The 60,948-nt window shown below is 39.3% G+C and overlaps 1 protein-coding gene across 1 annotated transcript; it reads left to right on the top strand.

The window, feature by feature from the left end:
* Window positions 1-2,079: 2,079 nt before the first annotated feature.
* LOC149309675 (collagen alpha-6(VI) chain-like) lies at window positions 2,080-60,426 on the top strand. Its single transcript, XM_089532472.1, has 37 exons — window positions 2,080-2,140; window positions 2,803-3,480; window positions 5,041-5,658; window positions 8,705-9,262; window positions 12,205-12,768; window positions 14,153-14,716; window positions 15,441-16,004; window positions 17,376-17,725; window positions 18,268-18,346; window positions 20,018-20,163; window positions 21,523-21,615; window positions 24,219-24,272; window positions 24,362-24,433; window positions 24,525-24,551; window positions 25,706-25,750; window positions 25,837-25,890; window positions 26,912-26,974; window positions 28,105-28,170; window positions 29,433-29,486; window positions 32,320-32,355; window positions 33,985-34,047; window positions 34,626-34,688; window positions 36,270-36,332; window positions 37,417-37,479; window positions 39,049-39,099; window positions 40,619-40,654; window positions 41,341-41,403; window positions 42,849-42,911; window positions 45,276-45,311; window positions 45,646-45,682; window positions 46,750-46,761; window positions 47,696-48,189; window positions 50,890-50,986; window positions 51,080-51,751; window positions 53,016-53,112; window positions 55,740-55,854; window positions 57,151-60,426. Exons 1-37 carry the CDS (start codon window positions 2,080-2,082, stop codon window positions 57,163-57,165), a joined length of 6,786 nt encoding a protein of 2,261 aa, XP_089388598.1. The 3' UTR covers window positions 57,166-60,426.
* Window positions 60,427-60,948: the final 522 nt, after the last annotated feature.

Below are 60,948 nucleotides of genomic sequence, written 5' to 3'. Positions count from 1 at the left end.
AGAAAGCTCTATACTGCCATGCCATCCTGAGTGGCACCATCATATCATCCAAATACACCCTTTCTCATCTGAGCCAAGGGTCAAGGAGTAAGGATTATTATGATAACTGCATAAAACTTTCTGTTAAAGTTTAATGCCTGGCAGTCTACCAGGGAACACCAGGGATGTCCAGGTAGGACTAGGACAGAATCCTATCCTGGAAACCTGGAAACCTGCTGTTAGAGTTGACAATACCAGGCTAGATGGGCCAGTGGTTTGATTCAGTACATACTACATATGCTGTATGTTCTTGTGATTCACACCTTATATTTTCCTTTTGATTTATGCCTTTCATTAATTAATTAGCAATTAGCAATGATAATGGTAGTTATTGCTCTCTACATAGGATCTTGGAGGGCCCCAACTCCAACAGCTTTGTTATTTTTATTTTTATTTAATGGCTGAAAATGTTCATACATGTCTTCCTGGTTAGGTAAAAAGGCCTCTCTTAAACCTAAAACAGCTGAGGTGGAAGATGTGGTGAAATTACTTCCCACATCCCCTGGGGTATGAGGCCATTTTTACCCAAAGATAATTTAAAATAAAATAAAATAAAATAAGGGTGTCACAAGGCTCTGAGGCCTCGAGAAGCAACCTCCTCAAGTTACACTCTTGAGGCTGGCTGAACACAAATTGTTCACCGGCACTAAACCTTGATAGAAAGTTTTATGTGATTGTCATAATAATCCTTAATTCTTCACCATTTTCATCTATTTATTGAAACAGTAGGTCCTGTTTATCTTTCACTTCTGGACATAAATCTAAGTACAGGGAGGAAATTGCAGATAGTGTGTAACTGGGCTTCATTTTTACCCTCCTTTGCGTTTACACAACTTATTACATTATTAAGATGGAAAAGAACAGCAGACATTGAAATATACCAGATACTATTCAGGTTCCAAAGAAATGCACAGTGAGTTCTGTCCACCCAACAGCTTGGGTTTCTCAGATCATGACACATGGCAGATTACTTTTGAAACTGAAGGGAGATTCCAAATCAACTTCTGATATGCTTGAAGATCTGAAGTTGAAAGGAAAAATAATTCCTGCTGGTCAAGCATACACCCTTGGGACGGTTTAAAGTGACTATTTGGATCCTAGTTATTATGTCTGTTCACCATTAATGGGAACTGGCTTGTATACTTGGATGAGTCTGTTTTCAGTTGCTGAATTCTCATCAGTTTCATGTGGTTTAATAGAAAAGGGTTTTCTGCCAAGAGCCATTTTAATTTTGTCCTCATTCAGGTACAAGAGTAACTTACTGTATGTCCTTTTCTGTGTTGAAATGTTCGTGAATGGAATCAATAACTATTCATTGTTACTTTAGAATAGTAAGATAGTGCCAACTGGTTTCCTAAACCATTCAGACACTGAATGCAGCAAAAACGACCATCTAGAGACTCTTCCAGGCAGGGGGGAGACCAAACTTGCCTATCTGTATCAGCCCCAAAAGGTGCAATGTCAGGGAACTTGTTTTGTGCCAGAGAGAACATCAGCTCGAATTACCTGCAGCCCTGTGAGTGCAGGAATAAGAAGAGAAGGGAACAGTATGGATATATGCATCCTTCAAAAGAACAAGATACATCAATAACTATTAAGGACACCAGCCAGGAAATATCAACCTGGGACAAACTAGATTTCAGTGCTTACTAACAGAGCATCAGCAACAGCTGATCTCCAGTCTCTTTCTTCCATTTCCCTTGCCATGTGTATTTTACCTCCTTAATTTGTAAACCTGATGGCACAACATCTTGCTTTCAAGATGTCTAATCTAATCTATAGATGTGATCCACTTGGGGAGACCAAAATTGTCTTAAAAGTGACTGTGTCAGTGTGTCCCAAGCCTGCAGTACCATTTTCAGTCACTAGGTTTTGGTGCTTCAAACCTAGGACTATTCCAGACCATGGCAAAACTGGCTACTTTTGTTTATAACAAGTAAAATACTTGTTTTTGTAAAATTCTGTTCAAATATTGTGATGAAATGGGATTTTTCTTTTATTCCCTAGATTTATTTCCTGTCTCATCTATATCCAGTGAAGATGTTTCTGACTTTACTCTTCATTATTGCTGGGACACAAACTTCTTTAACACAGAAACCTGGTACCTCAGTATCCTTTTCAGTATCTTTCCATCAATGAGACAGTAATTTCGACTGTAAATTCCTTTGCAGCAGAAATTTGGAGGGTTTTGGGGAAGAGAAGATGATAGCTTATTGCTTAGGCCAAAGACCATTGCAGACATTTGGAGAAGGGAGATGTGATGCTTTTTAAAATGCCACAAGCCTTGATGGCCTTGTTATCATTGGCTGTAACATTTTACATTATTGTAAGTGAGATCAAGGATTCAATCAGTGGTAGCTTCCATGTCAATGATGAATCTGCTCCAGGTTTCCAAACTTTAAAGCAGGGCAACTGTGAGGTGGCAGGAGCCAGTTTCAACCTTTCCTACTACAAGCACAATGAACCCAAAGCAAACAGAAGTGTCACCATTCACTTCCATTTTCATTTTTGGCTAATTTGGGATTGATTTGAGGTGGGGGATTAGATTTTGTGTATTTGGAAACATGCGGGTGTTGGAAGCTCATCCCCTTTGGCAGGACTGCCATAGAACATATTCATGGGTTTGGGTGGGATGCCATGACAAGAAGAAAGGGGGAGGATTGCTTAAGCCTCGTCAATGGTATCTCTCTGAATATGGATCCAACCCACCCTTTTTATTGGTTGGATATGACAAGTATTAACTTCTCTTTCCTGTCCTTGCAGCCTCTGAGTCCGCGGATGTTGTCCTTTTGATTGACAGCTCTGATGTTCTTGGCAGAAGGGCCTTCTCCTCAGTTAAACCTTTTGTTAACAGAATGATCAACAGTCTTCCAATCGGCCCAAACAAATATCGCATTGCCCTTGCACAGTATAGTGACGACCTCCACACTGAATTCCAGCTGGATGAATTTAAAGCCAAGAACCCCATGCTGAACCACATTAAAAAGAACTTTTTATTCAGGGGTGGTTCGTTGAGAACTGGAAATGCCATGCGAAAGGTCCGTGAGGCTTTTTTCAACCCACCAAGGAGAGACCGAAACCAGATTGTGGTGGTCACAGCTTCAGGGCCTTCAGAAGATGATGTGGAAGGGCCTGCAAAAATGTTACAGAATGATGGGATAAAAATTATAGCTTTAGGAATTCAAGATGCACTACAGCAAGAGCTGCAGTCCATGGCTGCAAAATTCTCCTATCATTTCCAAACACCAAGGGAGCTTTTGATGTTTTCTCAAAATATGTCTAATGTCATTCAATCAGCTATAGAAATGGATATTGGCACAGTCATCTTAACTACACCTTCACCAACAGTAACAACGTCTTCACTAGCTGTAACAACTCCTTCACCAACAGCAACTCCTTCACCAACACTAACACAAAGTGTTCACAATATATCTACTGAAGGTAAAGAAAACAATGTCATAAAATCTCAGAAGGATGGATTAGTAAGGTGGTAGTAACATCTCCTTGAGACAAATTGGTCAGTACATTAATACATCAAAAATGGATGGGAAATTTTGGTCTTCCAGATGTTTCCTCCTACAGCACCAACAGCCCCTTTCAGTGGGAGTTATAGTCCAAAATACCTGGATAACAAAAGGTTTCTTAATCCTGGCATAAATGCTTCTAACATGACTTATATGTATTTTAAAGATAACAGCCAGGGGATTGAATCAGCACAAGGAAAACAGTATGTGTGGAAGATGATAACCTTTTCTCCCTGCTCAATGATCACATCTGCTATTTCTCCAGGAGAAAAACTATTATTAGCTACACTTATTAGCTCTTACTATTAGCTATTATAGCTCCCATCACAGCTCAGTAGCAGCTTGTATGGTATGAAGATTTTCACCAAGGCTACTATAGTTTCCTCTGTACTGCTTATTATTTCTAAAATACAAAATGGGACATATTAAATGCTTTGTTACATTTGATCTGCTCATATATGCCCGATCAACATGTTATATGACAGTTATGATTCACTGTGGATGTGAAAATTGTTGAATCCACCCCACAGTAGTTTCCTCATCAATTTGGCCACATTATAGGCCTGGCTATCATGAACTTGTTGTGAAAAAGTGAGGATATCCTAACTTAGCACTTTTGTAGGAGACCAAAAGCAAGAGTGCTTTCAGTGACTCTGCTCTCCTTGAGAAATTTGGGAAGGTTCAGTCAGAGATGACAGAGATGCAGTCTGACATCACTTTAGTTGCTATATATCTTATGGAATCCTATGATTTGTAGTTTTGCAAGGTCTTTAGCTTTCTCTGACAAAGAATGCTGGTCCTTCACAGGGTTTTGTAAGGTGGAGCCATAGCAGTTAAAGTGGTGTCAAACATTATTTCTACAGTGTAGATACACCCTCAGAGATTGCAGCATATATTGAAAAAGGAGGCACAAGGGTTCAGGACTCCGTCTCACTTTAGCTTCTAGCTTCACTCTAAGTAGAAGACCATCAGAGGTCCATATAAGCCTACTGACAAATCTATAGGTTTTCTTATTGTGGTATTATTATTATTATTGAAATATTAAAAGGAAACAGGAAAGAGAAGAGAAAGTTTAACGAAGAGTAGAAAAAGACAAGGAAAAAATTGTTATTAATGGTTCAGTAGGTGGATTGTGTACAAGGAAGGAACACAATCCTTCATTCCTAAGTTCAACACAAAGCTTTCTTGAAAAGCACGCCACATATTTTGAATTGGCCTTCCAACCCTCTATTAATGTAAGCTATTTGTTCGTAAACTCTAAGCTCCAAGAGGCTTTTCATCCATTGATCCATATCAAGGGGCTTGATGGAGTTCCATCTTTGTAGTATGATACATTTGGCAATGCAATCTGTTCTGCAATGCCAGGCTCTCAGTTCTTTAGTCATGTCCCATCCTTAAGTTATGTGAACATCTTCATCAAAGACATGGCTTGAAAAATATACTAATATTGTGGTGTGTGTGTGTGTTTTGTCCTCAGTGGCAGACTGTGCTCGTGATTCAGTTGCAGATGTTGTATTTGTGGTGGATGAAAATGTTCCAAAGGCAAACACAGAATATATCAGAGGCTTCTTACAAAATACTATAAACTCTCTCGATGTGCAGGAAGAATGCATAAGGGTTGGTCTAGTGCAATACAGCACTAAGCCGCAGGTGATATCATTCCTGGGCAAGGAAACTGAAAAAAACGACCTTCTGCAGATCATTCAAAGCTTTTCTCCTAGAGAAGGAAAAGCCAATCTGGGTGCTGCCATTAATATTACCTGGAAGCAAGTTTTTGCTGAGCGTGCTGGAAGTAGGAAGAACCAAGGAGTGGAACAAATAGCCACTGTCATCACCCACAGACCCTCAGATGACTCTGTAGCAGAAGCAGCTAATCTACTTATAAAGGCTGGCGCAACAGTATTTGCCATAGGCATTGAGGGAGCTAATATCTCTCAGTTAACTCAGGTCGTATCACATCCATCCCAACGGAATATTATACAAGTCGGTTTTTCTGACCTTCCAAAGCAATCTGATACTTTTCAGAAGAAACTCTTCAATGAAATACAGGACAAGCTCTATGTCCAATCTGAAAAAACAGTACATCTCAAAACAGGTACGATGTCTGACGTAATCCATTTAGGGCAATCTCTGTTTATTTCTTCCTACTCTCTTTTCGATTTTGCAACCCAGGAGTTATGGGAACTGGGAGGACAGGGCAAGGGGGCGGAGGAGGGAGAGAAATAAAATGGACAGATCTTTATTGGTTAAGCCAGGGAAGGGACATTTTGGGAGGCTGGGGGACCTATTAGCCTCAAAGGAGACCTTGGAAAACCACACTGCCCAATCCTCACCCCCCCCCCCCCCACACACACACACTACCAAAAGCTAAAAAGAAATTGTTCCCAGATGTCCCTTACACCTTTTACTGGGTGTAGGAGGGGTATTTTCAAGATGTTTTTAGGCCCCATGGGCCATTTTAGATCCAAGAGAGGCATTTAAAAAGAAATCAGGATGTGACCAGAAGTCACTTCTAATTTGCTTCTGTAGTTTTGTTTCTTTCTTGGACCCCAAATGGGATCAAAATGACCTACATGCCTACATCACTTGGCATACTACAGATCCAGATACCAGGTGACCCACCTACTAGGCCATCTCCAGAGAGGTGGAAAGTTATGGATGCTCAACAGGGCATCGAGCTCTCCTGCCATTTTGGCATTGAACTCAGCGTGTCACTCAAACTGCGACTGTAAACCCCAAGCTGGTTTTGAGGGACACAGATCATTGCAAGAGTAGGTAAAGGTACTTCACATAACCTTCGTGAATGGATACAACCCATTGTCTACAAGAAATGGGTGTTTCTGTGTAAATTACATAGCTGCAGCATTTCCCTGCAGTCAGAGGCTGCATCTGCAGAAATAATCCAGTATGACATCAGTTTGAAATAATCCCAGTTTGACATGGAATTCTGGAATTTGTAGTTTTGTGAGATATTTAGCCTTCTCTGTCAGAGAACTCTAGTGCCACAATGAACTACAGTTCCCAGAATTCCACAGCATTGAACTATGGCAGTTAAAGTGGAGTTAGACTGGATTATTTCTGCTTTGTGGATGCAGCCAGAGAAGTGAATGCTATCAGGTTAGATCTAGTTGCCTAGATGAAGGGGAGTGAACCAGGGTTCCATTGTAACCACAAAGCAAGCACTTTTCACTTTCTCCGTATCACACATAACTTCATACACCATTATTCATGTCACCCCTTCCTTGCCTTCCCCCCCCCCCCAAAGTAACGAGCCTCAAATACTGTAATCTTTCCCCATGGAAGAAGGGCTCCAGCCCTTAGATCATTTTGGCTGGACATTTCTGAACCTTTTCCAGCTGAACTGTATTCTTTTGAGGTGCAATGACCAGAAGTGTATACAGTATTCCAAGTATGATTGCACAGAGATATAATGAATATTATCAAATTTCTTCACTCTTGATTATATTTTGTACAAATATTTGTATTTGTGAAATGCAATGTGTTTGTGCCAATGAAATACTGTTTTAAAAAAGGTTCCCAGATACAATCAATAGTGCATTAAAACTCTCGTGACTTTACCTAGTTGCAATATATTTAAAATTCTCCTGTGAATAATAATAATAATAATAATAATAATAATAATAATAATACATTTATATTTTCCACCTCTCCCTGAGGATCTTGGTGGAATTACATCCAATATTTGAATGAAATGAGTGAGGATTTACTTCCCTAGATGGCACCATACAGCTGTAGAAAGGCACTGTGAAATTTGCAGTTTTATTTTTCCAAGGAAGGTACAAATAAGGCTGTGTCTGGAATTCACTTCAGGCCCATGGAAACAACTGATGAAACAAAGGCATCAGTTATATGGTATTCATTGATTTAAACTGAGGTTTAAATCTCATGTAAATAGGTGAAACTTTCTGATCTGGCATTAATGTCTGAGGCAAGTGAGATGAAAGAGTCCTGGATAGGGTTACACTCCCCTTGAAAGAACACACTTGTATCCTGGGGATCCTTCTGAATCCATTGTTTCAAATGGCAGTCCAAGTAGATATGACAGTTAGGAGTGCTTACTATCAACTTCAGCTCTTATGCTAACTGCACCACTTTATAGAGCTGGATGACCTAAAGATGTTATTGCATGCATTAGTACCCTCAAGGCTGGACTTCCGCCATGTGCTGTATCTTGGGCTGCCTCTGTACCAAGTTTGTAAACCAGTTAGTGCAAAACATGGCAGCCACATTGGTTATTGGTGCATATATTTAACTATATTAAAACCATTCCACTGGCTGCCAGTTAGTTTCCAAACAAGGTACCAAGTGTTGGTTGTTACCTTAAGCCCTACATGTTTGGCTCCACGTTACCAATATGCCTTCTCCCATATAATCCATCTCATATACTCATATCTTCTGGTGGACATTTACATCAGTCAGAAAAACCTATCTAGATAGTTTTTAAATTACCAGTTTAAAATTATGTATTGTTTTTAATATGAATGCTTTTAAATCTGATGTCATGTTCTTTTAGCTGATTATGGATTTTTAATTGATGTTCATGTTTTTAACTGTGTTATGTGTCTGTATTTTAATCTGTTTTTCTCCATCTCCAGAGAATGGCAGGTAAGAAATTAGTAGTAGTAGTTGTAGTAGTTAGTAATAGTAATAGTAATAATGATAGTAAATCTCATGAGTGATCATTCTTCCTCAGTATTCCCCATGTTTACCTTTTGTTGGCTGTGGGATCATACCAATGTAGGATCCTGTGAACCAGTGGATTTTCAAAGCTTGACAGTATGAAGGATCTGTTTTGCATCTTAAGGGTCACAACATCATGATTCCTAGTGTTTGGTTTCCTGGTATTTAGTTATTAAATTGTAAATATTTCTAATCGCTATGAAGGATAAACCTAATGGTTCACTTAATTTCCTCCTTGTATGACACCTTTTCAGCAAAATGTTGTAATCAGAATTTTGGTGCTATCATTATTAACCTTCTACATATTAGGAATTTACTAATTCTGCCTGTATTTGGCTCCATACCTAAATTTTTGCCTGCCTTGATGCATATGGATTTTGAGCCCTGTCTTTGAGCCCTGCCTATGCCTATTGCCTTATAAAATCTCTCTGTTCTTGCAGGATGTGTGGACACAGAAAGGGCTGATATTTATTTTCTGATTGATGGTTCCACAAGCATTTCTAAAGATGATTTTGATAAAAAAATGAAGACTTTCCTGAAGGAAGTGATTAAAATGTTTACTATTGGTCCTGATCATGTTCGCTTTGGAGTTGTTCAGTATTCAAACAATCCCAAAACAGAATTTGAAATTGACGTACACACTACGATCAGCAATTTAGAAAAAGCAATTAATAATATCCACAAAATGAATGGAGACACGTACACTGGAGCAGCTCTAAATTTTATGAAGCCATTGTTTGAAAAGGCAAGAAAGCAACGGAAAAACAAAGTGCCCTGCTATCTCATTGTGCTGACAGATGGAGAAGCACATGACAAGGTGAAGGTACCTGCTGACACACTGAGGAAAGCAGCAATCGACATTTTTGCCATTGGCGTGGGAAAGGCAGTTATGGCTGAGCTGCATGAGATTGGCGAGTCAAGGGTTTACTATGTGCATCAGTATGACTCACTGAAAAAAATAAAAAACAGTATTGTTCAAGCCATATGCTCTGAAGAGGGTAAGAAAAACCCAAATCTAATTTTCATTGTCCAAGCACATCCCATTTCAGGGACCTGTCTCAGCACTATGAGAGAAACATGCTGCTCTAAGACTTGTGTTTCTATAATAAAGGTCATCCAATTGCAATGGGGATATTTACAGGGAAGAAATGGTGCATATGAGGTGTATAACCCTTTCACTATTTTCTCCACCTAAGCCCTGAAGCTAGAAAACAAATCGCCCAGGAGAGCATTGCAGAGATTGCACCCCTTCCAAAGTAGTCAGAAAATATCATTATTAAACAGATTAAAAAAGAGAGATGTACCATATATGCCATGTGTGCACAGTGGCATCATTAAGGTTGTAGTAACTCATGGTGTCACCACCATCCCCACTGACCTCCTCCCATACCATACAGAATCCTTAGTAATATTTTATATTAATGGTACTCATAAATCATAATCCCCATGTATCACCGAAGGTAATGGTAATAGCTGTGACATAAACAAGGAGTAAAATTAAAATTAGATCTTTAAATTACAATATCACACACACAGCCTAAATGTATTTACATATCTAGTTTTTTGTGGGTTTTTCGGGCTGTGTGGCCATGTTCCCACAAAAAAACTATGGATGCCAGCCATGAAAGCCTTCAACTTCATATTTACATATAAATCATTCCAGGTGGTTAAAGTGAAAATTTAGTAAAATGTGATGTTTTTAAAGAAAAATTTAAAAGAATATATATTTTTTTAAAAATTAAAAATACATTTTAAATTTTAAAAGCCTAGGGGTTCTTTCCCCCGCCCACTGAGCCTCACCCCACTCACCCCATCTCTTCAGCATTTTAAAGGGACATAGGTGAATGCCACAGCCTGTTTCTGCCAAAAGGGAGATGTTTGGGGAACAGTGGCTTTACCCCCCCCCCCCTTCTGGGTGTCATGTGGTATGGTCCGCACGACCGCACCCCTTAGTGATGTGTGCATGCATAAACATCTGTGATTGCATCAAGGGAAATAGTCCCTCCACTAATGCTGATCACAGCAATTATGTAAAAAAGGAATATAGGCAATTCATTGTGTAGTGGTTCCCCTTCATCTCTTAGCTAAGATGGTTCTCAAATGACTGATGTACAAATATGCCTTTGGATCCATATTTAAAACCTTAATAGCTTTGTAGAACCTGTCAGAACTTATGCAACAGTAGAATGTCATATATTTGCATCCTCAAAGTCCATCAGGGGAATTTTTAATATAACATTCTTTTTTCACCTTTATGCATTCCTGTATATCTTTGGTCCAATGCATGTTGCAGAAATAATCCAGTTTGACACTGTGTTAACAGCCCTGGCTCAATGGTAGAGAACCCTGGGAATTGTAGTTTATTGTGGCACCAGAGCTCTCTTACAGAGAAGGCTAAATATCTCACTACACTACAATTCCCAGAATTCCCTAGCATTGAGCCAGGGAAGTTAAAGCGGTATCAGAATGGATTATTTCTGCAGCATGTTTTGACACTCTGTCAGATGAACTGTTTTAGAAAAGTGACAGGGAGAGACAGCCATAAAACTCTTTAGCAAACAGTAATAAAGGTTTAACATCATCCTAAACATGTATAACCAGTGGACATTTACTTCAGTAAGTAAGGTCCTGCAGAAAGCTAAGAATGTAGAAAGGTGGTGATTACTGTATATACTCAACTAAAAGCCGACCTCATGTATAAATCAAGGGCAGCTTTTGGGGCCAAAATTATGGATTTTGATATGACACATGGGTAAATCAAGGATAAAACTTAGGGGCATGTAACAAAGGATGTAAAGGATGATGCCAAGGAAAATGATGCCAAAGAACTTAGACAATTCTGGCAGGTATAACTGTTGGTGGTCATCTTAAAGGCTGGATGGATGATAGAGTGGAGGGGATCCATGCTTCTTTTTGGTGCTCCTAGGATGGACTAAGCTCCCACCTTTTATCACCCTATTCAGAGAAAATGGATGGTTCCATATATATATATATATATATATATATATATATATATATGAGTTAAAGTACATATTTACATTGACCTGTGCATAAGCCGACCCAGGTTTTGGGGGTCATTTTTTTGACTAAAATTTATAGACTTATAAATGAGTATATACAGTACCTGTTCATAGCAACCATGTAGAGTCCATGGATGGCAAAAAGAGAAATGCAATCACAATCAATCTCAGTTTTAATTGACTTTATTGATCCACAGTTTTGTTGGATATAATTCATAGAATGATAGAATCTTAGAGTTGGAAAGGACTACAAGGAACAGCTAGTCCCACCACCCCCACCATGCAAGAATACACAACTAAAGTACTTCTGAAAGATACTAATCCAACCTCTACTTAAAGACCTCCAAAGGATGGAGACTCCACCACTGAGTCAATCTATTCCACTGTCAAACACCTCTTACAGTTAAAAAAAAAAGTCTTTCTCATTCAGGGCCTGTTGTAAACAGAGGAGTTGCAAACAATCTATGCTCTATGTACAGAAGAACAAATAAATAATTTTAATGCCAATACAACTGAAAAATGGTCAACTATGCTGACTATACTGAAATGCTTGGAAAACAAGCTTTAATGATTTTTCTGAGTAAAGTGAACCACTTCATAAATTGCAATAGCAATGGATACAATTCATGTATTGAAATCTGATTAAAACTAAAAGTGCAGATTACCTTTTAAATCAGTTTCCAATCAAATGTTAAGCCCATTAATCCATTTTAATTAAAATACATTTTAAATTAATATGCTTCATTAAATGGTAGAGTAGAAGAAACAATGTCTTTAATCTGAGTAAAACCTCAGAATGGATTGCTTAAATTTTCCCAAGATATTGTTGAAATGTGCCATTTCTTCCACATAAGCAAAGATTTTAGAATTGTTCGATTTTATTTGGTTAAAAATGAATAATTGTTTTCATTCTTTGACAGCTTGTAAACAAATGAAAGCTGATGTGATGTTTCTTGTGGACAGCTCTTGGAGCATAGGCAGTGAAAACTTTAAGAAAATGAAGACCTTCATGAAGGAGCTGGTGAATAGATCTGACATTGGCCTAGACCAAGTGCGGGTTGGTGTGGTCCAGTTCAGTGACATCAGTAAAGAAGAGTTTCAACTCAACAAGTACACAACAAAAAGTGACATCATTGAGGCCATTGAGAAAATGTCCCTCATAAATCAGAACACACTCACTGGAGACGCGCTGAGATTCGTGTCTGACTATTTCCAGCCTGCCAAAGGAGCACGGCCTTCTGTCAACAAAATTCTTGTCCTGATCACAGATGGGAAAGCACAAGATGAAGTAAAAACTCCAGCCACAGCGTTGAGAGACAAAGGCATCATCATCTATTCAGTTGGAGTCTTTAATGCCAATAAAACACAGCTAGAAGAGATAAGTGGGAAATCGAAGAATGTCTTTTATGTTGAAAATTTTGATATCTTAAAGGAGATAGAAGATGACATAATATTTGGCATATGTAGTCCCCTTAAACCTGAGGGTTAGTAATGCGTTTCTTGCTCTTGGGCACTTTTTCAGTTTGTGTGGGTTTATGTATTCATGTGGGTGGGTGGGTGGGTGTTTTGCTCAACAATGAAAAAAGGAGACTGATGTCTTCCTGAGGGGCCCATAAATGTCTCAAGAAAACTAAAATCACATAATCAGAAATACTAGACAATTAAGATGGTTGTTCTATTAACAAGGTGTTCCAGGCAGTTAAATGAGAACTACCAAATAGTAAATCATCTGTGAAAACAAAATGTCAGGTTTCACAAGTCAATGCTCACAGTGCCAGAATCATGATTCTTACAAATACAGTAGAGTCTCGATTATACGACATAAATGGGCAAAATGATAGTCAGATAGCTGAAAATGTTGGATAATCTGGAGGGTCCAAGAAAAACCTTGAAATCACTATGAATTGCAAACCTGGAGGTACTTGCCCTGCTCACTACTGTCGCTGCCACGCTTGAAGCTGTGTTTTGGGGTGAGGCTTCACTCGCCCTTCTCTCCTTGCCCGTCATGACCGCCATGTTTGGGGGCATGCCTGGGGCGTGGAAATGCCTACAGCCACACCTCCAAGCAGCCGCAACGTCGGATAATCCGGAATGTCGGATGACCGAAGGACGGATAATCAAGACTTTACTGTACTACAAATGTTCTAACTTCCGATAGAGAAAGTGTTGGGAATTTGTGGTCCTTCATGTGTTGTCGGAATCTAACTCCCATCAGCCCTAGCCTTTGTAAATGGTGAGGTATTAGGGGGATTGCAATCCAGCACCATTGGGAAGGCCACAAGTTGTCCACCTAGTGATAGAGAGATCAAATACTCTTAAAAAATAAAACTCATTTTTAGAGTCTGGGCTTCTCCATACAGGGCAAATGTGTCAGATGATTCAGTATTTGTTCCTGTAATTCTCAGTGGTTTTTGTTTTTTTTTTTAACTTTCAAAAAGTCATGTTTATGGTACTGGACTAGTTTCTGGCAATTCCCACTACAAGCTGAAACATTTTATTCCAACCCCAATGAGACATATTGGGGAAAACAGCTAGCCTTCACTCCTTTGTCATTTTTTAGTTTTTCTTTTCTTTAGAGTTATAATATACCAGTGCATCAGTGAAATGGCACTTTTGCAGTTTACCACCATAATTCTTTTCAAAAGCAAAACAGTCAGTGGAAACAGTCTCCTATGCACCCTAAAAAAAAAACCCAAACCAAAATCCTGATCTTAAAGGCCAGGAAATCTTCTGGAGCAGGTCCTTAGCACGATGGAGGTATGCAGGGTTTGGTGGAAGATATTTTGACTATAGTTTTGGAGCAATATTTGATTTAGTCTTGTAAAATGAACAATTTCATTAATGGTTCTTTTTTTGTTTGTTTTCCAGAATGCAAAAGGGCAAATATTTTAGATATTGTTTTTGTAATAGATAGTTCCGGCAGTATAGGAGAGCACAATTACAATATCATGAAGGACTTCTTGATTGATATCGTCAATAAATCTGATGTTGGCAAGGACCGTGTTCAGTTTGGAGCAGTGAAGTATTCTGATCATCCGCAAACTCTGTTCTACCTTAATACGCATGGTAACAAAAGCGCAATCATTGAAGCAATTGAAAAGGATACACTTTTAGGTCAGACAACATACACCGCCGAGGCTCTTCGCCACTCTGAAGATCTGTTCACTGTGACCCATGGCAGCCGCAAACACAAAGGTGTCCCCCAACTTCTCATAGTCATAGCTGATGGTGAATCCCATGATAGGGACAAACTTGATGCTGTCTCAACGAGAATCAGGAATGATGGAATTACTATTTATGCCATTGGGATAAAAGAAGCAAAACGCGATGAACTTGAAATCATGGCTGAAAATAAAGATAATGTATTTTTTGTGGATACATTTGATGGACTAAAAAATCTATCAGTAATAGATAACTATTGCCCAACTGCAGGTAAACTACACCTTTTTGCTATGTGTTTTTTTCTCAATAGTAAATATAGGTAGTAATCTAGTGACTCTTGAGATCCAAATCTCAAGGCTACCAAACTGAGCTACTCAACCATGTTGTATTCTACACCTTTAAAATATATGGACCTAAATTCAATTGCTAGTCCTACCTGGAGTAGGCTATTTAAAAAAATGCTGAATGGCAAAGTCAACATTTGTACAAATTGCAGTGATTTAATGGGTCTGTTCCAGCCGGGACTAATAATTGGCTTTGGGCTACTAATTTCCTTCATTATTGTTATTCTTTAAGTCCACTTGATCAGTATTTAGATGGGGAGTGGTGTTGCCTTGCTCCTTTTTGGAGCCAGAATGAAGTCTAACAAGGCTGATTGGTTTTATGACACTTGCTAGTCTCATGGAGTCTGCATCCAGGGCATTATAAGGCCAAGATGCTACTTTCAGCACCTCTTTTGGTCTCTATAGCAAAAAGAGAAGACATTTGTTTGGTTTTTTCCCTAGCATCACAAGAAAAATAGATGGTAATGCCGTACTGCAAGATGTGTTTCAGCCCAAAATATTGATACTACTTGTCCCCCCCTCCTTATATTAATGATATGGAAATGCAGGACCAAAAAAGATAGAAAGGGTTTTGGTTGATTGAAATGAGCACTCCTATACAGCCATCATTTGAAGAATATTAATACTAAAACTCTTATTTTCTCTTGCAGCGTGTGCCATCCATGCAGAAATTGTTTTCTTGATTGATGGTTCCAACAGTGTTGGCGAACTAGTTTTTGAGAATGTGAAAGTCTTCTTGACAAAACTGGTTGATTTGATTGGTTTTAATGACAATATACTCTTTGGCATGGCCCAGTTTAGTGACATATATAAAGATGTATTCTCTCTGGGTCATTATCAAAACAAATCAGAACTTAAGAATAACATTACTAATGTTACAATGCAGAGGGGGTTGCAAACCTTACTTGGAAAAGGTCTTAAAGAAGTGAAGGCCTTCTTCAACTCATCAAGAAGCAGAGTAGCTCGAAATGTCCAACAAAAGCTGCTGGTGATTACCGATGGAAAATCAAGTGACTCTTTTACTCAACCAGCAGAAGAACTGAGAAAAGAAGGTGTGGAGATACATGCAGTTGGAGTGGGACATATTAGTCATGTAAAACTTCAACAGATAACTAATTCCCCAGACAGGATATACACTACAGCTAATTCCAGTGAACTACAAAATATTGCAAAACGCATAACAGGGGAAATGTGCAAAGTTGATGATAAATCAAGTAAGTGCATTTCTATTGAAATCATTTCAGGTTTTCTTTGTACATTTATTAGGAAAATAGATTCCCATTGTTTCTAGTTCAAGGTCATATAATATAGATTCGGTGCATCATCCTGGCTGGTGATTTGGACATGGACCAGTCTCTGATCATTCAGTCCAGACTCAAAATGAATAGAGATTTGTCTTTCTGGACCAGTAATCCTTCCTTTATACCTGTTCAGATTTGGCAATTAATTTCACTAATTTTTGTCCTGTCCCTGTCCTCCGACAGCATCAGTCAGCTGTTAAAGTTTAACTGAGATACAGTATATGTTAATAATAATGATGGCAATCCACTTGAAAGGTGGGTGCTGTTTTGCTTTATTCTTCCAGCAAACCAACTGGTGACATTCCATGCTGCAGCATAAAGAAGTAGGAAGGTGAAAAAAGCATGCTTTACATTTTATTATCAGCAACACAAGTGGGGAAATCTTTGTGATGACCTTCTTGTTCCTTTTTAAAGCATTTGCTCATCTGGGCAGGCACTAGAATCATCCCTCTTATATTCCAACGCACCTCTTCTATCCTGTCTCTTCCAGAATTAATTCTTGTTTTGTCATATTTTATGTCCTATGGTGACTATATACTTCCCTCTACCACTTCATTTCTCTTATTGCAATCATGAGATCTGCAGTCTAATACATCAGTGAAAGGCTGGCATTCCAACTTCCACTGGTAACAAGATAAGAAAAGAAGATTTGGATTGACCATTAGGAAAAACTTTCTATATCTAAATGTAGTTTGGAAACAGAACAAGAAGGAGTCAGCATGGTACAGTGGTTTGAGCGTTGCATTGGGACACTGGGAGATTAGGGTTGGAATCCCTGCTTGGCCACAGAAACACATTGAGTGATATTGGGCAAGTCATAGTCTCTCAGCCTCAGAGGAAGGCAATGGCAACCCTCTGAACAAATTCTGTCTAGATCAGAGGCCAAGGGGCTAAAAGTGCAGTGTAAGCCCCTGGCTTCTCTTGCCCACCAGTGCAGCAAGTGAAGAAGACTAAGCCCACAGACTGACAGTTTAGGTATACAGGCTGAGACTTAAACTCCAACAGCATGCTTACTGAATTTCAATCTAGGTGTAATTTTATAAAATACACATCAGTTCATATACACTTTACAATAAGCAAGTACTGTATACTTTTGTTCATCCAGACATTTTCCAAGAAACCTAAAAATAGCTGGTGTTGGAATGTTAATATTACAACTTTGTCAAAATTTGTTTGCTTTTGTTGCCCAGTGCAGATCTTCATTGTTCTGCTTCTGTCTTTATTCAACATTTACCCCCACAAGTAATTTCTGATGTTTTTTCTGTTTGTATTTTCTTAAAACAGCATGTTTTGTGGATGTTCTTATGGGATTTGACATTTCATCTCAGAAGCCAGGGGATCATTTATTCAAAAACCAACAGCTTTTGAAAGCCTACCTTCCTGACATAATAAAGGACTTCACATCTCTAAGTTCTGTGAGCTGCAGTAAAGGAACAACCACACAATTCAGTGTGGCCATTCCAATAGAAAATACAGACCAACCTGTTTTGGCCACTCTCGAAGTTGACCATGAAAAAATCCTAGAGAAACTCAGAAATGTTGTCATCAACAGCCCAACTTATCTCAATGTCAAGTTTTTGGACAGCCTTTGGAATAAATTGAAAAACCTATCTGGTAATCCAAACCGGAGCAAGGTAATTTTGTCTCCTATCTAACAAACTGTGTTATGATACTGCACAATATACCACAACAAATCTACCAGATTAGTGAAATCCTAACTTGCAAGAATAGCTGAGGTTGAAGTTGTGTTGAATCCAAACACTCCTCAACTTAAGAAAACTGGAGATGACTTAGGGCTACCTTAGCACTGACCTAGTTAAAACTACTCTGATCTAGAAGATGTTTGGATCTGGTGTAAATTAGCTCTAATGGCAGAAAGGCAGTTGCACCAGCAAAGGCCAGTTTGTCAAGCAGTAGAAGCTTCTTCCTGTCTTGATCCTCACATAGCTAATGTGTTTTTGAGTTGGGACTGTTGGAAAAATCTGAATTGTCTTAATTTTCAGTGATCCCCTCCCTTGGTGTATTTCTCTCTCTAAATGTATGATGAGCCTTTCAGTCTATGAGAGATCCTTCAGACTATTTAATGAATGATGTATACTGTATATGCAATACATATATCTTGTTCCTCTTTTGCACATATAAAGCTGATGTCCAGTCTCACTTTCTAACGTTGTAGGTGTTGCTTCTTTTCTCTGACGGCTTGGATGATGATCTAGAGGCACTTGAAAAAAAATCTGAAGAACTGAGAAAGGAAGGTACACTGTAAAATCAAAATATGATCGCTTCAGCTCAAGTAAATTATTACTATACTAGCTGTTGTTATTACTAATCCTCTTACATACACCTCAACATTCTTCTTTAGTGGAGCACAAGTGAGACTATGTGGGGTTCCCACAAAGTCCACTATTCTTGGCACACTGAAACTGAATTAGTTATATAATTAGTTAAATAATTATATGAAAAAACATTTAAACATTTTGAGCTTTGTTATAAAATAGAAAGGCATTTTGCTTACCCTGTATTTTACACAGATGGCATTTGAGCCTCTGCAGACCTTTAAGGAGATGATCACATTCTTGCTGTGATCATGTTAATGAAAAGAAATGCATACATAGCAGTGTGGGAGAAGTCCTTATCACATGTCTTCAGTTGCAGGACTGCAGATGTAGCAGACATTGCCGGTCCAGGACTCTTTTCCCCAGACTGCTCCTTAACCCTGCCTGCCTGCCCTATTGTACGACACAACACGCCTTTCATTCTTTAAAATTTTATTTTTATTTCTCTCTCTCTCTCTTTTAATCAGTTAAAAGTTGGATGGAAGACAGACTAGTTACAGTTCAACTACAGTGTTGGAGATTATCATATTATCTTTGCTCCCAGCATTGATGTGGAATGTAACTTTGAGAACATGGATCTTTTCACATTCACATATTGCTCGGCACCAGGCAGCCCATTTTCAACCTGGGCTTCTGCTGCAGCTTTGCAAGAATGGGAAAATCCCATTCATGAAAGTTGCGAGGGAAGCCTGGCGAAGCCCAGGTTGCAAATGGGCTGCCTGCTGTCCGGCGATGGGGGAATGCAACAAAATATGTCTTCTTAAAGTTGCATCCCATGTTTATGCCTAGAGCAAAGGTAATGTGATAATCTCTGTTGTCTGATAGGGTTCAGCCATAGATATGACTATCCTGCTTTAATTATATTTTTCAGCCTCATGTGATAATCTCCTAAGAGCCTATGAGGATAAATTCTTCACCATTCATAGGGCAACAAATGAGCAAGAGACGCTTTGTGTTCACAACAATTTTTTAGAAAGGCATTACATCTTCTAGATAGTGTACTAAGTTACACTTGTCCAACATGATGAGTGATGAGGAGGTTGTAATTATGTCACAGTCCTTCTGGTACACTGTCAGAGTCACATTTGTAATGAAATCAGTTCCTTTGTTGTACAACTAGGACCTGAACAATTGGGAACGTTTGGCCCACATTTTAGAGCAATGAAGGCTGGTGGTTCCAATATAAGTGTGATGATGAATCTTGTTTGGGTTTCATTTTGAACTTTAAAGGATCTATGTAAGGTGCTAAACCTTATCCCAAAACCAGGTTTGGCATCATGGATGGTTCCTTTAAAGTTAAGATCAAATCCGAGGTGGGTTTACCACTCCAGTGACATCAGGCCCACCGGCCTCCGCTAGTTTGAAGGCCCTGTTGTTTGAACAAATCCAGAATGCTGGGTTGGCAACCTTTGTCCTACCAATTGGTCCCTGATCATTCCAGGTGGTAACAATCAAAACGTGTTTTTAAATAGGCTATTCTTTCTTTTCTGTTTGTAATTTACCATCTCATAATACCTGATCCTTGAAAGTTAGGGAGTGAAAAGTGATGTATTTTTATGTGGTATTGATTATTATCAATGTTTAAAATAGGACTGGATGGAATCATAACTGTTGTCCTGGAAGGAGCCACCAGTTTTCATGATCTTCTGTATATTGAATTTGGAAAGGGATTTGGATATAATGAACAATTAACTATTGGCACACAAAATGTCGCCAGCCAGCTGTTTGAGTATGTGGTAAGTTAATGAGAGAAGGATAAACTGATTAGATTTTGAAGCTTAACAGTTCCATTGCTTTGTAGCATAAACTAATAAGTAATCATTATGAGTTGAAGCATGAACCCTGGAACTGGTTTTTAAGGTGGGAAGGGCTCAGCATTGGTGGCCATGTTATTATTTTGCCTACTTGTTGGTTCTTGCATGGGGAAGACAAATCACTTGCGCCATTCATTATCATTCAAGAAATCTTAAATATGAAGACAATACACAACATGTGTTTAGAAGTGTTTTCTGCGTATTGTAGTGTACAATACCATACATTGTATTATAGTGTAGCTTACTCCCCCAAAAAACATAAATAGGATAGATTACAGGCAATCTTTGCCCTGGAAGGGCTCAGCAACAATAGTTCTCTTAATATTTCTTTGTGCTTGATCATTTAGTAAACTTTTGATTGTTCATTCTTAATGGAGGTCAACTAAATAAGAGTCTTGGTGGTCCAATTTTTCCTGATCACTGCAGCAGGGAGCTCATCTCCCTCAACCTGGTTTGGTGGGGCTTGAGCCCATCCACCTTTATCCTACTGTCCATGAGTTGAAATGACTACCGTATTTTCTGGTGTACAAGATGACTTTTTGACCCTCTAAAATTGGGTTAAAAGTCGGGGGCCATCTTGTACGCCAGGTGCGCGTGCTCGGCTGCCGGCTTCTCAGGCCTTCAGAGGCCTGGGGAGCTAGCAGCCCCATGCTGGCTTCTAAGGGGCCTCCGAGGCCTCTTAGAAGCCAGCGCGCACACTCTCTGGGCCGCCAGCTTCTCAGGTCTCCGTAGGCCTGGGGAGCCAGCAGCCCCACGCTGGCTTCTAAGGGGCCTCCGTAGGCCTCTTAGAAGCTGGCGGCAGCCCCACGCCGCCTTCTAAGGGTCCTCCGAGGCCTCTTAGAAGCTGGCGCATGTGCTGTCTGGACCACTGGCTTCTCAGGCCTCCAGAGGCCTGGGGAGCCGGCAGCTCCCCGCCGGCTTCTAAGGGGCCTCCGAGGCCTTTTAGAAGCCGGCGCTCGTGCTCTCTGGGCCACCGGCTTCTCAGGCCTCTGGAAGCCTGGGGAACCGGCAGCCCTGTGCCAGCTTCTAAGGGGCCTCCGGAGGCCTCTTAGAAGCTGGTGGCAGCCCCGTTCACAGCCAGTTACCGGCTTCCAAGGAATAGGGGTAGCATTATACGGTGAGTGTATCCTAAACTCTATTTTTTTATAATAAAAGTTGGGGGTCGTGTTATACGCCTCGTCGTCTTATACACTGGAAAATACGGTAACTGTTCAGTATGGTAGAGTTCCTACAATGTTCAAAGAGCAAGTCTTGTATCTTTGGTGTTTTCCTTTTTTCAAGGACAAAATTGCTGAGAGAAAATGCTGCTGTGTGTTTTGTAAATGTGCAGGAGAGAAAGGCCTCCCTGGACATACAGGGGCCGTTGGACTTAAGGTAAGAATATTTGTCCTTCATGTAATTCAGATCACTAATAATAACTTTATTACGGCCATTTGGCCAGCACAAATTCATATCACAGTGAAATGTAGGCCCGTTACAGACCGCCCAAAAGGGGCGGTCTTGGGCCGCTGCCGGTTGCAGTGCGGAGGAGCTGCTGCAGCCAGACCGCACGACTCCTCCCCGCTGCAAAAAGGAACGCGGAAATCGTGCTCCTTCCGGCAACCCGGAAGAGGCGTTGCAAGTGCCAAAGTGCATCCGCTTCGTCAAGGTGGCGGCGCCCGTCTGTATAGGGCGCCACCATCTTGACGTATTGATTACGCGCTAGGGGCAAGGCACATCCGGAAGCGCCGCCCCTCGCGCGTAACTGCTGCGTGACAACGGTGCCTCTTGGGACCATCTGTAACGCGCCGTAGATTGGCTGGAAAAATACACAATTTGTAGCTCCAGTGGAAACTTAAAATATCCACTTTTGCTTTTAATTTTATTATTTTTTAACATTTTTAATTTTTTTAAAACAAATTGTGCAGAATTGTAGACCATAACAACATCCTTACAATGTTATTTCTAGCTGTTTCAAAAACATTTAAAATGCCGCCTTACTATTTTTAACAAACAAGTCAAACGTAAGCCAAAAATTAACTACTGGCAAACTTTGTTTGGAGCAGAATTACTTTGCAGCTTTCCAAATTCCTCTTTTCCAAAATACTTTTCAGTGCCACACAGACTCAGTGTGTAGCTATTGATCAAAGAATGATTTGTGGAGCAATACTGTGCTGATGGGAGCCAGCTGTGAATAGCAGTAGTGTAAGTGCTCCTTCAGCTGTGAAAAGGGCATCCTACTGGCAGAACGAAACTAACTTCATAATCCTAACTTCCAGGAAGCTAAGATGTTAACTGATTTTTATCAGTATTTCTACATTTTTATCAAATATATAGGCACGTGTTAAGATTGCTGAACACTCAACTAGGGCAAGGGTATACAAACGTTTGAGGTGAAAGAACTGAATTGGGTGAGAAGGGTACTGCACACATATATCGTCATTATCATCATCGTCATTATCATTATTATCGTTATGAAATATATAATCACAAAACATCTAAAACAAAAAGTAAAAATGTCTTCAAAAATCCAAACAAGCTGCAATAGAAAACAGATGATTGAAAGACAACAATGTAGGTGTTAACCATGTCTCTGACAGAAGGGAATTCAACCCATAAGGTGTCACTGTCAAGAAAACCTTGCTACTTGTATGCATAATTGCTCATATTCTTATGAAGCCCAAAACTGATAAATTCCCGCATCGTAGTCTCAAAAAACTTAATAAACATGTCCCAATATTTTTTAAAAATCACCCAATACTGTTTGATTAACATTATCAATTTGTCCATTTTAGCAAGCTCACATATCTTTGTCAATCAATCTTCTTGTGTTGTAATAAAAGCTTCTTTCCATCTCTGGATGTACACAATTCTTTCTGTTGTAACCATGTGTTGTCAAATTCTCCCCTATTTTCTTTTAAGCTGTCCTTCAATTACTCCCAATAGACAAAGTTCAGCTCTCTTCTGGAATTTTATTTTAAAATTGTCCTCCAATAGTACATAAATTTGAATCCAAAAATCATGATCACTACATATGGTAAAATCCCAGTCTTTTGATCACACTTCCAACATTTGCTAGTAACATTTTTGTACATCATTCAGAGTTTCCGGTGTTAGATACCACCAATAAATAATTTTATTTTTTTCAAAAAAATATTTCAGCTAGAGATAATAGTTATGTACTTATAGTAGAGGTGTAATTTGGATATGGTGTTTTAAAAAGTTTAATATACGTCCAAAATACACTGCAGAAACAATCCATTTTGAGACCACTTTAACTACCCTGGGTCAGTGCTAGGGAATTTTGGGAACTGTAGTTTATTCTGGCACCAGAGCTCTCTGACAGAGAAGGCTAACTGTCCCACAGAGCTACAGTTCCCAGAATTCTCTAGCATTGAGCCAGGAGAGTTACACTGGTTTCAAACTGGATAATTTCTGCAGTGTGTTTTGGACCCTAGTTTGAGTTAAAGATTTTAAGTCAGGTGGGAGGGGTCATATATTTAGCAAATATTTTGTGTGTGTTTTGCATTTTATGTTGGTAGGGTAATGTTTTTTTTCTTTTTGTTTTATTAATGTTATTTTATTATAAATAATTGCATATATTTATGCAGAAATAAACATACTTATGGACATGCACACACACGCATATACTGTAGTTGGGAAGGCTTGAATCTGGGGTGGGCAAAGTGCAGCAACAGTCTGCCTATGGCCCCTCAAAACCATTTTTGCAGCCTCCCAAATCTCCCCCAAGGTCTCCAGATATATATAGTTTTAAACCAAAGTTGCCATTTCCCCAAAATCTGGATAATAAACTGCTGAACAGACTAAAGTCAATGAAGTGGTCACTATAATAGTCAATGTAATATATAATGATCAATAACATAGTTCAATATCATATTAAAGCCAATTGAAGTATACTTCAGTTTCATCTATATATAAATATAATTTCAATAATAAAGTATGAATGCAGGGATTTTATTTGTCAATGTTATTTTCAGGGAACTGTTGGTCCGGAGGGAAGACAGGGAGATATAGGAGAAGATGGTGAGCCAGTAAGTTATAAAACATTTTGTTAATTCAGTCTTAGAATAATTTCTTACCCACATACCCACACACTGACTTTTAGTCTCTCCTTTCTTAGGGTCCCAGGGGAATTCGTGGGCCAGAAGGTCAGAAAGGATGTAGGGGCGAGTATGGCAAGAAGGGTCAGAAGGTAAGAATGCATCTAAACAATGTTGTTTAATCAAGATCATTTTTTTAAAAAAAAATTGTTACTGAATAAATACTTCTTTCAAATATTGCAGGGCCTGCGAGGAAACTCAGGAGAAAAGGTACAGTAAGAAAATTATTACTATCTGCAAAATTATAGCTTTTGTACTGAAAGGCCTTTGAAACAATTCCTGGAATAATAAAAAGAGTAATCAGACTGGAGGCAAGCTGCACATGATGCCCAGGCAAATGTGGCAAAGCATCAAATGAAATGAGGAATACTCTAAGGAGTCAGAGGTACTGCATAGATTAGTGCTTAGCCCATCCGTTACCAACAGTTTCTCTGTTGAAATCCCTATATGTAGTTTCTACCACCTGACTATTCAAGTGTATGTTTTTCATTGTAAATATACATCTGAAAGCTCCCAGGATAGATGGATGGAGGTCCAAGTGAGAAAATGGGGAAAGGATTAAGCACTTCCCTCATCCTCACTATTTGTCTTTCCAGATTCAGAGTCTTCCCAAGTAACTACCTTTTTTTGAAATTTAACTTTGCATTCTTTCACAGTACAATTATAGTGCTATGATTCCACTTTAATTGCCTTGTCAGTATCCTATGTTATCTTGGGATTTGCAGTTTGGGGGAAAGTATTTGGAATTCCTAGCTAGTGAGCTCCAGTGCTTAACCAGATTACAAATTCCAAGATTCCTTTGGATGGAACCATAAAAGTTAAAGTGTAATTGTTGTACAATAATTGCGTTGGGCCCTTCGTCATGTGTATAATGCTGAGTTTGTTTTTCTACTTTCAGCATGATTTGTCCGTGAATTAGCTGAAGGAATGAATAATTGGAGCTGTTCTACCTATTAAACATGGAATACGTGCAAAATGCTCATTCTAAGATGATTTAATTATAGGCAAAGCTTCCAATTAAATGTATATTTTAACTTTTATAGTTATGGTCTAAGATTAAGAAAACATGGTGTCATTATGATAAGAATGAAAGGTCTGGGATAAAGGGAGAGAATAAAATTGGAGGCTGGACTTGAGGCAAGAGTTAGCATGAACATTCCAATGTAAAGAGGCTGTAAAGAGAGATGAAGTCAGTGTTGAGAGTTAGAGGACACACATTTTAAAAATTAAAAATGCTACGGTTCATAAACCTTATTTGGCTTTGATCAGCTGCTAAATCTGAGAGAGATTTTGTTGGATTGTTTACGTATGATGATTATATTGGATAACAACGCACTTTACATGTTCTGGTTTTGTTCTCTCAGGGAGAGGATGGGATCGATGGTGTGGATGGAATTGATGGAGAAGAGGTAAGCTGTGTTGTGTCTCTATTTATGTCCCAATGCTATCTTTTAAAAAGCAGAAAATAATGTCTGCATTTTTCATCTTCTTCAAGGGATCAGATGGATTTCCAGGACTCAAAGGAGAAAAGGGCAATGCAGGCCAGATGGTACTGTTTTAAATTCTATTACTGTTCCAGGTTTAATTTTGTGACAAGTTGGAAAGTCAATATATATGGTCAGGGAATGTTTTATATAAATACTCAGAGGAGTGGCTTAGGACATAATGTTCAGGATATGTACCTTTCCAAAAGCACAAAGCAATGGTGTATCTACTGGAAACATAATGGCATTTTTTTAAACATAAAAGAGTCTATGCCCAGATGCCTGTGATTTAAAATTCTAATTCAGAAATTTGATTGGTCAATAAGATACTGATAACAAAATATTTTTCCCCTGATTTTGGAAACCCAATCACCATAGCTTATGGCCACCATATTATACATATAGAGGAATAGTATTCCACTGTGTATTTCACAATAAGGTGGTGGCAGTGGTGGTGGTGGCGGTGGTGCTGGAGACTAAGCCACATTGGATTTTACTGTATATTTCACAATAAGAGAAAAAACTAGATACAGAATTCATCCACAAAAACCTGGAAAACAAAATCTGAACTGGGCCTTTAAATGTGTGATTTTTAAAAAATGGTTGCCATTGAGATATAGCTGAGTGTGGACCTCCAGATGTTGTTGGGTTGCATCTCCCATCATTCTTCCCCAGTTGATGGACACGGATAGACACTGCCTGCCCCTTTACTGTTTAATAATTTCCATGGCTGTAAAATGAAATGTATTAAGCTGTATGACGTTTCACAACTTTCCCCCCATTGTTCACACACTTTATATCTTAATATGCTGCTGTTTAAACAATAAATCACAGTTTTGTAAAAAATACAGTTTTGTAAAATTAAGGTATAAAAAACACTGAAACCCATGTCACTTTCAAGGGCAGCCTTATGTAAAATATTCAACAACAGTCTTGGGGCTTAGCAAAAGGTGGCTAATGGAACCGATGTCTCCACTTAGTCAATTTAATAATAATAAAAAAATTGAACAATCATTAATTTTGAAAACTTTAGAGCTAAGATGGATTGGTCTGGGAGATTTTCACAAAGGTAACTTATCTCTTCAGGGCAGCTCAGGACCAAGAGGACTTCCTGGAGACTATGGGCAGAAAGGCTTTCAAGGAGATCGTGTAAGTCTACCTCCATTCATTTGATCATATTTCCTATATTTTATATCATACCGTCCAAGTGCCCTGATTTGGCAAGGACACTTCTGATTAATCCTATGTTGTTCCACTTTTTCAACTGCTTTTAAAGTGTTCCAGTTTCTTTCTCCTCCTCCCACTTTTCCTGTTTGTTCAGTGTGCAAAAATAGTTTACACTCTTGCATTCAATATCAACTTGGCAGAGAGGAGGAGAGGGACCAAAATCTTTTCCATCCCAGTAGGGTCAGTTAAAAGGCACACTCTGCCAACTTGCATTCTTCCTAATTAATATCTTTTGCCATCTTGACCACAATTTGAGGTTACTTGGCCACATGCGTCCCAGTTTTCATCTGCAAAATCTTGGAAAGTATTTTATATATTGTAGTTACAACTTTTTATCTCATTTTTAAAAGAATGGAGGAGGCACATATAGTGATATGAGTATCAACCTCTGATCTAAGAACTCAAGAGCACTGAAACAGGGCAAAGATGCTTCAAAATCCCCTATGCCACATGATAAAAGAGAAGGCCAAAATGAAAGCCCAGAAGGATATCCCTAACCCAATGAGACTCCTAAGAATATTTTTCAGGTTACCATTTTGGTATTTGGAATCTTGGATGTGCCACAATTCCTTTCTGCTGACTTAGTGAAGAGATCAGTGCTAATATGAAAAGGGGTATCAGTAATACACATACATGGAGTGGCACAAATATACAAAAAGACACAAGAAACAATATAACAGGTATTTATTGTGTGATAAACATCCAATAAAGTGTGATGAATATACATTAAGGACCAGTTTTATGTAACTATGTAGCAGAACCAGCAAAAGGACTGATGCACAATGCGAGCAAGGTGCAACATGAGAGATGTGCATCACATTGGTCCCAAATGCACATCAGGCACAAGTGCACATTGGACACTTGCTGGTGTCCTGTTATGCATCTTTACAATTCACTATAAGGGTTTCATAATGTTTCTGCTATGTAGTAAAGTGTACACAGATTTAAACTGAGTCTTATAAAATTCTGGCATTTATAATTAAATAATGAGCAACTCTTTCTTTTGTTTGCATGGAAATAAAGTTTTTTCCTTTCTCTCTCTCTTTACTTAGGGTAATTTTGGAATGGATAATTCCATAAAAGGAGCAGTTGGTCTTGTAGGGGTACAAGGAAGACAGGTCAGTGTTACTTATTATGTTTTTTCCTCTTATGGCATATTTCTGATAAAACATCACACAGGTAACATTTAACATGATGTATGGATGAGACTATAAGCATAATATTGTGCCTGCAATGTGGAACTGAGTGAGATATGGGAGCATTTATCATCTGCAGCTCAGAGTTTGATGGCAAAGGCCATCAGACAACCCTACTGCCAACCAGTGCCATCATGTAGCCCACCAAATTGAAGTGGGGGAACCTATAGATCATACCTTGAACATGAATGTAAGGCAGGCACAGCAGCCCTGAGCTGTGCTGAGGCCTTGAAGTGACACTCAAAATCCCCCCAACACATACACACACACACACACTTTGTGTTGTAACTTGGGGGTGGAGGTATTCCTACTGATGCCAATAGAATCTCTTGTAATAAGGCTAACTGTAACATAGCAGGAGGATGGTTTTTGCCAGGAGTATGGCTTAGGAGATGGTAGATAAACCACTCCATGCATTATGATCCTAATGAAAATTGGGGCTCTACAGCATTGTTTCTTAAACTCTTTTGAAAATATCAGCACAGTTTCTTTCTGCACAATTACCATAAGGTATGATTGGATCTAAGGCAGAAGTAGGCAGTCGTCATCTCCCACGGGCCAAACCATTTTTTGTCCTCTAGGGGATGTGGGGAGTTGTGGGGAGTTGAGCATATTTTTGGGTTTGGGGAACTATTTTCAGGTCCAATGAGGTAGTTTCTTAAAATGGAAAGTTAACAGATAGTGATAGTCACTCCCTGTTATTAAAAAAGGGCCTCTTCTTGGCCTAAAATGACCCAAGGGGCCAATGATATGGCAAACATGCCCCTGGCAGATATAGAGGGTGTTTGGGGCATTTGAAGACTGGGGGGGGGGAGGTTTGTGCATGGTGCAGAAAGATACCTTCAAGGTATCCTGGGGAATTAATGCCCCAGCCTCCCACAATTGTCCCTCCCTCATCTATGACAGCCATATTATAGCAGTTGAGATCCTCATATGATCAACATACTCATTATAATAATGCTTTCTTTATTTTGGAGGGTTTTATTCATGTTATTTATTATACCCACACACTATATTTTATCCTAGATTGGCAAGTGTAATTATTTTTCTTGCATCTATTTTGGTATTATTGAGCAGGATGGACAATTGTAAGATTCAGTCCAATAATTGGTGCTGAACTGTATTTGTTGTTGTGTTCCTTCAAGTCGTTTCTGACTTACGGTGACCCTATTCTCTACTCACAGGGAGAGAGAGGACCAAATGGTTCACCAGGTGCGAAAGGATCCACAGGAAACAAGGTAAGAACAAATGATAAATGCCAACTAAACATGATAAATACGGAGTGAGCATTCTTTCTAAAGTAAAAGAATGAGATAATTTCTAACTAGAATAGGATTTTAGAATGAGGATTCTAAAGCGAAAGAATGAGGTAACTTGTAATTAGAATAGGATTTTACAATCAGAATTCTATTCTAGTTACAAATGATCTCATTCTTTCAGTTTATAAAGAAAGGTCTGTTTAGGCAGAATATATCACTTTAGTGTGACTTTGTAGTAGAGCTCATTGTTCTGCACACTGTCTGCAAAGTATTATCACTTAGTGATATATCCAACTGGAAGGAATGTTTCTTTTGCTGTGTTGGATGAACAAATTAGCAAAACCTGTTACTAGTAATAAAGAAAATCATCTGGATGTCAAGTTTAATTTTTTTTTTTACAAAACAAAGGAAATGAATGTATGAAGCTTGCTACATTAACACAACCTTTCAGCTCCTACATTAAGTTGTGGGTAGTGAAGGAGAAGAGGTGTTTTTATTTTGTATGAATTGATACTGATGTGTCTGGTAAGTACTATGTTGGAGGTGTGTGTGTGTGTGTGTGAATGTTGTTGTTAACTGCAACTTATAGTGACTCTGTGAATAAGAGACCTCCAAGTCACCCTGTCATCTTGTTCAGGTCTTGCATGCTCAAGGCTATGGCTTCCTTAATTGAGTCTAAATATATGTACTTTTAATATCAATAAAAGGGGAGGGTTCCTTCCTTCCCCCCTTCGCTTCAGCCTTTGTCTTTAGGAAAGCTCAGGCAAATATACAAAATTAATGGCCAAGGAAGACTATTGGTTGAAACCTGGTTTCTGTTTACATGAAGATCTGCCATGACCTTTGGACATCTACTTTCATTCAATTACTGATTTATACCTTATGCATTTTCACCCTTACTGCTGTTTATAACTCTGGAGTGTGTATTTATTAAAAGTTTTACAATTGGTTTCATAATAGATTTAGTAGATCATTTAAAATATGTTATACATTGATATGTTTTGTGTTTATATCCTAATGTTTTATGTGTTCATTTTTAACCATTTGGGGAGTGTTCATGCTGAATAAAAAATGCACTCATTCCTCCACATTCTCTGGGGTTAGGGGTACAGGACCCCTGTGAATGTGGGGAAAAAACCACATATAACAAAAGCAGTGTTTTTACCAGAGAGAACCCCTCCCAAGGAATCTCTAGGTCCTCCAGAGCAACTCTGTGGTCAACATCTGCCAGACATTGACCATAGAATTGCACTGGAAGAGCTACAAATGCCTAGTGGAGTGTTCTCTCTAGGAATCTCCAGGTCCTTCAATGCCACTTTTGGTTAAAGGTGACCATAGAGTTGCATTGGAGGAATTAGATATTCCTAGAGGGAACATGTTAATAATCAAAACTGCAAAAGTCAAAGCTGCAAATTTGGGGGGGCAATTGTACTGTTCAGTGAGTTGGCCATGCTTTGGCTTTAGGATTAAAATTCCACGGAGATCAGATTAAATAGTGATGACCCATCAACATTCAATTTTGGGGTAAAGCAATAATGAGAAACAGATTGCGCAGGATGGAACCTTTCCCAGGGCATTCCTTTCTTTTTTAAAAAAAAACAGTTCAGCCATGATAACTATCTAAACACATCTGTTGTGCTGCTGTAGACAGGGGAGGGCTAAAAAATTCACTTTTATTCTCTTTGGCACAATGCAGTAATGTTCTTGCTTACTGGAAGAGACAAGCAAATACAAAATATTCCAGAGTTTAACTTTATGGAATTCTAGAAGAGGAAATACTGCCTTTTCTGTTGTTCTGAATTATAAAATATTCAACCCAATCAAATTTTATTTCATTATTAGATGTTGGTGATAAAAAAGTATAGAACCTAGCATAAAAGGATATAAAATAACAGATCCAAATTATACAAAAGCTAATCATAAATAAAGCTTAGATGGCCAAATAAACATGCTAATTTTACATCCCTTATCCTGTTCAGGCCTTCCTCTTTTTCAAAAATGCCTTCTCTGATCTACAAAAAGGCCTGGAGAGGGGTCAAATACATACTTAGCTAATAAATTGTGCACACCCAGAATCTTTTAGAAGTTTACTATTTTATGGGGGGAACAAAATGGGAGATGATTTTTTCAGGTTAGAGGTTGGTGGAGGATGCAACCAGTGTTTTTCCGGTGCATCCCAAATTGTGTTAACACGCTTTGCTTCAAAATTAAGACTCAGTGCATGCAAATGAACATGACCCAGGGTCAGCGGGTTTCCTGGCAGACAATGGATGGCTAACTAAATAGACACATATATCCTCCCGCATATGCTGCCACTCTGAGGCCTTGCCATTCAACAAAAGACCAAAACTGAGATTAACATGTAAATCACTTCCTCCCAACCACGGGTCACACAGTATATATACCCCACACATTTCCACGGCACAACCCTCTGAAAATGCCAGATGCAGATGCAGGCAAAATGCCAGGGATAAATTCTTCTAGAATATGGCTGCATAGCCCAAAAACCCCACAAAGAACTCTGGTTGGGAATAACAATAAGATTGATGCCTATTTAAATACATTATATTGATTAGAACAAAAACTTACCCAAAAGGCGATTTAGTTTTTTTTAAATAAAGATAAATGAGTATAAATTTGGTATGTTCTTTACAACACTCCAGGTGACAATGTTGTATAATGTATTGCTCTGTATGGATTCTGCAATGAAATGTGACTTTGGGAGACTAGAATCTTCTGTCCTGATGCAAGAGGGTTAAACATGAAACTTAAAGTCAGGTCCTATATGTAACTAGTATTTCTTCTGTCACAGGGAGCAGAGGGAAGAAAAGGACCAACTGGAGAGCAGGTATGTTTATCTTAATTTGAGGCATTCCATATGGGAATGTATGACTGCCCCCCCCTCAAACTGGCAAGGATAGAATGGTGTGTGTGAGAGAGAGGGGGGGGGGGGAGAAAATATGTGGCATTCCGACACCACTATTACACCATCATAAAGTCAGTCTTTGAGACAGGTAGTGAAAATTCAGAGACAGCTGGGTAGACACTGAAATATACATGATGGAGGTGTAAGATTGCTGCATCGGATTGGCAAGAAGGAATTCAGGGGAAGCTCATTTTGAACAAGGAGGGTCATAATTTCTTTCCTATGGGATGGATCCAGGCCAAAGTATTTGTAACAGGAGTTATCCATCCATTCTCTAGCAGTCTAATGTCACCTGGTGTATGGAATGTAGAAGTTTCATCTCTCAATTTTTTTTCAGATTCTCCCTTCTCTCTTAGCCTTCCCTCTTTAAGACAATCTAGTCCATTCTCTGGATTCCATAATTATGGCAATGTCAGGGTGGTGGTGGACCAGGGAGTGGGGGAAGTAGGTTCTTCTTCCAGCCCCTCAATGAGCATCCACAAGTACCTTTTGGTGAAAGGGGGTTCTCTGGGTTTCCCCACTGGGTCACAGGACTCAGAGATAGGAAAGAGAAAAACCTTTGGGACAAGGCTAGATTAGTTTTCTCCTTTAGAGCTTTTGGTGTTAGCGGAGGGCCAACATGGTCTGGTTTCCTGGAAATAGGCCAGCAAAGAACAAGCTAGATGGATTAGCTTCCCTCTGAGGTTGGGGTGGCTCAGCTTTCACATGCTGGTGAGGAGGTAAAACCACAGCTGCTTCAGCATATACTGTCGGCCCTTCTTATACACAGATTTTTTTATACAGTACATGGATTCAAGCATCCACGGTTTGAAAATGTTTTTTAAAAAGTATAAGTTTCAAATATCAAACCATGATTTTCCATTTTTTATAAGGGACACCATTTTGCTATGTCATTATATTTAATGGGACTTGAGCATCCACCGATTTTGTTATCCACGGGGGATCTTGGAAACAAATCTCAGTGTATAATAAGGGTCCACTGTACTGTATGAAGCAGTCCTACCACAGATCAGAATTGAATCGTTAATAAAATAGCCCTCAGTTTATCCATGCACTTTGTGCATCTGTCTCTTTATTTTGACTAGGTGAGCAATTACTGTTTTGCCAGAAATAATCACTTTCCTGCTACTAAACACACAGCCCAATGGGATGTTTAGAGGAGTGTGAAGTTATGTGTGTGCTTCCCATACCTCAGTCCATCTCTCCATCTTCATGCCTTGAAAATTACTCATCCATCCTGAAACAGTTTGCAACAGGAATAGAAGGGAGAATAAATAGGGATACAGATAGAGAACCCAAACTATCAGCATGTGTGGCGGTATCTGTTCACACTTACTGCCTGTGTATATTCCAGTTTGTGCAAAGAGGGTGAAAACTGGGCTATGTTGAATGTGACTAAAATAAAAGGCGTGGATTGTGCCCAATATGACTGCAGCTAGATTTCAATACACAAAAAGGTAGCAATGTATATGATTTTTTGTTAAGTTCTAAAAGCTAAACAAAAATATGAAAGCCACATAAGAAAATAATTACCACTGTGTCTTCATACAGGGGCAGAAAGGAATCCCTGGTCCTGAAGGTTTGCAAGGAAAACAAGGATTTCAAGGTCCACAGGTAAATTTTATTACTACTGAGGATTAATAGTAGCTATAACATTAATACTATAGTATAGTGTATGTTAAGACAAGTAGTAAAATGCATACTTTGCATGCAGAAGCTTCCCAGTTCAGTCCTTGACATCTCCAGATGAATGGATCAGGTAGGAGATGTTGTGAAAGACCTCTGTCAAGTCTTAGAAACTGCTGACCTGTGAATCATCACTTTGCACATTACCAACTTACTTGTCATAAGAATTATGACCATGTGTGAAAAATTGTGCCTGAAACTGGCAAACCACTGTGATGATCTCTTACATCATCATTTGACTTATTAAAAATAATAATAACCAAATGAGAACGACAAAACTCACAGATCTCACAGATAATGGATTCTAAATGTTTGTCAAACACCTGTACTGTACAGTATTCCCCCATGACATTATGCTTCTCCCACATGCATGCACGCACACACACACACACACACACACGGGAATTTTTTTTCTGCTGTAAATTTATATATGTTTCTATCTAAAAACATGAAAAAATCACTTTTCAAGTATAGATTTGGGTGAATTTCCTGCATTTGTTTTTCAGGGAACAGAGGGAATTCCTGGTTTAACAGGAGAGAAAGGACAGTCAGGAAATAAAGGTCCTCAGGTAAAATGATCTCTTACAGCTTTCATTGGGAGCGCCAGTATTTCTTTTCTCATACTGTTTCAAAATGGGAAACTGAGTGAAATTTAGGGCACCACTTTTTGAAGTAATTCAGTCTTTCAATCTCTACCTTGTTTTTTTTCAGTGAAAAAAGGGGGAAGAATATCTCATTAATAATTAACACTGAAGAACTTTATATTGTCAAATGCATGCGTTCCACTTTGAAGCAGTAGGGTGTTCCGGGGGCCAAGTGCTCATCCAGGATTCAGTTTCCTGAGAAGCAAATCTCTGGAAAATTGTGCTGATTCAGTGATAAAATATTAATTTGCACTTAGGGTCTTCCAGACCATCCTAAAAAAATGTGCATTGTTGCAGTATAATTCCTTGGGATTTGCCAAGTTTTGGGGGGTTCATTGTTGCAAGTTATTGGATCTGTACTAGCCCTCTTCCAAAAAAATATTTTTTAAATCTGTGCATGGTTTGTTGAGGTGGTCCTATGGTCTGGAGAGTACATTTTCTTCTCTGGTTTTTATTTTAATTTTTTTCACAGTTATTGCACTGTTTAGTGTATAAGTTTCAATTTCACTAATGCATGATAACTCTTAAGAACTTTATAAAAAACACAGAAAGGAGAAGGATAATTTTTGTTCTGATATGCCTTGGAATTAAAAAGAAACCCACTTGAGAATGGAAATAAAAAAATGGCATCTTTTGCCAGCAATTGCCAGAAAATAGGAAGGAGGGCCTTTCTATTTGAATTAAAAGAAAAAGAATCAAAGAACTACATCAATAAATACCAAAACTTCAAGTTTGCCCCATTTGGGGGAGAGCATACATACAGTCTGAGTGTAAGACAAGGCTCCACAGCATTTTCCAGGGTTTAAAACCAAATTAATCTAGCCGCTGAGAAAGGGCACAGTTAAAACTTGTAGATTCCCATTGCTTTCATATTTAGAGCTAGTGAACTGAGAACTCTAGTTTTTCTAAACTAGATGACTTTAGAACAGCACCAGGAATCATGCATCATGAATTCAGAAATAAGCCAACTTTTGAAGTGATACAATTCCTCTCTGCTCCTGCCAAACACATATAGAAGAAAACAGAAGCTGTGATTGGGGGGGGGGGCATGTTAGACCCTTTTATCTCATCACACATTTATTGGAACTAGTTTAATAACATCTGAAGAGGGCTATAGTTAGAAGATATCTTGAATACTATTAATCAGATTTATTAGACTGCAAGGTATCCTGAGGGCCAGAGTTTAATCCTACCCATACAGAGGGAACATGTTGATCTCTTAAAGGGAAGCATATTAGTGATATTTAACTGTAACTGAAATGTTGTTGGGATGGTAAAAGGGGGAGGAAAGGGATTTTATTTTGTGATCCAGCCAGGAACAGGCTAGAATCTCCTTGTGGGTTACAACATGTGAAGTATTGTCTTAACAGCTAATTAAAATGGAGTGCTACAGAGGCTGAGAAGGTAAACAGCGTGGCAGCGAGCCTTCTTGAAAAGAAGGACTTTATATAATTTTTACTTTTGCCTGTACTAAAATGTTTGTTATAATGCTCATTTTGTTTTCAGGGAGGTTCTGGAGTGGAAGGTCCTAAAGGGAATCTAGGAAAACCTGGACCCAGAGGAAATAAAGTATGTGTGCAAATTTTTCATTATCAACCCTTTCCAAACAAAGTGTAAAGTTTGCCCACAAACTATAGATGGTGAGGAGAAAATTCTTGAATTCAGATTTTTGTTTCGTCCTCTGAAGAAACCACTCTGACATTTCAATAAAGGCTTCCAACGTTTTTTCCTATTCTTTTCTTTTGTTTAAAAAAAGTTCTTTGTAATGACAGCTGGTAGTTTCCATGTCAGTTGGTGATGAAATCATTCTAGGTTTTAGTTTGAATTTTGATGGAGCTGTCCAAGGTGCTGGATCTGTTTGTGAGCTAGAATTCAATCCCTTGGATAACTCATTCAAAATCTGGATCAAACCCAAGAAGAGATACACAGCTTCACCGACAAGAAATCCAATAGCAACCACCAGCTCTCTGATCTTAAGCAATGCATAACAGGCAGAAATCAACGAGTGGGCTTCCCCCCACCACTAATTTCCTGAAATGCTGTTCCAGAAGGCATTTAATGGGACAGCCCTGATTTATATTCATATCAAGCAGAACCTGGGAAAATTTCTTTGTGGGACTAAGATAGCAGAATCCAATCAAACCCATTCAATCTGGATAATCTGGGAGTTCTAGCCCCCCCCCCCCCCAAGAGCATCTTTTCCACATTCTAGTATTCAAATGCAATTGAATCACCACAGAGAAAAAATGAGACATATATAGCAGTGGCTGGGCTGCAACCAATCTCTGTTCATGTCAAAGTTCTTGGAAACAGGGAGTATGTCTTAGTGCAAACAGAGCTCTTTGTTAATGTTGATGATATTTGTTTGTTTGCTTGAACAGTAATGATGTAAAATAAAGGTAGTAAATTTGGGTGGTACATTAATAAGGCTGAAATTACTTTAACTACAGGCTAGGCTCTTCCCATAGCACAATAGCTTTACTTGAATATTTGAGGTACATGATTTATCTATATTTGGGGATGATTATTCAGAACGAACTACACCTCAACTCATGCTTTTCATATGGTTTCATCTGCTCTGATTCTGATTCAGAAATTTTGAGTGTTGATTTACTCTTTCTCACATCTGGTATCATATTATTTTGGTCAACAGGGAGAACCTGGAGATCCTGGAGAGAAAGGAAGAAGAGGCTCCCGTGGGCAACGAGGAATGAGGGTTCGTTGGTTCAGTAGTGTGACTAAAAATAGACACTGCTCTGCATGTGAAGGGTCATGTAAATGGCCTTTATAGGCTGCCATAATGTTAGTGATATATGCATGCATAAGTTGCACTACACAAGCAGGTTGAATTAATCACCATTGTGCAATGGAAGCATTCTGTTGTGCATTTTGGTTGAGCAAGATACAATATGCTCTGCACAACAACACCCAGTCATTGACATGTGTTGTGCAGTGTTGCTATTCTGCATGAGGGTTGTGTAATACTGGCACAGCATATGTCTGAATGCGGATATTTACACTATCCTGAAAGTGTAAAACACCCAAAATTTCTGCTGTAGTGTAGCCATATCAAGAGAATCTCAAGCACTGAAATTTCATGGCCAACACCATGATCTAGAGACAGATCCTGGAGATGTTTCAGTGGACAGGATCCTGTAATGTTACATAGAGAGCTTCTGGTGGTTTCATAAGGGAAGTCCTCATTATTGTCAATTAGCATGTTACATTAATAATCACAACTGCTTACAACATGTTATTCAAACACACACACAGGAGGCCTTGCAAATGAAAACACAATTTAGTTTTTCTGAGCTCTTTTGCCCAGCTGTATTTATTGCAGCTTCACAAGCATTACTTTTATTCAAGGGAGTTGTACTCCAGCAAAATAAAGTTCCCCAAGACCTGCTTTGAACAATAACAACAACAAAAAGCAAACAGCTCCTAGCTTGGTTTTCAACAGTTTTCAATTTTCTTAAAGACGTGTTGGTTTCTAGTTCAACCAAAGAAACCTTTTCCAGGCAAAACTAAAGATTTCCATGCTTTAGTTGAGTGACCACATGCACTATAATAAAGATGGTAGTTCTCTTTTTCAAAGGCTCCCTGAGGACAGAAGATGTCCTCTCTTGGAAGGTTGTCCAGTCTAAGTTTGAATCAAAGGTAAAGAATCCTAAAAATTAGAAATCAGGGATCTTGAAGTTAGTCATCCCCATTTATAACCTGGAAAGCAGATTTGACTGTCACACAGTCCATCTAGTTACAGCCTTTATCACTCACAGGTGATGTATTGTATCTCTTTTAAATTATTATAGAATGAGAGAGTTACAAGAGACCTCAAGGCCCATCGAGTCCAACCCCATACTTAATTTACATAAAGTTTTATGACAAATGATATACTCTTGTTCTACTCCTTGGTAACATATGTCATCTCTTTGAGTTATGTATAACTGCCTCCCTTCCATTGCAAACCTGGAACTGTATTAAAAGGAGGCAGAAGAATGACACAAAGGTCAGATACTCTGGGAGAAGTGGCAGTTTTCACATGAAGGCTTGAGTTTCCTATCCTGAGGAATACTGCAAGCTTTATTTATATGAAGAAATCATTCCTAAAGGAGGTCTACTATATAACTGCAAGCCAATGTAAGCCACATGGTAAAGAGTAGTAACTGAAATCAAGTGAATTCAGGAATATCTAAAATTGAAGCATTTGAATCCCATTGTAGGATTCAATATAAATCCTTGAAATAAATAAATAAATAATAAATAACTAAATACTTGTCTGTTCTAGGGTGAAGATGGAGCTGATGGATATGGCAAACAAGGGATTAAAGGACCAAAGGTAATTGTATACAACTGCAAATGAAGATTTTCTCTTGCCATTTAGACTCATACAATAAAAATACTGATTTGCATTTCTGGTATCTTGTTTAGAATAATTTTTATGCAACATAAAAATTATTCTAAACAAGTCACCAGAAATGCAAATCAGTATTTTATTGTATGAGTCTAAATGGCATTAAAATCAATATGATATGCCGGGGGCATGCCTACAGAAAGGAGTGCTGCCTTGGTTTATTCCAAGAATCATGCTAATTTTTGAACTAAAGAGTGGCTAATTTCTTCAGGGGTGGCCCCTGCTGCAGAATAAACATGGGAAAGCACACCCCTCTATTTATTTTCCTTATTTGCACCTTGGATTTGCTAGGTTTATTATACTTATAGATACTGTTCTTTCTCTGTTATTGCATTCTTTAGAGACATTTTCACTGCTCATGTGAGATGCAGTAGGTTTTCTGTCCCTAAAGGCACCCAGTTTAATCTGATCTTGGAAGTTATGCAGAATCAAGCCTGGATAGTACTTGGATGGAGGACCACCAACAAATACCACTTGTTGTAGGCTGTATTTCAGATGAAGGAACTAACAAATCACCTCTGAGTTTTTGTTTTGTGTTGTGTTGTTTTCGTTTTGCCTATGAAAATCCTATGAACTCATGAGGTTGCCTTAAGTTGACAGGCGACCTGAATGCACATATGCACATATATATAAGCATTCAGTACAAATATGATGGTGGTGTATTGTTGACTCTTGTTTTTATCATCACCTGCTGACAGTAGTTTTTTTTTTACAGATTTGTTTATTTAATTGAAATAAATGGGAAAACCCTGCTTCTATATTAGTTTCCCATACAAAGCTCTACATATGTATTGAATATTATGTTGATCTAAGCCAAAGATGGGCAAAGTGCAGACTGTGGGTCACACACAGCCCCTAGGGCCACTTTTGTGGTCCATCAGGACCAGGAGTTTTTAAAAATTGCAAAAAAACTGCCATTAAATGCCCCACAAAGTCTCAGAGCATATTGGCACACATGCACCATATTTTTGTCCCACCAAACCATTTCAGGCTTAAGAGAAAAATATCTATAATCTATGCTTCATTTTGGGGACTTGTGAAAATGTTTTTTGTACAGTCAAGCATTTAAGAATTGCCTAGGAGAAAGTTTTCTTGAAACATTATTTTCCTATGAGACCCAAAGGCAATGTGTATTATTTCAAAACCATTTTTATTTTGTGTATAGTAGTTTGTGAGCATCCTTGCTGAGAAACAGACTGAAAGCCATGTATCATGAAGTTATACTTGCTTAGAAAAGACTAATATAATCTGGTTATTATAGCAGCTGTATCAAACAGTCTTAGGTTTTTAACATTTTAGTTAATGAGAGTAATATGTTAGCCTTTTGTACTTAGTTGTTGTTTTAGTTTAGGTCTGTTCTGTTTGCCTAAATCAAAATTTTCTTGTCTTTAAATAGTAATATGTATTTCTGAAGGCAACTATAACATATATAATTAAATTTTAGGGAGATGAAGGTTTTCCAGGAGACATTGGACTACAGGTATCTCCATGCATGTTTTCTTAGGGTCATATCCTATTACTGGAAGCAATCTCAGGGCTGTCCTTTTGGTATTTCTGATAATAAATTGAACTGAATTTAATACTGAATTCTTGAATTTCAAATGCAACACATTCATGACTTTTGCCATAGAGATGTGGGAACATGGATTCTCCTTTACCCATGGACAATATCCGATAGGGGATTTCAAATTTATAATGGATTTAGTCTGCCTGTTGTTCTAGATTTACCTTATTTCTTTACATCCTCCATCACCTTTAAACGGTTCTGTTATAATGTTCCAAGAGGGAACCGAATCTGATTTATATCATAAATGAATCCGTTATATATCTGTTAAACATTTTATTTAATTATTTATTGTCCTGCTTTAGTTGAGAAATACCTTGGGGCTAATTTTTTAACTGGAGAGAGCACATTTGAATCATTTATGGTTATTCTACTCATGTGTTTGTAAGCATATCACAGTGATTAGTGCTATTATCTGCTACTGCTGCTAGTGAGCAATGAATGCACATGGGTTTTCTTTGCAGCAGTCAAATGGCATCTTCCTTGCTATATGATGGCCCATTTCAGTGGGGCCATTTCAGGAAATATCTTGCCTTTTGCATTCTTCATATTTGTTTCCTTGTTACATTTTAACCATCCTCACTTTGTATTAAATTCAACAGGGTGAACCTGGAGACGTGGGCATTCCTGGGGAACCTGGTCAAAAAGGAGCTCGTGGAAGAATGGTATTGTGAAAAGGAATTTATGCAAGTCTGTTGTAATATTATTGTATTGGTTGAGTTGTTACCCATTTTCACACTACAACACTTGTGTCTATTATTTATCTTTAACCTTCTGGCTTAAATCCAGACTTAGAGTACACCCCCTAAAATCAAACAGATTTAATCTTTGTTGAAACAGGGCTGAAACATATGGCCCAAATGCGGCATGGCAGCGGCAATACTAGGGTAAGGAGATCGCGTACCAACTGCACGGTCCTTAAAACTAGCATGGCATGGCAGCATCCTGATGGCGGCCTTCCATCCACACGGGCAACGCCATCTTTACGTAAACAACATGCAGCGTCCACACATCACTGTGCATCACTTACGTCATTAATGCGCCATTGGTGCATTCACGATGGCTGGCAGCAGTACAAAAAGAACCCTTTTTCCAGGTTCTTTTTACTCTGGATTGATGCCAGGTGGTCTGGTGGCTGCGGTGTGCCTCCAGAGAGAAATAGGCCGCTGGCAGGCTGCCCTTTTATGATGGTTTGTCACACGCCATTGCGTGTCTTCATGTCATTTCTAATTATGGCAATCCTAAAATGAACCCATCATGGCTTTTCTTGGCAAAATTTATTCAGTGGGGGGTTACCATTGCCTTCCTCTGAGATTGAAAGAAGGTGATTTACCCAAGGTCTCCCAATGGGTCATCCAATGGGATTCCATGGCTGAGCATAATTTAAATTAATCATGACTAATTTAAATCCCATTGAGTTCTGTATGGGGGATTTTGAATTCAATACACTCAGATCAATTTTATTCTTAAGTTAGGTACTCCATTCTTAATGGGGCCTCAAGACTGCAGAGAAATCTGATCACTCGATTTCCTGTTCCAGTTGAAGATCTTTCTATGGGGTCAAGAGATATTAAGGTTCATAGGAAGATCAAAAATCATTCTGGGCAGCCAAAGAAAATATAGGGATGGTCCCTAAAATCTAGATGTCTAACTGAAAAATAGGTTTTCCAGTTTGTGTTGCAGTCATTGCAACAGCAAACTGCACACTGATGTCCAAACAGGAATGCATTCTATGGAAAGTACTTCTCAGTATCAGTAACATCAGGCTAAGCATTAGTTTCATCCATCAGAACCACATGCAACCAAATTTCCACCACAGTGCTGCTTGAGCAAAGGTCTGACTATGGCTAAAGAAAGTATCCAAGTTTGACAATAAGCAGGGAGCTGGAAAAAAAAACTTTGTGTGTATATTGGGTGTGGGGTAGGGCTATGTGAGAGAAAATATGTATTTACCTCCTTTCTTACATGTGTATTACCCTTATTGTGCCATTATAATTAGCTCTTATTTTTGGTACTAGAAGCCTGCTTTTCTGCCATTGTTTTTAGGAAATATGTAAGTGTACAGATTTATGTGGTTACTGGATACAAATAAACCTTTTAATACCTCCAGAATATCTCCGGACTGAAAGGTGCAGCGGGTGATCCAGGAGCATGGGGTTATCCAGGACATCCGGTAGGTGTTTCTTTAACAGAATGTGTGCTAGTTTATCTCCATCAGTGACACATCTCTTTTCATTCTCCAGGTGATTGGAATGCAAATAAATCTAGATTAATGCAGTCAGTATTCCTTCTTAGACAAAAAGCCTCTGAAGTCAGCTGTTAGTAAAATTATATAATGCCATCGCTACCCAAGATAGGTTTTCTTAACAAGAGAATTACTGGTATTTGGGATTAAACACAAAGAAGAGCAAGGCTCCAGTAGCTTTAATTTAACTCACTGGTGCTGACTCTATCCTAGGATTTTCTTGACAAGATTTATTCACAGGTTGAGAGAGTGTAATTTGCCCAAGGTAAGCCAGTGGTTTTCCATGAAATGGTTGTATTTCTGTGGCCAATGGAGGCATGCTTTCCCCCCAGATTGTCCTAGGATATTATTCTATGATAGTTTTTATTTCATTTCCTCCTTAATGTGATTTTGGGGTGATTTTTGCACCCAAATTTTACCAACCTCCCCCCACTTGTGTGTGCAAACACACATTAATGCTCTCATCCATCACCAAGTCCTACACCCTCTACAAACTGAACCCTTATCTCTTTTGAAAGTTGAAAGAAAATATGGAACAATATTGTTATATACAACTACAGCAGCAAGACTGATGCATGCCCAGACATAGAAGGAAATAGTAATTCCAATGCAAGAGGATTGGTTGGTGAAGATATATGAAGTTCCTGAAATCGATAAGCTGACAATGCCCATTAAAGAGAAGTCTTTGGTTAATTTGAAGAAAGACTGTGATATCTTTATAGTGTTTCTGAAACAAAAGTGGAAGGGGTTTATCAGTTTGAGTTTTTTCATATTAGTAGTAAAGATATTTATAGTAGAACAACAACAATAATAATAGTTAAAGGATCATTATTACACTCGTAGGCTGCACCCACACTACAGAAATAATCCACTTTGACACCACTTTAACTGCCATGGCTCAATGCTATGGAATTATATGAACTAGTTTTGTGAAACATTTAGCCTTCACTGTTCAAGAGCTCTGGTGCCACAAGAAACTACAATTCTCATAATTCTATAGCATTGAGCCATGGCAGTTAAAGTGGTATCAAACTGGATTATTTCTACAGTATAGATGTAGCCACTAAGAAGCGTGAGAAGGGCAGAAAAATCAATAACTCTTCAAAACATAGAAAAGAGAACCATTAAATGGATAAAAATAAACATTATTATGTTATTTAAAATACTATATCAAAAGCATTATCTGTCAGATTACAACACCCAGCTAGATCGTCATTATTCTTGTCGTTGGTAGATATAGTAGAAGCATAAGTTGGATACTATGTTTGAGGGGCATATTTTTCAGTGCGAGTTATGGTCTTCAGCTAAGGGTGGGAAGTCATTAGATCTGTGTTTGTGTATTGTTTATGTTGAGGGGGGGTTAAGTCTGTTTTTTATGTCAGTAGTCTAGTATTTTATGTAAAGAAATGTGTGTGGATAAAAATATTCATGCTTGGGAGGATGCCACCCACAAGGAATCAGGAATGAGAAACTGTCCCTTTCTCCCTTGACTTATCCTGAGATTGCATCATTCCCAAAAATGCTTCTGGACTGCTCAAGGCAATGAATCCATGATCTGAATAAGGTAGTAGGTTCTTAGAGTTCACTTTCTCTTCAGAATCCCCCTTTGGAATACTTTGTGAAAATTCAGCCCATGTTTATCACAATTACATGTTATGGGCACCTATGACACTGATTTTATTCATTTCAGTGTTTATAGGATGTTTGAATTCATCATTGCTCATCCTCAGCAACTGTTTTTAATGTTGTTTTCAAATTTTGTAGATGATTTTTAATAATTTGCTTCCCAGTTAGAGGCATTTCTAAATCAACCAGACAGTTTTAAATCTGTTACATTAGTCCAGTTGTGATGGAATTTAAATCAGTTACAATAAGTCCCAGCTAAATGTGCCTATCCTATTTTAAATCAGAGTTTGAGGTTGGTTTGATAAAACCTCATTAGAAATAACCGTACATAGCATTAATATCAGTCCAGGCATAAAACCATTCCAATGGGGAATGGTAGAGAAGGGAGGGAAAGAATTTGCAATGGCTAGACGTGAGAAAAACTTGTGGGTATTCCTGAGCTCTTTAGTTCAAGTGAATGTTGTGTATATATACTCTTGGCTTCTAACATAAATAGCTAGGCTTGTCTGTTAAAGACACCACAGGAAGCCCTTATCCTATGGGTCTGATAGAAGGATCATACATAATAGAACAATAGAAGAGTCGTCTATCAGACAAGTGTGGGAATTTGGAAATGTAATCTTCACTTCATCTTTCAGTTCTCTAATATTAATGTTATTATTCTAGGGTCCAAAAGGATCAAAGGGTCTGCCCTTGTATTCGGTAGGTATGACGGGAATACCTTATTTCTAACAATTTCTGTCTCTTCCCAAACACACACAGATGAGTGCATGCACAACATACAAACATACCTGCTATCACACTGAGACAAACACTTCCTCTAAGATAACAGGTATTGTTCTCCATCACTGGATCCTCACAACAATTCTGTGAGGTCAAATGGTCTGGTTTAGATTTACACAAGGAACTTCCTGTGATCACACAATTCTGGCTGTCGTGATTTCATTGTCATTTGAGAAAACACAGCATCTTTTAGTTTTATTTTGTTTTATTTTGTCCTTTAGCTTTACTTTTATTTTTATTTTTTCTCCCTCAGCCCTGTGAACTCATTGAGTTTGTGCGTGGACACAGCCGTAAGTACCTAGACTTGATTTTGGATATAGAAAGATTTTGAAGTTTCAACAGTAAATGGGACTAAGATACAGAGAGATCCTCTATGGAAAGGTATTAATCTCCTGACCCCTTTATCTGCATTGAAATAAGGAGTGTTGCTACAAATCTTAATTGGGTCACCTCTCAGTCTACAGAACCATCTTTTCCCCCCATTAAATATTTTTTAATGCTGTACTTTAGTCATAATGGAGTATAATGAGATCTTCAAAAGCATTTGTGCTTGGGTAGAGTCCAATGCCTGAAAGTTAATATCAGTTATTATGTATTCGTTTGAATCTGGTTTACCTCATGCTTCATGTGATATAGAGCAGTGATGGCGAACCGTTTAGAGACCAAGTGCCCAAACTCAAATGTGTTCTCACACCGGGTGTTGTCCACTGGCTATATTGCTTTTCTTTTCCATAGACAAACAGTTAGAAATTGAGAATGGCAGGTGAATCCAAATGTACACTCCACAGTAATGAACAGCACACTTTACACCAGGAGTTGGTAACTGCTGGGAGTTAACAAGCCACATAGTCCCTGCAGGGAGCCTTGGAGAATAGCCCCTCAACCCCTAATTTTGTTTAGGAAAAAAAAATGCATGCGCCAAATGCCCCCAAAGCCTCCTAGTGGGGTGTCATGTTTCTTCTTCTTTGGCCATTTTAGGCATAGGAAAGCCCTTTTGCAGATAGGAAGTGATATGGAAGTCAAAAGTGACCTGAGTCATTTCCTGTTGAAAAGACCTCTCTTGAGAAAAAAGAAAAAAAAAAAAAAACCACCGAAAAAACAAAAACAAACCCAGATCAAGAGGGTCAAAAATGTAGAAAAATTTCAAGGACAATTTTCATTTTTAAAAGTGGGCTTCAGAGGGCCTGAAATCCAGCCCTAGGGGGCCACACATGGCCTGCAAGTCACACATTCCCCATCCTGCTTAGCTTATATGTTTACTGTCAATATCTTTAATGACAGCATTTTAAATATCCTACAGTTTTCAAGATAATGTAGTTTGGAATAATACTTCTCTTTCTTTCCTCTTCCGGTTTAGCCTGTTGGAGAGGTGAGCGTTGCTCCACTTTTAAATTCTTATGTTATTCTGTGGATTTTGTCTTGCTAGAAGATATATACAGCCGGCCCTCCACACTCACGAGTTTGACATTCACAATTTTGGGAAGGGAGGAGAGGGATGGAGGAAATGAGCACTCTTGTTCCCTGCGCCCCTCTCAAACTGGAAATGGCTGCCACGTGGGGGCAGTTTATTTGCAGTTTTTCCACATTTGCAGGGGTCTTCTAACTCCCGTGAATGTAGAGGGCTGACTGTAAATGTACATTAATAGATAATCTATATCAAAGTCGACTCAGCTGATGAATTTAAATCTGCTTGAATAGAACATGATATAGAGCTAAGCTTCTAAATTAGGTATCAGGGGACCCTTCTTAGTTATTGGGACATCCCAGCCTAACAATACATCAAGGATGGGCAACTTCCATGTGTGGGTTGGACTGCATTGGTCCCCATGAATCCGCCAGTGGCCAAATTTGGACACTGCCATAGTTCTAGCCAATTTCCATTGCACAGCAACAAAAATAGTTCTGCTGTGTAGTTTTAAAATTGGGTACACAAGGAGTTCCATTGACAAAGCAGTATTTTAAATGCAACATGAGAATCAATTTTTTGTTAAATGGGTGTGATACAGGCTAAATTAAGCACTTTTATTCTGATGGGCCCTAATGGGAGAGCCAGATGCATTCTTAAAAGTGAAGTCTAATTCATTTTTACTTATAGAAATAGATACTGTCGAGTTTAGTGGTGTTTATTCCTAGGTATCTGGAATGGTATTGCAACCTATACAGTATATGTGCTTTTTAGATCTGTAGAACTTTAAAGCACTTATATATGTCAAGTTGTGCCCTAAATGTATACATTTTTATTTTATAAAATTATTATAAAATTATTTTCATCGTAAATTACCATACCTTACTTTGTTTTTTAGGAAAACATCAATGCCCAGTATATCCCACTGAGTTAGTATTTGCTTTAGATATCTCCCAAGATACCACACCTCAACTATTTCAACGTATGAAGGAGATGGTCATAGAAGCTGTGAACAATACCAAAATCCGGGAAAGCAACTGCCCAGTGGGAGCCAGAGTGGCTGTCGTATCCTACAGCTCTGAAACCCACCATCTCATCCGCTTCTCAGATTTCCACAGCAAGAAACGGTTGCTTGAGAAGCTTGATGTTCTTTCTTATCAGAGATCAGAAAACAAACGTGACCTTGGTGGGTCTATGAGATATGTTGCCAGGAATATCTTCAAGAGAACTCTTCCAGGTGCTAATGTAAGGAAAGTTGCTGTGTTTTTCAGCAATGGCCAGTCTGTCAATCCAAGTTCTATTGACACAGCAGTCATGGAGTTCACTGCATTAGACATCCTTCCAGCAGTCATTGCTTTTAAAAACAACCCAAGACTCAATCATGCTTTTACGGTGAGAAACTATTGTCCTTTTTTCTTTGTACCCAGGAGAATTATCTTGAGAGACTTACTGTGCATTGATACTGGTATAATCTAAATCACAATTAAGTTTTTCATTTGTTTAGTGTAACCAAGGTCCAAAACACATTGCAGAAATAATCCAGTTTGAGACCATTTTAACTGCCCTGGCTCAGTGCTAGGGAATCCTGGGAATTGTAGTTCATTGTGGCACCAGAGCTCTCTGATAGAGAAGGCTAAATGTTTCACAAAACTGCAGTTCCCAGAGGTCCCTAGCCAGACCAGTTGAAGCAGTCTTAAATTGGATTATTTCTGCAGGGTATCTTGGACCTATGTAATGCGTTTTTTGTTCTACCAAACATGGACACAATCCAACCATTTTTGCACAGGCCTATGGCACAGCTATCTGTGAAGACACTGATAAGCTCAGGGGATGGCCTGGATAAGCATGCAAGGCTATTCCCAGCTGATTTGTTGTGTGTTTAGGTGCCAAGGGTCCCTTGGCATATCATACATCCTGATGAGAAGTTGCATCCTCCTTATGTTAGGGATGTGCTTACTTAAATTGTTCATTCCAATGGAGAAGAACAATATATTTTAATCAATTTTCTCCACACTGTGGGGTTGCACCAAGACAAATGGGTCAGATACCATGTTATGGGTTAACAGGATGGCTACAACTTTAGTCCAATTACAGAGATCATAAATCAATTATAAATCAGTCGCATCTAGAGATGACATCTCCCATGATCAGTTGGATCCACCAGCAGCAAGTGTCTGGGAAACATCTATGCAGGTCTTTCCCCTCCCTGGCCAATTAATGGGACTAGCCCTAACAGTCAGATGGAGGGGGTCAATTGCATCTGCTCAGACTGTAGGTTACCCTCCCCCCATCAAGCCACTACTCCCACAAGATCTTTTCCTCATCCCAATTTAGCTCATGCCTGATATCTCTTCTTCCCTTCCATACCCACCAATTGTGGGGAATCAGCAAGCATAACTAACACAATCAAGAACACTAAACCTACATTTACATGGGAAAAGTCCTTCCCAGGCCCTGAAGGTAACCAGCCAAAGCCTTAGGATACACAACATATAGCAATGCAACAAAGGATGGATGAGCAGGTGGGTCACATATAAGGTCCAGCCAGAAATGGCTGGCAGCCATTTGTGCCTGCAAAATCCTGCCTGAAGTCTCACAAGGATTTTTGATTCCATGAGATCTGGCATGAGAATTGTGCCACATCTCACGTGAGGTCTCAAACTGGCAATGCCATCAGAAGATAACTTCAGGGAACACAGAGTGCAAGCAGCAACTTGGAGTCCTTAGGAGCCCTGGCATCAGCCCCAGGGATGCCCAGCACAACAACATCCCTCCAGGCAATCTTGGGATAAATCATGTCTTTGAAAATTGTGTTGCTTTTGAAGGTGTTCTCGTGGGAGGAAGGCAAGTCTCAGTCCCAGACTCATTTTTCTTCTGTCCCTCCAGCAAGGCCATATTGTGGCCTTGTGGGGCAAGCCGAGCATAATTACTGGAGTGTGTAAAAATGGTGCTGTAATTTTTTGGATTCAAAGGACACTTGCAACACCATGTGCCACCTATCAAAACATAGCTGGTGCTGATCCTTGGTTGCCCTCACCTACTCCTGGCCACTACATGGCAGCCAGTATGCAATGATGCAGACATTTTAATAGCTGACACATAACAATGGAGTCATCCTATGCAAATTACCAGGGTCTTTCTTTTGGAGCTTCAAAAGAATTACATATAAGATCATGTACATGTGATTGTGATTGTGTGATTATGTAATCCTGTATGGCAGGGAATTAGACTGGATGTTCCTTGAGTTGGATGGTCTTCCAACTCTCTGATTCTATAATCATTGCCATGTGCAGTGTGCAGAAGAGTAGTTGACATTCAAAAACAGTGCAGAGTTTTTGAGTTGGCTTAGATGTGTCTGTCAGAGTAGTGATCAATATTGCTTCCAGTGGCCATAGAGCATTTATTGCCTGCTTTATCTAGGGAGACTGATTGTTGTGTGCAAACAGCTGAGGCTTCACCATTGAGCTGCAGGTGTGCCAAGTCTCCTCAAACACTCCAGTCCTGCTAGTATTTCCAGGGGAGACAAATTACATGGGGGTAAGGGGAAAGTTAGCTTGGGAAGGCAAAGAAATTCTCTATTCAAAGACACTGAGATAAAATGAGGGGAGGGGGAGAAAAATGGGTTCTGGAGGATTTGTCTCATTGGGATGTCTCATTTTCATTTCCACCACTGTCCCCCAAGTGTTTGAATGTTCTTTCCATCCCTATGTCCATAAATTTGATTTGTACACTCAAGCTGGTTGTCTCATATGAAACAATCTGGGACTTTGAGACATGCTTTTAAATAAAAATGTTTTATGAGCTATTTTGAATTTGTTAGAGTAATTTCCTTCAACTAAAAGATCTGAAGGTTTAATTCTCAGGAGTTATGATGGTGCCATTGTTATGGATTACTGATTAAACTTTAATAGTCTATATGCTATAAAGTCAACAGCCTAAGAGAATACAATTTTATAAAATCCACAAACCAAGCAACAACTCCTGGCCAATACTTTCGTTTTGGAACCACTAATGATGCAACTAAGATAGCAGATCTTACTATCTTCCTACTGAACGTTTATAAAATAAAAACAAATTCTTTTCCTGTTTTAGCTGGATGACACAAGATTGTTTCAAGTTATTAATATTCAACAGGAGACAGATTATCCCCCAGCCTTACAAAGACTTCAGTCATGTGTAATTTGCTATGGTAAGAGCATGTGAAAATAACATGCAGTTCTATCACCACTTTTTTTGTGTGTCATACTGTTTATATTTAAATTATTCTGTGTCCAATTTGCAGACAAATGCAGGCCAGATGAATCTTGCTTCCATGAGTCATCCCTCCCACCTGATGCCTATGTGGATGCTGCTTTCATTTTGGAAGGCTCAAGAAACATACGCTCTGCTGAATTTGATAAACTGAAAGACTTCCTGAGTGTTGCACTTGACAGCTTTGATATTTCTGGTGATCCGAAGACCTCCTCGACAGGTGATAGGGTAGCTGTGCTGAGCCATGCTCCACTGGAATTCAGACGTCAGAGACAGGGGAGTCCAGTAAAGACCGAGTTTGACTTTGTGACTTACAGCAGCAAAAGACAAATGAAGAGGCATATTCAGGAATCTGTCCAGCAGCTGAATGGAGAAACAGCAGTTGGTCATGCCATACAGTGGACAATTGATAATATCTTCTCAAAAGCACCCAACCAGAGGAAATATAAGGCAATTTTTATTCTATCTGCTGGAGTAACAAGTCAGTGGGACAAAGAAGTGCTGAGTGATGCATCTCTGAGAGCCAAGTGCCAAGGCTATACTCTCTTTGTGCTCTCAGTGGGCCATGAGTATGACCACAGAGAACTCAGGGAACTGGCAAGCCTGCCTCTGGAGCATCACTTGGTGCAGCTTGGCAGAATTCACAAGGCTGAGCTTGGATATGCAGCAAAGTTCCTGAAACCATTTGTACGCCTTCTCAAGAGTAAGTTATTTCACAATAGCTAAGTTGCTTTTCAGTATAGAGTGCTCAAATGATATGCTAAGATGCAATGCTGCTTCCATGTCTTTTGTATGTAATAGGAATGAAAGCAAGCTCCTCTGCCGAAGATGAGAGCTTTTCCTTTAGTATCATTAGAGGATACTTAAGCCTAGGCTTTATTCCAGCTCTTTCAAGAAGAAGGCAGTAGATCACTGGGGGGAAACCAATTAGGAAGAAAAATAATGTAATAAAATACTGAGCAAAGGAATGAACTGACATTAAAATATAGTTGGCTTTGAAATCTCTGAACTAAAGTGAACTTTTTTTTACTTTTTTGGAGCTGTTACAGAGTGCATGTTTGTTTTGACTCTGATTCCTAGGCGAAAGTAAGTGGAAGGGTTTGTTTAACTTACAAAGCTTGCTAATAGCATTTTTTCAAGTCCCAGCAGAATTGGAGGGATGCTGTTCATGAATCAGTACCGTGAACAGTCCAGCCTAATATCAACATGAGCACAGCAGAATAACAGTAATCTGGTATGATTTCAGTAAAGTTCTAGTATCAAAGCATAACCTGTGGTTCCAGTATCATGGGGCAGCAACTCCACTCTCGATTGTAATGGCAGCCCACATTGGAGTTCCTCCAGATTTAAACAGTTTATCCAGGTGTTACATGAGCTACCTTGGTATTGAGCCCATAATGGGAAATAAGACTCAACATCTGGATAGTTCCCCTACAACACGTGCATGATCTACTTGCACATCTGGAGGAGATCTATAGTGTTTGCAGCCCACACTCCCCAGAGTTGTAGTGCAATATCAGAACTTCCTGCCATGCCTGAAAACATCAATATGAGCACATGGTGAATTGTTTTCCCCCCAGAACCTGTAATTGGGTAATTATGACACTGAAGGATGGACAAAGAATAGATGGCACTAGGCTACTAGAAATATACAAGAAGCAGCTCTACATGTCACTGAATAAATGCAGCTTGCTTCTCCTGGTGCAAGAGTGGAGAAAAGCTTAGAAAAATTACTGTTTTGTACTACAATTCCCAAAATTGTCCAGTCACCATAATCATTGGTCATGCTGGCTGACGGATTCTAGAAACTGTATTTCAATAGAGTAAATTTTCCAAACTCTGGAGAGGAATCTACCATTTCCCCCAACCATGGGTGCTAGGTGTCTGGATTAAAGAAATGCAGTATGCTTGTTCATAGTGTAAATTCCACTTTCCATTTGGCATAATTGTATCCCTTGCCTTGACAGATGGACTCAACAGCTATCCACAGACACAGCTCAAAAGAAGATGTTCAAACATCAGCACCAAGAAACCTGTGTATATTCCACAGCAGCAAACACCACTGTGAGTTTTTTCCAGGTGTTATTTTTTGCTATGACTTGTTAGGGATCTACAAGCATGTCAAGCAAAAACTGTTTTGCTGATCTCATTTGTGAGAGTTCATACATACGATGTTGACTTTCAGCCTAGGCCATCTGGACCTGGCATCCTTTTGGTGGCATGCAGATAGATAGATAGATGATAAATAGAGGCATATATTCCCCCAAAGAAGCAGTTGGATGTATTTCTCCAATACAGAATGACTGTATTCAGTTCAAAGTTGTAAGATCAAAGTTACGCATTTGGTGCCGCCATACATTGTGCATTGATATGCATTGAACATTGATGTGAAATGTGTCTTTGTGTAATTGTGCAATTCTCTAATGAGGAATTGATGTTCAATGACTGCAAGACGACATGAGTAAATTTAGGCCCTGTCTCATTAATATAGGATTTTGTTCTGGATGTAATACTTGGCTTTGGTTCAGTGCAGGCTTCATTTTCCCTGTGCATGTTGGTATTCCACAGGTGTAAAAATATGCCAAACACTGCTGTTGAATTGTACCCAAGAAACCTAATACAGTCAGATTTCTGTCTGGTTGGGTTATTGTCTCCCTACACTTTAAGGGGGGAAGTCTCTCCCATGAAAGAGACCATGAATTGGTAAATAGTTTGTCTCTGTCCTTAGCAGCTCAGAGAGGAGCTGTCTGCTGTGTTTCTTTCATGAAAACAAGAATTTGCTTTGTAAAATTTATCATTACATGAACAAGCTGGTACAGTGGGCCATCCATGGACTTGAATGTCTGCAGATCAACCCCCCCCCCCCCCACCAGTCCATTATTGTCAATGGCAGCACATACACTGCTGTGTGAACATAATCACTCATTGACATAATGGGGCTTGAACATGCATGTTTTTTCCTCATCCGTGGAAGGATGGTTCAACTGAACCCCTGCAGATGGGAAGAGCACACTGTGTAACAGTTTCAGAATGTCAATTGAATAAGGGTATTTAGTCAATTTTTATGTCTTATCCTCTTTAAAAAACAGTTTCTCATTCCTGTAGGTCTGTTTGTGTTCATTTTTCAAGGAGTATGCCTTAACTGGAGCTTCTGGAAGAGCCTTGTTATTTGTTATTGTGTGCCTTTGAGTTGTTTCTGAGTTATGGTGACCCTAAAGCAAACTTATCATGGTTTGTTTCTTTGGTTGGTTTTTTTTCAAGTTTCTTCAGAGAGAGTTTGCCATTATCATCTCAGGTTGAGAGACTGTGACTTGCCTAAGGTCACCCAGTGGGTTTCCATAGCCGAGCTGGGATTTGAACCCTGGTCTCCAGAGTCGTAGTCCAACACTCAAACCATTACACCATGTGAAGTTGAAGGCTTTCATGGCCAACGTCCATAGTTTTTTGTGGGTTTTGGGGGCTATGTGGCCATGTTCTAGAACAGTTTCTTCCTAATGCCAGCCACAGATGCTGGTGAAACGTCAAGAAGAAACTCTTCTAGAACATGACCACATAGCCCGAAAAACCCACAAAAAATCATTGCACCATGCTGGCTCCTCCTGGAAGGGCCTCATAAATTATAAATTACAGTGCACCCATGTCATATGTGGGTGCCTTTTAAGTGGTTTTCAGCTTATGCTGAAAGTCACGCGACGGGGTTGCAATGGCGCATGCAGCATGCTGCGCATCATGCATGAGCCCCATTATTTTCAATGGGGCTCAAGCATATGTGCTATTTGCCTTACATGGAGGAAGCCGGAATGAATCCCCCACGCAAGGCAAGGGTGCACTGTATAATCTGTCCTATCCAGATTTGTAGCCTCCATGTGTAGGGAAAGACAATACAGTTTACTGGTTTACTCATGTAAACAACAGTGGAGCATGTATGGGTCAACAGCTATAAAAAGGAACCTGGATCATGCAACAGACAAGCAATGAGCTATATGAGGCTGCTGATAAACTTGACTGCTCCTCCTGAAAAACAATCACTGCGCTATCATGTGCCTCTACAAAGTCATTAGCAAAGCTGGGAAAGTTAGGATTTTAGGACTGTGGCTCCCAGAATGACTTAACCAGAGTGGCCAAACTCTCCCCACTCCCAACCTTTCCAAGTTCTGGTATGACTATGGAAACATATCACCTTTCTCAGAGAACTAGCTTGGAGACATCTTTTGTGTGACATACACGATTGAGCTGCTAGTTAAACAGTTATGACTGGCAAGCAAATAAACAGGCTTTTAGTGATCCACAAAAATGGAAAATGTTCTGAGCTGTGATTTCCTGACTCCTTTTTTCATCCATTTATAGTGCAGCTGATTGGGCAGCACTGAAGAAGAATAAAGAGAAAGCAAGCATCAGAATGCCTTGGATTGCTTTTGTAGAAGCACAAGGGTTGGAGGGAGCTTTGGCTCTTGTGTGACAGCACTAGCTCTCATGTTTCATCTGTCATCTTAGATACATCTAATCCTATGCACTCCACAAATAAAGTTTGGAGACATCACAACATTAGTAAAGTATTTGATGGAGACCCAGGACACCTTGGTCATTCTGTAGTGATGTAGTAAAGCAGATCTACACTGCATTAAAATCTTTGCAAACATGTGGATTATATGTTGCTGTCTTACATTTACTTCTACTTTTCCAATTGTCAGGATTGTGCCAGTTGGACCTATGGTTCAAGATGCAGAATCATCTTTTCAAGACTACCTAGCAAGGGATTCTGTATCATCTGACAATCTCATCAGCAGTGTGCAAAAACAGACCATTGTAAGTAGAAAGTCATATTCTGTTATCATGCAAAGATGCATTTTTAAAAAAATCAAATGAAATGATTCTGTCTCTCTCCACTTCCTTCTTCCCTCTCCTCTCACATGCATTGCTCCTGCTGTTGGCATTCTACAGCCCTGCCCCACTTCAGCGTCTGGTTATACAGATATTGGCATTCTAAGCACAGACTGGATTGTACTTTATGGCTAATAATAAATGCAGATCAATAGACAATTAAGATTTGGAATATGATAAAGGGTGCAGGATTGTTTCTAAATAACCCCGGCAAATTATACTTCCAGTTAAGATCTATTTATCTGTATATGAATCAACAGGCTGACAAGCATAATCTAGGTAATAGGTAATACTTACTACAGTGAGATTCTGCATCTCTGCACCAATTCCATCTAGAGGTCAGGGTGACTATAGTCAGGCAAAATATCTATCTATTGATGTCCAACAGTAACACAGAATGGCTTAATCCCAACTATGGTGGGGCTTATATCTGGACAGGGGTGTCTGAGTGCTTCCATGTAAATGATATGGCAGGATATACAAGTTACTGAACATTATTCGTAAAATAAGTTCAGCAATTGGGTAGCTCCTATAAAGTAGAATAATGCCTGAATTGGACTCACCAAAGCACTGACATGGAAGCCACCAATCCACCATTGCATTTGGTTTCCTTGTTATTTCCCTCCATGGCTTGCTCTTGGTGTGAATCTGCTGGTTCTGCAGCCACCCCTGCCCTGGCAATAGGAATTCAGACAGCATTAACCAACACCCTCCCCACCCCCCGAAAGAAAAGAAAAAAACTAGCCTTTAACTAGATCAGCTCATGATACGGTGTGTCCCTGTTCACACATCTGTCATCACTGAATACTTGTGCCTATTGAGTCTCAAAGCTGAACCACCCAACTCAACATAAATATCCTGAAATACCAAAGTCTGCAGATTGCTAGCATCCTCTAGTGTAACACTGGCTGTTAGGAGGCAAGACAAAATCTAGAAAGCAGTTGTTGTTGTGTGCCGTCAAATCATTTTCAAGTTACATTGACCCTATCATGGGGTTTTCTGTCTGTACAACTGTCACAGATTATGACTACAGGTGGAAAAAATGTTTGGCCCTTATTCCATTCTGGATGGAGGTAAGCAGAGCCCTCTTTGGCCTGTGGCCTCTATAAAGTGAATCATTCAGATGATGATATAGGCCATCCTACTGATGCAGATCAATATGTCAAAGAGTGGACTTTGACATCTCTCAGTTCTGTTAACATTCTTTCCTTTCATTTTCAGGTACTTGGAAATTAGTGAAGTTTTCAGAATGACAGCTAAGATGAAGAGAACTAATTGCTGCAGAATCTTGTCAAGAAGTATTTTATTGTCATTGTAGCTGATACCTCTGATCTATTTGTTTGGAAAACAGAAGAGTCAGTCTAACATCCATTAAAGCAGCACAATATTTTTTTAAAGCCAAAAGCAATTTGGAAAGTTGGGAAGTGATCAATCTGATCAGACAAGCTGGTGAATGTATAGATTAGAGGATTTCCATTTTTGAATCTACCCCCTGTTCATTCCTTGTCAGTGGTATAATAAATCCACTTTGGGTCTAATTGTAGACCTTAAAGGAGGAATCCAAGGTACTGAACACTATCCACAAAATAAATTTAGCACCTCTGATAACTCTCTTAAACTCTGGAATGAGTCCCAGAGTAGACCTACCAGACCAGTGACTTGAAAGTATCTGGCTGCCTTGTAGGGTATGTTGAATCAGCACACTTATTCTAACGCTTCAGCAAACTTATTCTAATGCGATATGGATGAGTAGCTAGACCTTCCAGAAACAGTGTAGAATTTCTTATTCTCAGTTCCAGAATCTGCAAGAATAAAGTCAATACCATAATACCACATCAAGTCTCTATCTGACCTGGCAGCTAGTAGTCACTGGTATCCAGATTTCAGTGCTTTCAGAAAATTTAATTCTAAAAAGTGATTGTTTATTTCTGAGCCACATGGTGTAATGCTATCCATATTTACTTAGACTCAGGTGTCACTGTGCTCAGTGGGACTTACCTCTGGGTAAGAGGTATACGATGGTATGTTTACAGAATCATTGCAGCTGTACTGAGCACCATGCCCAAAGTTTCCTGTATATATCTGTCAAATCTTTCCCCTACCAAAACTATATGTACAATTACCCACTCATATATATGCTCAGTAAATCAAATGGTGCTGTTCAGAAAATATGTCCTTTTGAAATTGCTTTCAAAATGGAGGAGGGAGAACAGAATTTCCAGGTGTCTTGTAGCACTTTAAATTCTAATACATTTTGCTTGGCATGAGCCTGCATAGACTACAGCCTACTTCATTCACTGCATGGAACAGATTAATATATTCTTGCTGCTGGGAAGGTGTGTAATCAGTAACTTGAGAAGAAATTAAAATGCAAAAATTACAAGTGGTGATCATTCCCTTGAGAGGTGTCATTAACCAACTATAGTTGGGTGGCAATACAAACATCCATGCATAGATCATTTTGAATTAACCAGCATATGCCTCACAATACAACAGCACATACATTTCTATACAACTTACCAGTGAACTCAAAACGCTCTAAGCAGTTTATATTCTGTAAGCCAATTGGCCCCAACAAGCTGGGTACTCATTTTACCGACCAACAAAAGGATGGAAGGCTGAGTCAACCTTGGAGCCCTGGGATCAAATTCACAACCTTGTGGCTGCAGTACTGGCATTGAACCACTGCGCCACCAAGGCTCCTTAGAGCATTCACAATCATAGCAATAGTGCCACAATTGTGACTATATAGTGTAGTTCATAACTGTGGTGCTGAATTCTTAGCATAACTGTGGCTGATTTGTAGAGAATAATGTATAAACAGGAAGATATGTTGTGAAATGGTGAGGGAAACCATGACTGGAGGCCATCAGGAATAGGCTGACACTTATTCTTGGAAGAGGCGCTGTACCTCCAATATATATAACAAAAGGCTATGCAAGCATACACATAGTCCCATTGATTCAGCACTTAGTCAATCTTCAGTTAAAGTAAATGGGGGAATCATGACCCACCAGTCAGTCTTGCATCTCGAAAGGGTCACATTTATTGTATAAGACCATAGGTCATCACAAAAAAGTATAATATAAACAGTCAATAATGCCACATTAAAATATAAAAATATATTGCATTAGGTATGACATTAAAACCAAATTAATTTTAAAACTGTCTTAAATTTGGATTCAACCTAGGCAATGAGGAAATCTAAATAGTTAAAGAGTTCACATACTTTCGATCAAACACTGATCAGAATGGAGATTGCACTCAGGAAATCAGAATATTAGGAATGGGATGGACAGCTATGAAGAAACTAGACAAGATCCAAAAGAGTAAAGATACATAACTGATACTAAAGTTGGAATAATAGTTTTTTAGGTCCAATGTGTACTAGGGTAGATTTTGAGGGATGATGGGAGTAGTAGTACATAAAGATACTCTAGTTGTGACTGGTGTAGATAGCTGGATGAGGTCACCTTCAAACCAGCCTCCTTGCATACATTTTTCTCATTCTTGTCTTATTCTTCTTGGGTCCAAAGGTAGAAAAATGTTTGTCTGTATTCTTGGTATGTATATCTCAGATTGATTTGTGAGAAACAGGCCTTTTCAGTCACTGACAGATAACTTATCTCTCTTCATTGTCATTCCTTTCCACCATCCAGCTCTGTGAACTCACTGAGTAACATGTGTGAGCAAAACCTGTCAGGGATTTGAAGGGTTAAAACACAGCACACAGGGAAATGCTTGATGTGTGTGTGTTTGGCCATGAGCATTCAGCAAAGTGGCAAGGTTGATCAGCACAGCTGAAGCTCATTGGCTCAAGGACACTTCAATGCCCAAGTGCATGTAGCCATGGATGATGAAACCATGTGTCTAGATTGCACAGGAGACACATGACATGGTTACACACCTGAACTCACTGGGTTTGGGAGACCACATGGTCTGGAGACTATATAAGCCCAGGGGTTGCAAGGGTGTGGTGTGGGTTTGTAGGAGTTGGATTGGTATGGTTTGGAGTTTTAGAGATCTGGTTTTGTATTATAGCACTGTGAATAAAGAGCACTTTGGGAGACTTAGTTTCTCTGGTGGTTTATCAGAAGAAGCTACAGCATCGGTTTGCTGTGTGTCCCCAGAGGTTCCTGCATCGCTTCAGTTCCTGGAAGACATCCAGTTGCTGTCATCCCAAATTGGACTTTGGAGCCACGCTTCTGCTTCTAGAAATTTGCCAGCTCTGCTCCAAGGGTCTGATTTAACCCCAGGATTCGTTGGAGTCCCTGACAGTGGATGTTGGACCCCAGCAGTTGCGCTGACAAAACCATAGTATTTGTTACTTAGAAGCCAAAATTGTCAATGGTGAAAGAGATTGGGAAAGGAGTGGGGAAATCCTGTATGGGCACAGAATAAGGTAATAATGCAATAAAGCAACAACAAAATCAGATTTTATTATCCTGTTATCCTTGTACAGATTGTAGACACAGAGTATAAACAAGTGAGTGAACCTATGGCACACGTGCCCTCTCTGGCACACGAAACCATTTTTGAGGGCACGCAAAGAGACAGGAGGGCGGGGGAAGAGTAGGAAAAGGTGCCCACCCTCCCAGCCTTCAGCTATTTCTGGGGAAGTCCTACCCCCAGAAAGTGGAAGTCCCATCCTCCCCAAGGTCTCACCCCTCAGCATCTGGGATCCCGCTTTGCACGTGGGCCGCTTTTCTCGGTTTGCATGCTGGGAGTTGAAGTTCTGGGAGTGGGAAAGGACTCCCGTTTAGTGTCACGTGAGGCCTTTTCCCGCTTTTGCATGCTGGGAGTTGAAGTTCTGGGAGTGGGAAAGGACTCCCGTTTAGTGTCACGTGGGGGCGCTTTTCCCGCTTTGCGTGCTGGGAGTTGAATTTCTGGGAGTGGGAAAGGACTCCTATTTCGTGTCACGTTGGGGCGCTTTTCCCGCTTTGCATGTTGGGAGTTGAAGTTCTGGGAGTGGGAAAGGACTCCCAATTCATGTCACGTGGGGGTGCTTTTCCCGCTTTG

This window comes from Sceloporus occidentalis, unplaced genomic scaffold (genome assembly GCF_023333645.1).
Source record: "Sceloporus occidentalis isolate IW3139 unplaced genomic scaffold, rSceOcc1.0.p SCAF_7, whole genome shotgun sequence".
In the NCBI taxonomy this organism is placed as follows: domain Eukaryota; kingdom Metazoa; phylum Chordata; class Lepidosauria; order Squamata; family Phrynosomatidae; genus Sceloporus; species Sceloporus occidentalis.
Note: the sequence above shows the minus strand (reverse complement) of the source record. Positions and strands in the feature narration are given on the sequence as shown.

Bases quoted from the DNA above. Each gene is read 5' to 3' on its own strand.
- LOC149309675 (XM_089532472.1), top strand. From the start codon at position 2,080: ATGTTTCTGACTTTACTCTTCATTATTGCTGGGACACAAACTTCTTTA. The intron at 12,769-14,152 runs GTTAGTAATGCG...TTTGTTTTCCAG, and splicing joins TAGTCCCCTTAAACCTGAGG to AATGCAAAAGGGCAAATATT. The intron at 24,552-25,705 runs GTACAGTAAGAA...TTGTTCTCTCAG, and splicing joins GAGGAAACTCAGGAGAAAAG to GGAGAGGATGGGATCGATGG.